At 44.5% G+C, this 72,089-nt stretch overlaps 1 pseudogene; it reads right to left on the bottom strand.

Annotated features, from left to right (window-relative positions):
* Window positions 1-30,022: 30,022 nt before the first annotated feature.
* On the bottom strand, window positions 30,023-71,164 carry LOC123121120 (cytochrome P450 711A1-like; annotated as a pseudogene).
* Between the last annotated feature and the right edge of the window lie 925 nt (window positions 71,165-72,089).

Raw genomic sequence — 72,089 nt, 5'->3', positions numbered from 1 at the left:
GGCGTTCCCTATCGAAACCATCATGCTTGTTGTGAGAAGCTCTGGTTTGTGAGAAGCTTATACCCGAACCTGCCCCAAATGGGACAAGTTTTTTACCACGGCATGTTGATGCCGCTCCATGATAGCATCACAAGTTTCATGAATTTCAGACGAGTTTTGGATTTACTAGAATTTAAAAACCAGACATCTCAATGTTTTGCCGGCAATCAACGGTGCCCTGGTGTTTGAAATTCATTCCCATTTCTTGCATGGGACCTAAGCATGCACCCAAGGATACAGATTTGATTTTTCAACCAATTTATATGCACTGGAGCATGTGCATGTAGTTCAAATTTGAATTACGCACATAAATGCATTGAAAACTCAGTTAATGCATAAAAATGTACAAACGAACCCCGAAAATCCGAAAAATTGACACAACACTCCTGTTGTTCTATCTTGACACAAGAAATTTTTTGAAAGCAATAAGAGGCAATGGATATCGTTTCGTCCCCAAAGGTGGGACGTTCTCTACCGAAACCATCATGCTTGTTGTGAGAAGCCCTTGTTTGTGAGAAGCATATACCCGAACCTGCCCCGAATAGGACAGTTTTTTTACCACGGCATGTTGATGCCGCTACATGATAGCATGCCAAGTTTCATGAATTTCAGACGAGTTTTGGATTTACTAGAGTTTAAAAACCAGGCATCTCACCGTTTTTCCGGCAATCAACAATCCCTTGGTGTTTGAATTTCATTCTCATCTCTTGCATCAGACCTAGAAATTCACCCAAGGACACAGATTAGATTTTTCAACCAACTTTAGTGCATTGGGGCATGTGCTTGTAGTTCAAATTTGAATAATGCACATAAAATGCCTAGAAAACGCAATTAATGCATAAAAATGTCCAAACGAACCCCAAAAAATCACAAAAATCGACACAACACTCCTGCTGTTCTATGTTGACACTAGAATTTTTTTGAAAGCAATAAGAGGCAATGGATATCGTTTCGTCCCCAAAGGTGGGGCGTTCCCTATCGAAACCATCATGCTTGTTGTGAGAAGCTCTGGTTTGTGAGAAGCTTATACCCGAACCTGCCCCAAATGGGACAAGTTTTTTACCATGGCATGTTTTTGCCGCTCCATGATAGCATGCCAAGTTTCATGAATTTCAGACGAGTTTTGGATTTACTTGAATTTAAAAACCATGCATCTCAACGTTTTGCCGGCAATCAACAGTGCCCTGGTGTTTGAATTTCATTCCCATCTCTTGCATGGGACCTAGAAATTCACCCAAGGACACACACGCGAATTTTCAACCAACTTTGGTGCATTGGAGCATGTGCTTGAAGTTCAAATTTGAATTATGCACATAAAATGCCTAGAAAACCCAGTTAATGTATTAAAAAGGCCAAACGAACCCCGAAAAATTCAAAGATTAAACACAACACTCCTGTTGTTCTGTGTTGACACTAGAAATTTTTTGAAAGCAATAAGAGGCAACGGATATCGTCCTGTCCCCAAAGGTGGTACGTTCCCTATCGAAACCATCATGCTTGTTGTGAGAAGCTCTGGTTTGTGAGAAGCTTATACCCAAACCTGTCCCAAATGGGAAAAAATTCACTTCGGCATGTTGATGCCGCTCCATGATAGCATGCCAAGTTTCATGAATTTCAGACGAGTTTTGGTTTTACCAGAATTTAAAAACCAGGTATCTCAACGTTTTGCGGCCAATCAACATTGCCCTCGTGTTTGAAATTCATTCCCGTCTCTTGCATGGGACCTAAGCAAGCACCCAAGGACACACATGTGATTTTTCAACCAACTTATATGCACTGGAGCATGTGCATGTTGTTCAAATTTGAATTATGCACATAAAATGCCTAGAAAACTCAGAATGCATAAAAATGTCCAAACGAACCCCGAAAAATCCCAAAAATTGACACAACACTCCTGTTGTTCTATGTTGACACGATAATTTTTTTGAAAGCAATAAGAGGCAATGGACATCGTCTCGTCCCCAAAGGTGGGACGTACGTTCCCTACCGAAACCATCAGGCTTGTTGTGAGAAGCTCTGGTTTGTGAGAAGCATATACCCAAACCTGCCACAAATGGGACAATTTTTTTACCACGATATGTTTATGCCGCTCCATGATAGCATGTCAAGTTTCTTGAATTTCATACGAGTTTTGGATTAACTAGAATTTAAAAACCAAGCATCTCAATGTTTTGCCGGTAATCAACGGTGCCCCAGTGATTGAAATTCATTCCGATTTCTTGCATGGGACCTAAGCATGCACCCAAGGACACAGATTTGATTTTTCAACCAATTTATATGCACTAGAGCATGTGCATCTAGTTCAAATTTGAATTACGCAAATAAATGCATTGAAAACTCAGTTAATGCATAAAAATGTCCAAACGAACCCCGAAAAATCCCAAAAATTGACACAACACTCCTGTTGTTCTATCTTGACACGAGAAAACAATTGAAAGCAATAAGAGGCAATGAATATCGTTTCGTCCCCAAAGGTGGGACGTTCCCTATCGAAACCATCATGCTTGTTGTGAGAAGCTCTGGTTTGTGAGAAGCTTATACCCGAACCTGCCCCAAATGGGACAATTTTTTTACCACGGCATGTTGATGCCGCTACATGATAGCATGCCAAGTTTCATGAATTTCAGACGAGTTTTGGATTTACTAGAGTTTAAAAACCAGGCATCTCACCGTTTTTTCGGCAATCAACAATGCCTTGGTTTTTGAATTTCATTCTCATCTCTTGCATCAGACCTAGAAATTCACCCAAGGACACAGATTAGATTTTTCAACCAACTTTAGTGCATTGGGGCATGTGCTTGTAGTTCAAATTTGAATGATGCACATAAAATGTCTAGAAAACGCAATTAATGCATAAAAATGTCCAAACGAACCCCAAAAAATCACAAAAATCGACACAACACTCCTGTTGTTCTATGTTGACACTAGAAAATTTTTGAAAGCAATAAGAGGCAATGGATATCCTTTCGTCCCCAAAGGTGGGGCGTTCCCTATCGAAACCATCATGCTTGTTGTGAGAAGCTCTGGTTTGTGAGAAGCTTATACCCGAACCTGCCCCAAATTGGACAAGTTTTTTACCACGGCATGTTGATGCCGCTCCATGATAGCATCACAAGTTTCATGAATTTCAGACGAGTTTTGTATTTACTAGAATTTAAAAACCAGACATCTCAATGTTTTGCCGGCAATCAACGGTGCCCTGGTGTTTGAAATTCATTCCCATTTCTTGCATGGGACCTAAGCATGCACCCAAGGATACAGATTTGATTTTTCAACCAATTTATATGCACTGGAGCATGTGCATGTAGTTCAAATTTGAATTACGCACATAAATGCATTGAAAACTCAGTTAATGCATAAAAATGTACAAACGAACCCCGAAAATCCGAAAAATTGACACAACACTCCTGTTGTTCTATCTTGACACAAGAAATTTTTTGAAAGCAATAAGAGGCAATGGATATCGTTTCGTCCCCAAAGGTGGGACGTTCTCTACCGAAACCATCATGCTTGTTGTGAGAAGCCCTTGTTTGTGAGAAGCATATACCCGAACCTGCCCCGAATAGGACAGTTTTTTTACCACGGCATGTTGATGCCGCTACATGATAGCATGCCAAGTTTCATGAATTTCAGACGAGTTTTGGATTTACTAGAGTTTAAAAACCAGGCATCTCACCGTTTTTCCGGCAATCAACAATCCCTTGGTGTTTGAATTTCATTCTCATCTCTTGCATCAGACCTAGAAATTCACTCAAGGACACAGATTAGATTTTTCAACCAACTTTAGTGCATTGGGGCATGTGCTTGTAGTTCAAATTTGAATAATGCACATAAAATGCCTAGAAAACGCAATTAATGCATAAAAATGTCCAAACGAACCCCAAAAAATCACAAAAATCGACACAACACTCCTGCTGTTCTATGTTGACACTAGAAATTTTTTGAAAGCAATAAGAGGCAATGGATATCGTTTCGTCCCCAAAGGTGGGGCGTTCCCTATCGAAACCATCATGCTTGTTGTGAGAAGCTCTGGTTTGTGAGAAGCTTATACCCGAACCTGCCCCAAATGGGACAAGTTTTTTACCATGGCATGTTTTGCCGCTCCATGATAGCATGCCAAGTTTCATGAATTTCAGACGAGTTTTGGATTTACTTGAATTTAAAAACCATGCATCTCAACGTTTTGCCGGCAATCAACAGTGCCCTGGTGTTTGAATTTCATTCCTATCTCTTGCATGGGACCTAGAAATTCACCCAAGGACACACACGCGAATTTTCAACCAACTTTGGTGCATTGGAGCATGTGCTTGAAGTTCAAATTTGAATTATGCACATAAAATGCCTAGAAAACCCAGTTAATGTATTAAAAAGGCCAAACGAACCCCGAAAAATTCAAAGATTAAACACAACACTCCTGTTGTTCTGTGTTGACACTAGAAAATTTTTGAAAGCAATAAGAGGCAACGGATATCGTCCTGTCCCCAAAGGTGGTACGTTCCCTATCGAAACCATCATGCTTGTTGTGAGAAGCCCTGGTTTGTGAGAAGCTTATACCCAAACCTGTCCCAAATGGGAAAAAAATTCACTTCGGCATGTTGATGCCGCTCCATGATAGCATGCCAAGTTTCATGAATTTCAGACGAGTTTTGGTTTTACCAGAATTTAAAAACCAGGTATCTCAACGTTTTGCGGCCAATCAACATTGCCCTCGTGTTTGAAATTCATTCCCGTCTCTTGCATGGGACCTAAGCAAGCACCCAAGGATACACATGTGATTTTTCAACCAACTTATATGCACTGGAGCATGTGCATGTTGTTCAAATTTGAATTCTACACATAAAATGCCTAGAAAACTCAGAATGCATAAAAATGTCCAAACGAACCCCGAAAAATCCCAAAAATTGACACAACACTCCTGTTGTTCTATGTTGACACGATAATTTTTTTGAAAGCAATAAGAGGCAATGGACATCGTTTCGTCCCCAAAGGTGGGACGTACGTTCCCTACCGAAACCATCAGGCTTGTTGTGAGAAGCTCTGGTTTGTGAGAAGCATATACCCAAACCTGCCACAAATGGGACAATTTTTTTACCACGATATGTTTATGCCGCTCCATGATAGCATGTCAAGTTTCTTGAATTTCATACGAGTTTTGGATTTACTAGAATTTAAAAACCAAGCATCTCAATGTTTTGCCGGTAATCAACGGTGCCCTAGTGATTGAAATTCATTCCGATTTCTTGCATGGGACCTAAGCATGCACCCAAGGACACAGATTTGATTTTTCAACCAATTTATATGCACTAGAGCATGTGCATCTACTTCAAATTTGAATTACGCAAATAAATGCATTGAAAACTCAGTTAATGCATAAAAATGTCCAAACGAACCCCGAAAAATCCCAAAAATTGACACAACACTCCTGTTGTTCTATCTTGACACGAGAAAACAATTGAAAGCAATAAGAGGCAATGAATATCGTTTCGTCCCCAAAGGTGGGACGTTCCCTATCGAAACCATCATGCTTGTTGTGAGAAGCTCTGGTTTGTGAGAAGCTTATACCCGAACCTGCCCCAAATGGGACAATTTTTTTACCACGGCATGTTGATGCCGCTACATGATAGCATGCCAAGTTTCATGAATTTCAGACGAGTTTTGGATTTACTAGAGTTTAAAAACCAGGCATCTCACCGTTTTTTCGGCAATCAACAATGCCTTGGTTTTGAATTTCATTCTCATCTCTTGCATCAGACCTAGAAATTCACCCAAGGACACAGATTAGATTTTTCAACCAACTTTAGTGCATTGGGCATGTGCTTGTAGTTCAAATTTGAATGATGCACATAAAATGTCTAGAAAACGCAATTAATGCATAAAAATGTCCAAACGAACCCCAAAAAATCACAAAAATCGACACAACACTCCTGTTGTTCTATGTTGACACTAGAAAATTTTTTGAAAGCAATAAGAGGCAATGGATATCCTTTCGTCCCCAAAGGTGGGGCGTTCCCTATCGAAACCATCATGCTTGTTGTGAGAAGCTCTGGTTTGTGAGAAGCTTATACCCGAACCTGCCCCAAATGGGACAAGTTTTTTACCACGGCATGTTGATGCCGCTCCATGATAGCATCACAAGTTTCATGAATTTCAGACGAGTTTTGTATTTACTAGAATTTAAAAACCAGACATCTCAATGTTTTGCCGGCAATCAACGGTGCCCTGGTGTTTGAAATTCATTCCCATTTCTTGCATGGGACCTAAGCATGCACCCAAGGATACAGATTTGATTTTTCAACCAATTTATATGCACTGGAGCATGTGCATGTAGTTCAAATTTGAATTACGCACATAAATGCATTGAAAACTCAGTTAATGCATAAAAATGTACAAACGAACCCCGAAAATCCGAAAAATTGACACAACACTCCTGTTGTTCTATCTTGACACAAGAAATTTTTTGAAAGCAATAAGAGGCAATGGATATTGTTTCGTCCCCAAAGGTGGGACGTTCTCTACCGAAACCATCATGCTTGTTGTGAGAAGCCCTTGTTTGTGAGAAGCATATACCCGAACCTGCCCCGAATAGGACAGTTTTTTTACCACGGCATGTTGATGCCGCTACATGATAGCATGCCAAGTTTCATGAATTTCAGACGAGTTTTGGATTTACTAGAGTTTAAAAACCAGGCATCTCACCGTTTTTCCGGCAATCAACAATCCCTTGGTGTTTGAATTTCATTCTCATCTCTTGCATCAGACCTAGAAATTCACCCAAGGACACAGATTAGATTTTTCAACCAACTTTAGTGCATTGGGGCATGTGCTTGTAGTTCAAATTTGAATGATGCACATAAAATGCCTAGAAAACGCAATTAATGCATAAAAATGTCCAAACGAACCCCAAAAAATCACAAAAATCGACACAACACTCCTGCTGTTCTATGTTGACACTAGAAATGTTTTGAAAGCAATAAGAGGCAATGGATATCGTTTCGTCCCCAAAGGTGGGGCGTTCCCTATCGAAACCATCATGCTTGTTGTGAGAAGCTCTGGTTTGTGAGAAGCTTATACCCGAACCTGCCCCAAATGGGACAAGTTTTTTACCAGGGCATGTTGATGCCGCTCCATGATAGCATGCCAAGTTTCATGAATTTCAGACGAGTTTTGGATTTACTTGAATTTAAAAACCAGGCATCTCAACATTTTGCCGGCAATCAACAGTGCCCTGGTGTTTGAATTTCATTCCCATCTCTTGCATGGGACCTAGAAATTCACCCAAGGACACACATGTGATTTTTCAACCAACTTTGGTGCATTGGAGCATGTGCTTGAAGTTCAAATTTGAATTATGCACATAAAATGCCTAGAAAACCCAGTTAATGTATTAAAAAGGCCGAACGAACCCCGAAAAATTCAAAGATTAAACACAACACTCCTGTTGTTCTGTGTTGACACTAGAAATTTTTTGAAAGCAATAAGAGGCAACGGATATCGTCCTGTCCCCAAAGGTGGTACGTTCCCTATCGAAACCATCATGCTTGTTGTGAGAAGCTCTGGTTTGTGAGAAGCTTATACCCAAACCTGTCCCAAATGGGAAAAAAATTCACTTCGGCATGTTGATGCCGCTCCATGATAGCATGCCAAGTTTCATGAATTTCAGACAAGTTTTGGTTTTACCAGAATTTAAAAACCAGGTATCTCAACGTTTTGCAGCCAATCAACATTGCCCTCGTGTTTGAAATTCATTCCCGTCTCTTGCATGGGACCTAAGCAAGCACCCAAGGACACACATGTGATTTTTCAACCAACTTATATGCACTGGAGCATGTGCATGTTGTTCAAATTTGAATTATGCACATAAAATGCCTAGAAAACTCAGTTAATGCATAAAAATGTCCAAACGAACCCCGAAAAATCCCATAAATTGACACAACACTCCTGTTGTTCTATGTTGACACGATAATTTTTTTGAAAGCAATAAGAGGCAATGGATATTGTTTCGTCCCCAAAGGTGGGACGTACGTTCCCTACCGAAACCATCAGGCTTGTTGTGAGAAGCTCTGGTTTGTGAGAAGCATATACCCAAACCTGCCCCAAATGGGACAATTTTTTTACCACGACATGTTTATGCCGCTCCATGATAGCATGTCAAGTTTCTTGAATTTCATACCAGTTTTGGATTTACTAGAATTTAAAAACCAGGCATCTCAATGTTTTGAGGGTAATCAACGGTGCCCTAGTGATTGAAATTCATTCTGATTTCTTGCATGGGACCTAAGCATGCACCCAAGGACACAGATTTGATTTTTCAACCAATTTATATGCACTAGAGCATGTGCATCTAGTTCAAATTTGAATTACGCAAATAAATGCATTGAAAACTCAGTTAATGCATAAAAATGTCCAAACGAACCCCGAAAAATCCCAAAAATTGACACAACACTCCTGTTGTTCTATCTTGACACGAGAAAACAATTGAAAACAATAAGAGGCAATGAATATCGTTTCGTCCCCAAAGGTGGGACGTTCCCTATCGAAACCATCATGCTTGTTGTGAGAAGCTCTGGTTTGTGAGAAGCTTATACTCGAACCTGCCCCAAATGGGACAATTTTTTTACCACGGCATGTTGATGCCACTCCATGATAGCATGCTAAGTTTCATGAATTTCAGACGCGTTTTGGATTTACTAGAATTTAAAAACCAGGCATCTCAACATTTTGCCGGCAATCAACAGTGCCCTGGTGTTTGAATTTCATTCCCATCTCTTGCATGGGACCTAGAAATTCACCCAAGGAGACACATGTGATTTTTCAACCAACTTTGGTGCATTAGAGCATGTGCTTGTAGTTCAAATTTGAACTATGCACATAAAATGCCTAGAAAACCCAGTTAATGTATAAAAAATGGCCAAACGAAACCTGAAAAATTCCAAGATTAAACACAGCACTCCTGTTGTTCTATGTTGACACTAGAAATTTTTTGAAAGTAATAAGAGGCAACGGATATCGTCCCGTCCGCAAAGGTGGTACGTTCCCTATCGAAACCGTCATGCTTGTTGTGAGAAGCTCTGGTTTGTGAGAAGCTTATACCCAAACCTGCCCCAAATGGGACAAAATTTTCACCACGGCATGTTGATGCCGCTCCATGATAGCTGCTACGTCTTGAGCACTACGTTGGTTTTCCCTTGAAGAGGAAAGGGTGATGCAGCAAAGTAGCGTAAGTATTTCCCTCAGTTTTTGAGAACCAAGGTATCAATCCAGTAGGACGCTACGCGCGAGTCCCTCGCACCTACACAAAACAAATAAATCCTCGCAACCAACGTGATAAGGGGTTTTCAATCCCTACACGGTCACTTACGAGAGTGAGTTTGATAGGATAATATTTTTGGTATTTCTATGATAAAGATGCAAAGTAAAATAAAAGCAAAATAAAAAGCAAAGGAAATAACTAAGTGTTGGAAGATTAATATGATGAAGATAGACCCGGGGGCCATAGGTTTCACTAGTGGCTTCTCTCAAGAGCATAAGTATTTTATGGTGGGTGAACAAATTACTGTTGAGCAATTGACAGAATTGAGCATAGTTATGAGAATATCTAGGTATGATCATGTATATAGGCATCACGTCCGAGACAAGTAGACCGACTCCTGCCTGCATCTACTACTATTACTCCACTCATTGACCACATTCACTTCTGAAAGAATTTGAACCGAAGAAATCCTCTGGGTGGGTTCCTTATCTTTACTTAATACGGAATCGAGACCTTGACTTCTTCCCGTAGTCTTTCCTTCGACTTTAGAGGGAGGAGTGATGTAGAGGGATAAATTCATGCAATATGATAAAAATCCCATCGTGATATCCTCGATGGCAACAATACAATACGTGCCTTGCTGCCCCTACTGTCACTAGGAAAGGACACCGCAAGATTGAACCCAAAGCTAAGCACTTCTCCCATTGCAAGAAAGATCAATCTAGTAGGCCAAACCAAAATGATAATTCGAAGAGACTTGCAAAGATAACCAATCATACATAAAATAATTCAGAAGATTCAAATATTGTTCATAGATAAACTTGATCATAAACCCACAATTCATCGGTCTCAACAAACACACTGCAAAAGAAGATTACATCGAATAGATCTCCACGAGAGACGGGGAGAACATTGTATTGAGATCCAAAAAGAGAGAAGAAGCCATCTAGCTAATAACTATGGACCCGAAGGTCTGAGGTAAACTACTCACACATCATCGCAGAGGCTATGGTGTTGATGTAGAAGCCCTCCGTGATCGATGCCCCGTCCGGCAGAGCTCCGAAACAGGCCCCAAGATGGGATCTTGTGGGTACAGAAGGTTGCGGCGGTGGAATTAGGTTTTTGGCTCCGTATCTGATCATTTGGGGGTACGTAGATATATATAGGAGGAAGGAGTGCGTCGGTGGAGCAACAGGTGGCCCACGAGGGTGGATGGCGTGCCTGGGGGGGGGGGTGGTAGGCGCGCCCGCTACCTCGTGGCCTCCTCGAAGCTTCCTTGACTTAGGGTCCAAGTCTCCTGGATCATGTTCGTTCCAAAAATCACGTTCCCGAAGGTTTCATTCCGTTTGGACTCCGTTTGATATTCTTTTTCTGCGAAACTCTGAAATAGGCAAAAAACAGCAATTCTGGGTTGGGCCTCCGGTTAATAGGTTAGTCCCAAAAATAATATAAAAGTGAATAATAAAGCCCAATAATGTCCAAAACAGAAGATAATATAGCATGTAGCAATCAAAATTATAGATACGTTGGAGACGTATCAAGCATCCCCAAGCTTAATTCCTGCTCGTCCTTGAGTAGGTAAATGATAAAAACAGGATTTTTGATGCGGAATGCTACTTGGCATAATTTCAATATAATTCTTCTTATTGTGGCATGAATGTTCAGATTTGATATGATTCAAGATAAAAGTTTAATGTTGACATAAAAACAATAATGTTTCAAGCATACTAACTAAGCAATTATGTCTTCTCAAAATAACATAGCCAAAGCAAGTTATCCCTACAAAATCATATAGTCTCGCTATGCTCCATCTTCCCCACACAAAATATTCATATCATATACGACCCCGGTTTTAGCCAAGCAATTGGTTCATACTTTTAACGCGCTTCAGCCTTTTCAACTCTTACGCAATACATGAGCGCAAGCCATGGATATAGCACTATGGTGGAATAAGTTATAATGGTAGGGGTTATGTGGGAAGACAAAAAAGGAGAATGTCTCACATCAACGAGGCTAATCAACGGGCTATGGAGGTGCCCATCAATTGATGTTAATGCGAGGAGTAGGGATTGCCATGCAACGGATGCACTAGAGCTATAAGTGTATGAAAGCTCAAAAAGAAACTAAGTGGGTGTGCATCCAACTTGCTTGCTCACGAAGACCTCGGGCATTTGAGGAAGCCCATCATTGGAATATACAAGCCAAGTTCTATAATGAAATTTCCCACTAGTATATGAAAGTGACAAAATGAGAGACTCTCTATTATGAAGATCACGGTGCTACTTTGAAGCACAAGTGTGGTAAAAGGATAGTAACATTATCCCTTCTCTCTTTTTCTCTCATTTTTTATTTGGGCCTTTTCTCTTTTTTTATGGCCTCTTTTTTTTAGTCCGGAGTCTCATCCCGACTTGTGGGGGAATCATAGTCTCCATCATCCTTTCCTCACTTGGGACAATGCTCTAATAATGATGATCATCACACTTTTATTTACTTACAACTCATGAATTTCAACTCAATACTTAGAACAAAATATGACTCTATATGAATGCCTCCGGCGGTGTACCGGGATATGCAATGAATCAAGAGCGACATGTATGAAATAATTATGAATGGTGGCTTTGCCACAAATACTATGTCAACTACATGATCATGCAAAGCAATATGACAATGATGGCGCATGTCAAGATAAATGAAATGGTGGAAAGTTGCATGGCAATATATCTCGGAATGGCTATGGAAATGCCATGATAGGTAGGTATGGTGGCTGTTTTGATGAAGATATAAGGAGGTTTATGTGTGATAGAGCGTATCATATAAGGGGGTTTGGATGCACCGGCGAAGTTTGCACCAACTCTCAAGGTGAGAAAGGGCAATGCGCGGTACCGAAGAGGCTAGAAAATTGTGGAAAGGTAAGTGTGCGTATAATCCATGGACTGACATTAGTCATAAAGAACTCATATACTTATTGCAAAAATTTATTAGCCCTCAAAGCAAAGTACTACTACGAATGCTCCTAGGGGAAGGGTTGGTAGGAGTTAACCATCGCGCGATCCCTACCGCCACACAAAGGAAGACAATCAACAAATACTTCATGCTCCGACTTCATTACATAACGGTTCACCATACGTGCATGCTATGGGAATCACAAACTCCAACACATGTATTTTTCAATTCCACAATTATTAACTAGCACAACTATGATATTACCACCTTTATATCTCAAAACAATTATCAAGCATCAATCTTCTCATGATATTAATTAAAGCAAATTACCATGCTATTTTAAGACTCTCAAAATAATATAAGTGAAGCATGAGAGATCAATAGTTTCTATAAAACAAATCCACCACCGTGCTCTAAAAGATATAAGTGAAGCACTAGAGCAAAACTATATAGCTCAAAAGATATAAGTGAAGCACCTAGTGTATTCTAAGAATTTCCGAATCATGTGTGTCTCTCTCAAAAGGTGTGTACAGAAAAGATGATTGTGGTAAAATAACAAATAAAGTCTCAAATAATACAAGACGCTCCAAGCAAAACACATATCATGTGGTGAATAAATATATAGCTCCAAGTAAAGTTACCGATGGAAGTAGACGAAAGAGGGGATGCCTTCCGGGGCATTCCCAAGCTTTGGCTTTATGGTGTCGTTAGATTATCTTGGGGGTGCCATGGGAATCCCCAAGCTTAGGCTCTTGCCACTCCTTGTTCCATAATCCATCAAATCTTTTACCCAAAACTTGAAAACTTCACAACACAAAACTTAGCAGAAAATCTCATGAGCTCCGTTAGCGAAAGAAAACAAAAGACCACTTCAAGGTACTGTAATGAACTCATTCTTTATTTATATTGGTGTTAAAACTACTGTATTCCAACTTCTCTATGGTTTATAAACTCTTTTACTAGCCATAGATTAATCAAAATAAGCAAACAACACACGAAAAACAGAATCTGTCAAAAACAGAACAGTCTGTAGTAATCTGTAACTAACGCAAACTTCTGGACTCCAAAAAATCATTCAAAATAGGACGACCTAGGCAATTTGTTTATTGATCAGAAGCAATTGGAAGCAATATTTTATCACGTTCTGGTGATTTTTGACAATTATTTTCGTGAACAGAAAGTTTCTGGAAATTTCTGCAAGATCAAATAACTATCATCCAAGAAGATCCTATAGGTTTAACTTGGCACAAACACTAATTAAAACATAAAAAAACATCTAACCAGAGGCTAGATCAAATATTTATTCCTAAACAGAAGCAAAAAGCAAAAAAAAACTAAAAATAAAATTGGGTTGCCTGCCAACAAGCGCTATCGTTTAACGCCCCTAGCTAGGCATAAAAGCAAGGATAGATCTAGGTATTGCCATCTTTGGTGGGCAATCCATAAGTGTCTCTCATGATAGATTCATATGGTAATTTTATTTTCTTCCTAGGGAAGTGTTCCATGCCTTTCTTTAATGGAAATTGGAATCTAATATTACCTTCCTTCATATCAATAATTGCACCAATCGTTCTAAGGAAAGGTCTACCAAGAATAATAGGACATGAAGGATTGCAATCTATATCAAAAACGATAAAATCTATGGGCACATAGTTCCTATTTGCAACAATAAGAACATCATTAATTCTTCCCATAGGTTTCTTAATAGTGGAATCCGCAAGGTGCAAGTTTAAAGAGCAATCATCAAAATCACGGAAACCTAGCAAATCGCACAAAGTTTTGGGAATAGTGGAAACACTAGCACCCAAATCACATAAAGCATAGAACTCATGGTCCTTAATATTAATTTTAATAGTAGGTTCCCACTCATCATAGAGTTTTCTAGGGATAGAAACTTCCAACTCAAGCTTTTCTTCATAAGATTGCATCAAGGCATCAACGATATGTTTGGTAAAAGCTTTATTTTGACTATAAGCATGAGGAGAATTTAGCACGGATTGCAACAAGGAAATACAATCTATCAAAGAGCAATTATCATAATTAAATTCCTTGAAATCCAAAATAGTGGGTTTATTAACATCTAATGTTTTGATTTCTTCAATCCCACTTTTATCAAATTTAGCGTCAAGATCTAAAAACTCCGAATTTTTGGAACACCTTCTAGGTAAAGGTGGATCATATTCAGTCCCATCATTATCAAGATTCATATTGAAAAACAATGATTTAATAGGGGACACATCAATAACTTTTAGATCTTCATCTTTATTTTCAAAGAAATTTGAAGAACACGCTTTCATAAAGCAATCTTTCTTAGCACGCATCCTAGTGGTTCTTTCTTTGCACTCATCAATGGAAATTCTCATGGCTTTGTGAGACTCATTGATATCATGCTTAGGAGGAATAGATCTAAGTTTTACAGAATCAACATCAAGAGAAATTCTATCAACGTTCCAAGCCAGTTCATCAACTTTAAGCAATTTCTCTTCAAGCAAAGCATTGAAATTCTTTTGAGAATTCATAAAATCTTTAACACTAGTCTCAAATTCAGAGGGAAGCTTATTAAAATTTCCATAAGAGTTGTTGTAGGAATTACCATAATTATTAGAGGAATTGCTTGGATAAGGCCTAGGATTAAAGTTTCCTCTATACGCGTTGTTACCAAAATTATTCCTACCAACAAAATTCACATCCATAGATTCATTATTATTCTCAATCAAAGTAGACAAAGGCATATCATTAGGATCAGAAGAAACATTCTTACTAGCAAATAATTTCATAAGTTCATCCATCTTTCCACTCAAAACATTAATTTCTTCTATCGCATGCACTTTTTTATTAGTAGGTCTTTCAGTGTGCCATTGAGAATAATTAACCATAATATTATCTAGGAGTTTAGTAGCTTCTCCTAAAGTGATTTCCATAAAAGTGCCTCCCATGGCCGAATCTAAAAGATTTCTAGAAGCAAAATTCAATTCGGCATAAAAAATTTGTATAATCATCCACAAATTCAAACCATGAGTAGGGCAATTACGTATCATTAATTTCATCCTCTCCCAAGCTTGTGCAACATGTTCATGATCAAGTTGCTTAAAATTCATAATATCATTTCTAAGAGAGGTGATCTTAGCGGGAGGAAAATACTTAGAGATAAAAGCATCTTTGCACTTATTCCAATAATCAATACTATTTTTAGGCAAAGACGAAAACCAAGCTTTAGCACGATCTCTAAGCGAAAAAGGAAATAGCTTCAACTTAACAATATCATTGTCAACATCTTTCTTCTTTTTGCATATCACACAAATCAACGAAGCTATTTTGATGAGTAGCGGCATCTTCACTAGGAAGGCCGGCGAATTGATCTTTCATGACAAGATTCAACAAAGCAGCATTGATTTCACAAGATTCAGTATCGGTAAGAGGAGCAATCGGAGTGCTAAGGAAATCATTATTGTTGGTATTGCTAAACTCACATAATTTGGTATTATCTTGAGCCATCGTGACAAACAAGCAATCCAACACACGAGCAAAAAAGCAAGCGAAAAAGGGGCAAACGAAAAAGAGAGGTCGAATAAAACGACAAGGGTGAAGTGGGGGAGAGGAAAACATGAGGCAAATGGCAAATAATGTAATGCGGGAGATAAGGGTTTGTGATGGGTACTTGGTATGTTGACTTTTGCGTAGACCTCCCCGGCAACGGCGCCGGAAATCCTTCTTGCTACCTCTTGAGCACTGCGTTGGTTTTCCCTTGAAGAGGAAAGGGTGATGCAGCAAAGTAGCATAAGTATTTCCCTCAGTTTTTGAGAACCAAGGCATCAATCCAGTAGGAGGCTACGCGCGAGTCCCTCACACCTACACAAAACAAATAAATCCTCGCAACCAACGCGATAAGGGGTTGTCAATCCCTACACGGTCACTTACGAGAGTGAGATCTGATAGATATGATAGGATAATATTTTTGGTATTTTTATGATAAAGAGGCAAAGTAAAATAAAAGCAAAATAAAAAGCAAAGGAAATAACTAAGTGTTGGAAGATTAATATGATGAAGATAGACCCGGGGGCCATAGGTTTCACTAGTGGCTTCTCTCAAGAGAATAAGTATTTTACGGTGGGTGAACAAATTACTGTTGAGCAATTGACAGAATTGAGCATAGTTATGAGAATATCTAGGTATGATCATGTATATAGGCATCATGTCCGAGACAAGTAGACCGACTCCTGCCTGCATCTACTACTATTACTCCACTCATCGACCGGTATCCAGCACGCATCTATAGTATTAAGTTCATAAGAACAGAGTAACGCCTTAAGCAAGATGACATGATGTAGAGGGATAAATTCATGCAATATGATAAAAACCCCATCTTGTTATCCTCGATGGCAACAATATAATACGTGCCTTGATGCCCCTATTGTCACTGGGAAAGGACACCGCAAGATTGAACCCAAAGCTAAGCACTTCTCCCATTGCAAGAAAGATCAATCTAGTAGGCCAAACCAAACTGATAATTCGAAGAGACTTGCAAAGATAACCAATCATACATAAAAGTATTCAGAAGATTCAAATATTGTTCATAGATAAACTTGATCATAAACCCACAATTCATCGGTCTCAACAAACACACCGCAAAAGAAGATTACATCGAATAGATCTCCACGAGAGAGGGGGAGAACATTGTATTGAGATCCAAAAAGAGAGAAGAAGCCATCTAGCTAATACTATGGACCCAAAGGTCTGAGGTAAACTACTCACACATCATTGAGAGGCTATGGTGTTGATGTAGAAGCCCTCCGTGATCAATGCCCCCTCCGGCGGAGCTCCGGAACAGGCCCCAAGATGGGATCTCGTGGGTACAGAAGGTTGCAGCGGTGGAATTAGCTTTTTGGTTCCGTATCTGATCGTTTGGGGGTACGTAGGTATATATAGGAGGAAGGAGTACGTCGGTGGAGCAACAGGGGCCCACGAGGGTGGAGGGCGTGCCTGGGGGGGGGGGGGGTAGGCGCGCCCCCTACCTCGTGGCCTCCTCGAAGCTTCCTTGACTTAGGGTCCAAGTGTCCTGGATCATGTTCGTTCCAAAAATCACGTTCCCGAAGGTTTCATTCCGTTTGGACTCCGTTTGATATTCTTTTTCTGCGAAACTCTGAAATAGGCAAAAAATAGCAATTCTGGGCTGGGCCTCCGGCTAATAGGTTAGTCCCAAGAATAATATAAAAGTGAATAATAAACTCCAATAATGTCCAAAACAGAAGATAATATAGCATGGAGCAATCAAAAATTATAGATACGTTGGAGACGTATCAATAGCACGCCAAGTTTCATGAATTTGAGACGAATTTTGGATTTACTAGAATTTAAAAACCAGGTATCTCAACGTTTTGCCAGCAATCAACAGTGCCCTGGTGTTTGAAATTCATTCCCATCTCTTGCATGGGACCTAGAAATTCACCCAAGGACACACATGTGATTTTTCAACCAAGTTTGGTGCATTGGAGCATGTGCTTGTAGTTCAAATTTGAATTATGCACATAAAATGCCTAGAAAACCCAGTTAATGTATAAAAAAGGCCAAATGAACCCCGAAAAATTCATTCCCATTTCTTGCATGGGACCTGAGCATGGACTGAAGGACACACATTTGATTTTTCAACCAATTTGTATGCACCGGAGCATGTGCATGTAGTTTAATTTTGAATTGTGCACGTGAAATGGCTGGAAAACCAGTTTAATGTATAAAATGTCCAAACGAACCCTGAATAATTCTTATTCTTTTACGACACACATATAGTTGCATGTTCACTGCAGATAAAAGGTCTAGCAATTCAAACATCGTCCATTGCCGCTGTGACCCCATTTTGTAATTCAAATCAAGTAGATCCCACAAAGTTTTTATCACCAACCGTGTGAGATGTAGTACAAAATATCTTGGAGCACCATCGGTGTATAGTACGCCTATGGCTTATGCGAGAAGGTGCGTCGTCTACAGTCCACAGCCGGCATGTCAAGCACACTAGCTCACTCCCCAAAAACTTCCGCCTCTGCATCCCTCGCAATCTCGAAAATATCTACCGCCTAGAAGGTTTTAATGTTTGATAGCACATGATTAGTATGTGCGGACCGTGTGCGAGGTCTGTTACTCCCGCTCTACTTCAGCCCCTTGATTCAAATTTTCAGTAGCCCCGACATTTTACTCCTGCCTCTGCATCCCTCGCAGTCTAAAAAATATCTGCTCGCCCTTGATCCAAATTTTCAGTAGCCCCGCCTTGTTACTCCCGCCTAGTAAAATTTTCAGTTGCCGCAGTATTTCCTCAAACACAACCTTGCCCCCTCCTCCACACACACACACACACACCCAAAACCTCCGCTCACACAGACAGACACAACCCTCGAAACCATTGGTAGGTCGCCGCCATCGCCGGTGCCTCCATCCTCAACCTCTGCATGTGTGCCAGGGAGCTCGAGGAGCCAATGACCAAAAAGAGGATTATCGCGGCCTTTTCGCCCGACGCCGGCGAGGTGGCCGCCGAGGTGTCCCCGTCGTCCTCCGCGGGCCCGATCCGCCGTCGCCGGTCCCCCGATCTGCCCGCCGCCGCGCCCCTATGCTGGTTCGAGGACTTCCCCATCCTCCCTCGGACCCGGCAGCCGACGAAGTCCAACCTCGGGGTCCGGCAGCAGCGGTGGGGGACGTGGGTCGCCGAGATTACAGATCGAGAGACCCACACCCGCCGGTGGCTCGGTAGCTTCCACACGACCGAGCTTGCGGGCATGGAGTACGATCGCTGGCAGGTCCGTTACCACGGTGCGGCGGCTAGGCTCTATTTCCCCTTCGGCACACGTCCGGTCCACCTCGTTTTGCCGGAGCCAGGGGTGGTGAGCTCGGTATGGCGTGGGAGGACCGCGAGGCGTGGGAGCGCCTCAAGGCCGAGGCCGCCGACGAGGCCTACATGCAAGAGCTCCGCCGGCAGCACCCGGAGCTCGTGTAGGCGGAGCGGGCGATCTTTGCCGGCGCGGAGGGCAGCGAGGTTATCGCACTCTCCTCCGATGACGAGGCCGAAGGCGGCGAGGTTATCGCGCTCTCCTCTGATGACAAGGTCGAAGGCAGCGGCGATCGCGGCGCGGAGGGTGTCGAGGTGGGCCCCGAGGACGAGGAGATCAACGTCGATGAGTGGAGGAGTGCCTTCCCCAACGACCCCGACGACGGTACTGGCCCGGACCCGGCTCGCGGCACATCGTACATGACGAGGAAGGATTGGCTCGACCTCTACTTCGACCAAAAGTAGTTTAGCTTAGTTTAAATTTATGTTTTATGTTCGGTTATGCAAAACTATCTATGTTTATGTTGGAATGCATGCTACTTTCGGTTGAACCTGCTTTGAACTTGATCAAATTGAAGTTTACAACCTTAAGTTTAGGGGATCGACTAGAAAAGGCCAAAAATTGCTGGAGTATATATATATATATATCCACTAGGGGTTTTAGTCCTTTAACTTTTTAAGGATCACCTAGAGATGTCCTTATGACTTGTTTATTTCAGTTCTTCACAATGTGATGCTTTATATGTGCAACTACTTGCCGTGCAGTTCAATTTCATCAATAACAGTTTCAACAATACCACTATGAATTACGATATTTGGTTGTTGTTAAGGATATTGTAGTTAACATGCCTTTTCGTTTTTCAATTGTTTTTTAGCAACATGCATTGTACTGAATGACTAAATATGCAATCCCAGGCTACATAGCAACAAGGAAGAGTGTTACCTTAATGTTCTGATGATGTCTAGATATACATGTAATAAAATCTTATATAATGAGATGGATGGAGTGTTGTACTACATCATTTTTCAATTGTTGTTTAACTTCTAATATTAACTTGGTGCTTTTAGGTACATATATCATTGCCAAAGATCCACACTTTGACCCTTTCTACGTATGGGGCAATGAGATATTCATGAACCAGCATCAAGTGAGGAAACTGATAAAGATTGTTATTAAAATGGGTCAAAAGATGTCAATCGAACTATTTGTTTACACTTTATGCAAGACAACAGTGAACTACAGGATGGTAAGTAAGAACCCTGTAGCCTTTTTTTACTGCCCGTAATGAGTTGTGTTAGGTGACAATATCTGAATCTTTTTTCTTTTGCGGTGGATCCTAAAGCAATTTACTCAAGATTACCTCTCAAACTACATTATTGGAGGCCGGCCATCACAAGGGGTTGGACTAGAGTCCTGCATGCCTTCTGCATCCAGGAGAGCACAATAGGACCATTCCGCTTCACCTTGTTCAGCAACTGGAATGTCTGTCGCCTCTTTCTTTACCATCTATAATAGTACAAGTATAGAACCCTGGTACATCATTCTTTATTTGGTGCTTATGTAATTCTTAAACATATGTACCTGTGAATCGAATAATGCATTGGTTGTTTGAACCTGATGGATATGAATAAAGCTATAGCCTACTTTCAAGTTTAAATTAGGTACAATTTTAAATAGCAGCAATTAAATTAGGGCGAAATTACGTTGTGCAGGTCATTACGGCACACACGGTTGGTAATACACAAACATTTGCGATATACACCATAATCCGAGACGGTTCACAGAGAGGAAACGTGTGCAAGCATGCACACAGTTGCCGTTTGCAAAGCGTGTGTGATGTCAGACACTATCACATACGGTGCGGGAAAACCAAATGTGTGTGATTGTCTACCCATCGTACACGGTTTATAATCATGAACTGTTTGTGATGTGCCAGGCATCGTAAAACTCCCGTGCCTAGAATCTGCCTGGAAAACTCCCGTGCCTCTGGAATCTGCCTAGTTTTAGCAGAACCAGAAAACTCCGACTGCGATGGCAATGCGAGCACAAACGAGTAGCAAGGATGAAGCGTTTGGGATATTCGAGATATCGGAAATGGTTATATAGGGACAACTATATGCATCAAGGCTCCCTATCCCCGACGGTTTCTGGGTCGTGTGGGAAGGACCCCCCTATCGCCCACACTCACTTGGCGACGGTTCCAAAAGCTGTCGTGGAAAGGGGTTAAAACCGTTTGTTTAGGACCGACGCGTACCAGTGGATGATCATCATTATTCATTTTTAGAGCAGTGCCCCAGTGAGGAAAGGATTATGGAGACTATGATTCCCCCATAAGTCAGGATGAGACTCCGGACAATGTGAGAAAAAAAAAAGAAAAAGAAAAAAAGAAAAAAAAGAAAGAAAAAGGAAAAAAAGAGAGAAGGGGCATTGTTAGTATCCTTTACCACACTTGTGCTTCAAAGTAGCACCATGTTTTTCATATGGAGAGTCTCCTATGTTGTCACTTTCATATACTAGTGGGAATTTTCATTATAGGATTAGATGCACACCCACTTAGTTTTCATATTGAGCTTTCATACACTTATAGCCCTTAGTGCATCCGTTGCATGGCAATCTCTACTCCTCGCATTGATATCAATTGATGGGCATCTCCATAGCCCGTTGGTTAGCCGCGTCTGTGTGAGACCTTCTTACTTTTTTGTCTTCTCTATATTTACCCCTATCATCATACTCTATTCCACCCGTAGTGCTATATCCATGGCTCGCGCTCATGTATTGCGTGAGGGTTGAAAAAGCTGAAGCGCGTTAAAAGGTATGAACCAATTGCTTGGCTTGTCATCGGGGTTGTGCATGATAAATACTTTGTGTTAAGAAGACAGAGCATGACAAGACTATATGATTTTGTAGGGATAGCTTTCTTTAGCGTTGATATTTTGAAAGACATGATTGTTTGTTGGGATGCCTGAGTATTGATGTCTTTATGCCAAATTATAGACTATTGCTTTGAATCACTTATGTCTTAATATTCATGCCATGATTAGACATATGATCAAGTTTATGCTAGGTAGCATTCCACATAAAAAATTATCTTTTTTATCATTTACCTACTAGAGGATGAGCAGGAATTAAGCTTGGGGATGCTGATACGTCTCCGTCGTATCTATAATTTTTGATTGTTTCATGCCAATATTATTCAACTTTTACATACTTTTGGCAACTTTTTATATGATTTATTTGGACTAACTTACTTATCCAGTGCCCAGTGCCAGTTTCTGTTTGTTGCATGTTTTTGTTTCGCAGAAAATCCATATCAAACAAAGTCCAAACGCGATAGAAATTTACAGAGAATTATTTTGGAATATATGTGATTTTTAGGAGGTGGAATCAACGCAAACGGGGCCCCACAGTGCCCACAACCCACCAGGGCGAGCCACCAGGGCTCAAGCGCGCCCTGGTGTCTTGTGCCCTCCTTGAACGTTGGTTGGGGTCCTTCTTCTGGCGCAAGAATGCTAATTTATGGGAAAAATCATGTTAAAATTTCAGCGCAATCGGAGTTACGGATCTCTGGGAATTTAAGAAACCGTGAAGGGCCAGATCTCTGGAATGCGAAACAGAAGAGAACAGAGAGGGAGATCCAATCTCGGAGGGGCTCCTGCCCTCCGCCGCCATGGAGGCCATGGACCAGAGGGGGAACTCTCCTCCCATCTAGGGGGGAGGCCAAGGAAGAAGAAGAAGAAGAAGAAGGAGGGGGGCTCTCTCCCCCTGTCTCCCGGTGGCGTTGGAGTGCCGTCGGGGCTAGGAACATGACGGCGATCTACATCAACAATCTTGCTACCGTCAACACCAACTCTCTCCCCCTCTATGCAGCGGTGTAACACCTCTTCTCCCCTCTGTAATCTCTACTTAAACATGGTGCTCAACTCCATATATTATTTCCCAATGATCTATGGTTATCCTATGATGTTTGGGTAGATCCGTTTTGTCCTGTGGGTTAATCGTGATCTTGGTTGGTATGATTGTATATTTTACTTATGGTTCTGTCCTACGGTGCCCTCCATCTCGCGCAATCGTGAGAGGCCCCCGCTGTAGGGTGTTGCAATATGTTCATGGTTCGCTTATGGTGGGTTGCGAGAGTGACAAGCTTAAACCCGAGTAGGTGGGCTATGGCGTATGGGATAAAGAGGACTTGATACTTAATGTTATGGTTGGGTTTCACGACCTTAACGATGTTTAGTAGTTGTGGATGCTTGCTAGAGTTCCAATCATTAGTGCATGTGATCCAAGTAGATAAAGTATGTTAGCTCATGCCTCTCCCTCATATATAATTGCAAGAATGATTAGCGGTACTTGTTATCGATTGCCTAGGGACAAATAACCTTCTTGTTGACAAAAATACTTTTACTAAACACCTAACTTTTATTATCTTGCAAAGTTCTTGTAGTTTTATTCTTGCAAAATAGTTCTAGCATCACTCCTACAAAATAGTTTCGTACTTGTTTTAGGTAAAGCAAATGTCAAGTGTGCGTAGAGTTGTATCGGTGGTCGATAGAACTTGAGGGAATATTTGTTCTGCCTTTAGCTCCTCGTTGGGTTCGACACTCTTATTTATCGAAAGAGGCTACAAACGATACCCTATACTTGTGGGTTATCAAGACCTTTTTTGGCGCCATTGCCGGGGAGCAATAGCGTGGGGTGAATATTCTCGTGTGTGCTTTTTTGCTTTATCACTAAGTAGACTTTATTTCCTGTTCTAAGTTGTTCTCTATCTTTACTTATGGATGTGGAACACGAAAAACTAAAAAAATAGTTGTAATTTGTCGGCGTTCTGGGAACGGGGGTCCCCAGACTTGCCTGCCTGGGGCCCACGGCGTGGCTCCTCTAGCGGCCCAGTACGGCCCGTCTTCACCAGCAACCACTCAAGACCCTCGCGAGGTGCCAAGCCTCGCGAGGCGGACGACACAAGACCTCCTCGGGAGTGGCCCCATCAGGTTGGCTTGCGAGCGGCGGAAAGATCAAGGCAAGGCGAACCTCGCAAGGTTCCAATGACGCAAGCCATGACGACCGCAATCAGGCGAGCACCAGGCGGGCGCCCGCGCTCGCAGTGTCCTCATTTCCTCTTTGGTGCTAAAGGGGCCAGTGCAGGCGAGGAGTCCTGAGGCATCAGGCAAAGGTTTCCATATCGGTGCAACAAGACCAAGACCAGCAGGACAGCAGGATGGAGGTCACCATGGAGCCCAAGACGGCGTCACCACCAGAGCCTTTGGCAGGCGAAGACTACTTTTGTCAGGATAAGCTGTACTAGCTATCCCCCTTCAAACTGGCCGTTGTGGCATCCCTTCCCGCTCAATATTTGGGAAGAGGACCAGGGCCTCTATAAATAGCACTAGCCACCACCATAGGAAAGGAGGGATCTGGGACTAGTCACCAATCACCACACAAGCTCACCGAGCACAAGAACACCTCTCCTCAGGAGGCTGTTCTTCCCTTGTAGTGTTCATCCTCAGCCCAAGAGGCAATCCACCACCACCACACTGGAGTAGGGTATTACACCACAACGGTGGCCCGAACCAGTATAAATCTTGTGTCCCCGTGTTCTTTGGGTTCGTCGAGCTAGTCCGTGAGATCGTGGAGTGCGAGAGCTGAAGGAAATATTCCCTAGAGGCAATAATAAAGTTATTATTTATTTCCTCATATCATGATAAATGCTTATTATTCATGCTAGAATTGTATTAACCGGAAACATAATACATGTGTGAATACATAGACAAACATAGTGTCACTAGTATGCCTCTACTTGACTAGCTCGTTGATCAAAGATGGTTGAGTTTCCTAACCATAGACATGAGTTGTCATTTGATTAACGGGATCACATCATTAGGAAAATGATGTGATTGACTTGACCCATTTCTTTAGCTTAGCACTTGATCGTTTAGTTTACTGTTATTGCTTTCTCCATAACTTATACATGTTCCTATGACTATGAGATTATGCAACTCATGAATACCGGAGGAACACTTTGTGTGCTACCAAACGTCACAACATGACTGGGTGATTATAAAAATGCTCTACAGGTGTCTCCGATGGTGTTCGTTGAGTGGGCATAGATCGAGAATAGGATTTGTCACTCCGAATGTCGGAGAGGTATCTCTGGGCCCTCTCGGTAATGCACATCACTATAAGCCTTGCAAGCAATGTGACTAATGATTTAGTTATGGGATGTTGTACTACGGAACGAGTAAAGAGACTTGCCGGTAACGAGATTGAGCTAGGTATTGAGATACCGACGATCGAATCTCGGGCAAGTAACATACCGATGACAAAGGGAACAACGTATGCTGTTATGCGGTTTGACCGATAAAGATCTTCATAAAATATGTAGGAACCAATATGAGAATCCAGGTTCCGCTATTGGTTATTGACCGGAGATGTGTCTCGGTCATGTCTACATAGTTCTCGAACCCGTAGGGTCCGCACGCTTAAAGATCTGTGACGATCGGTATTATGAGTTTTTGTGTTTTGATGTACCGAAGGTAGTTCGGAGTCCCGGTTGTGATCACAGACATGACGAGGAGTCTCGAAATGGTCGAGACGTAAAGATCGATATATTGGACGACTATGTTCGGACACCGGAAGTGTTTCGGGAGGTTTCCGACATATACCGGAGTACCGGGGGATTACCGGAATCCCCCGGGGAGTATAATGGGCCTATTTGGGCCTTAGTGGAGAAGAGGAGGGGCGGCCAGGGCAAGCTGCGCGCCCCCTCCCCCTCTAGTCCGAATTGGACAAGGAGGGGGGGCGGCGCCCCCCTTTCCTTCCTCCTCTCTTCATCCCTTCCCCCTTCCCCTACTCCTACTAGGAAAGAAGGAGTCCTACTCCCGGTGGTAGTAGGACTCCCCCCTTGGCGCACCCTCCTCCTTGGCCGGCCGCTTCCCCCCTAGCTCCTTTATATACGGGGGCAGGGGGCACCCCAAGACACAACAATTGATCATTGATCTCTTAGACATGTGTGGTGCCCCCCTCCACCATAATCCACCTCACTCATATCGTAGCGGTGCTTAGGCGAAGCCCTGTGTCGGTAACTTCATCAACACCGTCACCACGCCGTCGTGCTGACAAAGCTCTTCTCGGAAGCTCTACTGGATCGTGAGTTCGCGGGACATCACCGAGCTGAACGTGTGCTGAATGCGGAGGTCCCGTATGTTAGGTACTGAGGATCGGTCGATCGTGAAGACGTACGACTACATCAACCGCGTTGTCATAACGCTTCCGCATAACGGTCTACGAGGGTACATGGACAACACTCTCCCCTCTCGTTGCTATGCATCACCATGATCTTGCATGTGCGTAGGATTTTTTTTGAAATTACTACGTTCCCTAACACTCTCGGCATCGACAAAACCACCCAAGTTATTGTAGGGTCTCTCGGCATCGACAAAACCACCCAAGTGATTCTAGGGTCTCTCGGCATCGGCAAAACCAACCAACAACATCAGATTCAGCATAATTGGAAGATCCATACATAACCATAACTAATATGTACCATATTACACGATAGTGCTTAATGCTAAATAGGAACATTACATAACCATAATTCTGATATTACTAGATCATTCATCTAATAGTACTCATTACATAACCATAATGATAGTACTCATCATCCCATAACCATGCTGGTGGTACTAATAAGCAACATATTACATTATACTGCTCATTCATCTAAGATGGCCTTGATCCCATTCAGCTTCACCTTGGTCTGCTCCACAACCTTCTCAAGCTCATTAATGTGGGCCTGCAACTTCATCTTCTCTTCAGCAAGCTTCAACTTCATGTTCCTAATGACATTGGCTTGAGCAACTGTCAGGTTCTTGACCATGTCATACTTCTCCTGTAGCTTGCTCTCATCAGGTTTCTTCTACATCTGTCCTCTCTGCATCTGAGCCCTCTGCTCCTAGGCATCCAAGAGGCCGTTCACATCTTCAACCAACCTCTCATAACTTGCCTACAGCTTGATCTTCTGTTGTGTCAGATTCTGAACAACAAATGAGCTTGTCAGATTGTCCTCAATCTTGCTCCTCTTGCACTCTTCATACTTATTCCACAACTTGGTCAATGCATTCTCCATTGTAGCTGGCCAATATGGATCAACCCATTCAACTAGCCCACAGTTTGTTCCCTCCTGTAATATTAGTGTTAAACAAATGGATATGAGATATATGACACAATGAACTAAACAATTACAGTGCTCACTAATACACATGCTATAAAGTAACAAGTCTCAATCAGTGCTCCCAAACCTATGCACATACTGACATATAAACAATGACCTCACCAACCCACCACTATCACAGAAAATACATAACTAATTAACAACCTAACTAACAGGCCAGATCTGCTGACAACACGGTGCACATGCTCACATATAAACAATGACCTCACTGAGCAAGTAAGCATTGAGACCACATATTTAAACAACCTAACTAACACAGCAGATCTGCAAACTATAAAATCGGTACTAAACAATGACCAAATTAGCACAAATTTGGCACATACCTTCACAACACAAGCAAGGAACCTCCTGCCAGTATGGATGCCCTGGAAATCAACATGCCTCTGTGCTGGCAGGCCGTGTTCATTGCACAAAATGTCAGTTTCAATGCCCTCGAAATCAGAGTCATCCATGGTATCAGGGGTCTGCAGGTGCAAAGGAAAGCCAACCATTTGTAACAAAACTTCAGATCAAGCTCAACAGAAAAATCACCAAATCCAAACCCTAACCCTAACCCTAGCTCGAGCTCGAGCAACTCACCTGGATGATGCTCTCGTCTGAAGCTGAGTCGACGTACTGGTGAGAGTTCTCGCTGCTGTCGTCATCAGACCAGGACACCATGGCGACGCGGCGGTGGCAATGAGAGGGAGAAGGCCGAGAGACAATGAGGGCTGGGGGGTGGGCCTGCACCGATTTGGGGGTGTTTGACCCGAGCGGCTCGAACCGGTGCGGGCATGGTGTCTAACGCCGTTTGACGGCTCGGACAGAGCAACAGTGCCGCCACGTCGACAAATACGGGGCCCACATGTCATTAACGTACTTAAAACGGTCCAAACGAGCAACCAGTGTTTTTTGCAAAAAATTATGAAAAAAATTAGTGGTTTTTGGCACAATTCCGTAAATGTGTGGTTCCTGCAAACCTTGCCTGAAGTGTCGATGTTTTTTGCAATTCACTCTCTTGCACGCAATATGGGTATAGTTCTTAGATGATGCGCTTTTCAAATTAGTTGCGAAAAACATTCAAATTGTAAAAAAGGGAATGACATTGCCATCCATGCGTCCATTACTGAAAGGGCATGGGCTTGTATCATGTCAATGAGATTTTCCTATGCAGTTGTGCTGAAACTTCATATTATTAGTACCACATGAGCTTGTGCTCTCCACGACAACATTTCAAGGTAGAGTTTAAGCTATGTTCTTATTTTCTCCCTTTCATTTGTGCTGGTGCAGTTCTCTTTTCTTCAGTCTCATCCATTCTGTGTTTCAGATATGTGTGCTGCGTCGGGTACATGCCATGTAGTCAGAGGAGTGTCGGCGCTGGATTTCAGGATCGTGGAGTGGAGAAGAGAAAATAAAAGAAAAATGTATCCTACTTACAAGTGGGTTTCACACAAGGTACAGTGTCCGAGTTTGCACGGTGTTTCTAGAGCCTCTAAACACTTCTGGAATGCACTTCAAAACCTTTTTGGTGGCTTAATATTTGGGCAATCTACTAGAGTTCCTTTGAACGCTAATCTATCATCCCCTGCTATGATGCTTTGAATCTTACGATTGGATGATTGGTTCAAGCATAACACCAGGATGAGAAAGTAGTGAAGTGCAGATGAGAATGGTGTGAACTTCAAATATTGTGTTGCTACCACTATTTTTCGATTGCATGTTCATTCCCAAATCCTCAAAACAACAAGCAAACAGTGACAACCATGGATTTCACAATCATACTACAAAACAGATTCTGTAAGATTTACGTTTTTTCTACATGGTGCATTACAGGTCTATTAAGATTTAAGACCTAGTCTCACAAAACAAGATTTAAGACCTTATCTTCTTATTGAAGTTACATTCTTGGTGTTCATGTCTTTATAGCTACTTTTACGATACACAATATATATAGGTGTAAGTACTTCTTTGACTCTAGTTAGCTCAATTTACCCGGTTCATACTAGGTCCTCCAAAATACCAGGGTTGGCATTGTGCTCAGTGCATTGCGCTCAACTGGCCTATATAGTCAAACGTGTCGCCCACGCCATGCGACACAAGCAATGGAACTAGAAAAAACATAATTGGATTGAAGTCGACATTCGTGTTCATGCGTCACTTTTCCACAAGTGCAGCGACAACCATTGCGAGGATGTTGAGGACAAGTCCAGTGCAAATGTGTTGGAGCCAGGAGAGGTCACATGAGTTCTTCGGGATTGGCCTGGCTGGCGACACCACGAGATACTCGTACATGAAACCGGCGTGAACTATCAAGACATGGACGAAACTGGGTATATATGTAAAAGGGTACATCTCGAAGATGGAGTTGACATCCAAGTTCGAGTAGCCGATCAGCAGGATGGCGAAAGTTCTCTACTAGTCGTAGGCCTAGAAAAGTCCAGTGTTGAACCAGAAGGGCAAGAGCTTCACCAGACTTTTCACATCTTCCACCTCTATGACCTTCGATGCCCATGCAGGGGTGTCAACAAAGATGGTGGTTTTGTCGAGCCACCTGCACACAGTAGTAAAGCTCGTAAGAAAATGACTACGTGTTAGACTGAAACAGTGAACAAGAAAATGTAATAGAAAAAAAGTCAATTTTACTGCCCTGAACAAAGTGTGTGGTTCACTTTACCCCTGGTCTATTTTTCTGCTTCTTCTAGCCCCCAAACAAACCCAAACCAGACAAAACACCCCCTGGCTGGTTTGTCTCCACCCGCTGCTGATGTGACACTAGTCAACAGCGGTTTTGACCTTGGTGGGCCCCCTTGTCAGGTGGGGCTGGGAAAGAGATGTGAACTCGCCGGGCTCCGGGAACTGCGCCGCGTCCCTTGCCAACACCCGCAACGCCAGCCACAGCCACGTGCCCTTCAGGAGCGTGTGGCCCCGACCTCCACCCGCCACAACGTCTCCCTCGCGATCAGCGGCGACACCGTGTAGAACCGCCTCCTTTATCAACTGGACGAGGTAGGGGAAGTTGCGTTGGAGATCGTCGGCCGTCGACGGTGCGGCGCCGGACTGGTCGACCTAGGCAAGAAGCTTGGCCTCGACCTCCGGGTGGCCAGCGACGAGGTACACGACGGAGGCTAGCGTGAAGGACGTGGTGGCCGACCCGGCGGGGAGGTGCTCGTAGGTGAGCGCGCCCACGTACTCCGACATCAGCAGCGCCCTCATCTTGTTGTCGCCGCCATCCCGGGCATTGAGCAGCGCCGACAGGAAGTCCCTCTGCCCTCTCCTCCTGTCTTGGTCATGCTCCTTGCTCTCCACGATCTCCTTAAAGGAAATATGCCCTAGAGACAATAATAAAGTTTTCATTTTATATTTCCTTATTCATGATAAAGGTTTATTATTCATGCTAGAATTGTATTGCTCGGAAACTTAAATACATGTGTGAATACATAAACAAATACCGTGTCCCTAGTACGTCTCTACTAGACTAGCTCGTTGATCAAAGATGGTTAAGGTTTCCTAACCATAGACATGTGTTGTCATTTGATAGCGAGATCATGTCATTAGGAGAATGATGTGATGGACAAGACCCATCCATTAGCTTAGCATATTGATCGTTCAGTTTATTGCTACTGCTTTCTTCATGTCAAATACATATTCCATCGACTATGAGATTATGCAACTCCCGGATACCGGAGGAATACCTTGTGTGCTATCAAAGTCACAACGTAACTGGGTGATCATAAAGATGCTCTACATGTATCTGTGAAAGTGTTTGTTGAGTTGGCATATATCGAGATTAGGATTTGTTACTCCGAGTATCGAAGAGGTATCTCTGGGCCCTCTCGGTAATACACATCATAAGCTTGCAAGCAAATTGCTAAGGATTTAGTTACGAGATGATGTATTACGAAACGAGTAAAGAGACTTGCCAGTAACGAGATTGAACTAGGTATGAAGATACCGACGATCGAATCTCGGGCAAGTAACATACCGACAGACAAAGGGAATTACGCATGTTGTCATAAGGTTTGACCGATAAATATCTTCGTAGAATATGTAGGAGCCTTCCGCTATTGGTTATTGACCAGAGATGTGTCTCGGTCATGTCTACATAGTTCTCGAACTTGTAGGGTCCGCACGCTTAACGTGCATTGATGATATAGTGTTATATGAGTTATATGATTTGGTGACCGAATGTTGTTTGTAGTCCTGGATGAGATCAAGGACATGACGAGGAGTCTCGAAATGGTCGAGAGGTAAAGATTGATATATAGGACGATGGTATTCGGACACCATCAGAGTTTCGGAGTGCACCGGGTAGTCATCAGGTCACTGGAAGGGGTTCCGGCACCCCCGGTAAGTTATGGGCCTAATGGGCCGAAGGGGGGGACATACCAGCCCACTAGGGGGCTTGCGCGCCCCTCTCCTTGGCTGGCCGGCCCTAGGGGAAGGAAAGGAGAGGGATGGCCCCTCCTGTCTTTCCCTCCTCGTGAGAGGAAGGAAAGGGGGGCGCCTCCTCCCCCTGCCTTCCTCCCGCACTCAAATAAGGAAGGGGCGCGGCTTGGGGAAGACCCCAAGTAGGATTAGACCCTACTTGGGGTGCCCCTTGGCCTCTGCCCTCTCCCCCACCTATATATTTGTGGGAGGGGGGCGCCACACATAACCACGACAATTGTTTAGCCGTGTGCGGCGCCCCCCTCCACCGTTTACACCCTCGGTCATATTTTTGTAGTGCTTAGGCGAAGCCCTGCGGAGATAGCATCACAACGTATCTATAATTTATGAAGTATTCATGCTGTTATATTATCATAGTTGGATGTTTTACAAACAATTTATAGCAACTTTATATCATTTTTTGGGACTAACCTATTGACCCAGTGCCCAGTGCCAGTTGCCGTTTTTTGCTTGTTTTTTACATCGCAGGAAATCAATATCAAACGAAGTCCAAACACTGTGAAACATTTTGTGGATTTTTTATGGACCAGAAGACATCCAGTGCACCAGAGAAGCACCTACTGGGTGCCCCGAGGGGGGCACAACCCACCAGGGCGCGCCTGGGGGGACAGGCGCGCCCAGGTGGGTTGTGCCCACCTCGGTGGCCTCCCGCACCCCCTCTTTGCCCTAAAAATCACCAAATATTCCCAAAATCCTCGGGGTAACCCTAGATGAGAAGTTCCGCCGCCGCAAGCCTCTGTAGCCACCGAAAACCAATCTAGACCCCATTCCGGCACTCCGCCGGAGGGGGAGATCATCACCGGTGGCCATCTTCATCATCCCGGCGGCCACCACGATGAGGAGGGAGTAGTCCACCCTCGGGGCAAAGGGTTTGTACCAGTAGCTATGTGTTTAATCTCTCTCTCTCTCGTGTTCTTGAGATGTCCCGATCTTGATGTATCGTGGGCTTTGTTAATATAGTCGGATCATATGGTGTTTTCCCCTCTCTATCTTGTGATGAATTGAGTTTTCCCTTTGAGAATACTTTTTTGGATTTGAGAACACTTGATATATGTCTTGCAAATGAATACTCATGGTGACAATGGGGTATCATATTGATTCACTTGATATATATTTTGGCACTCAACTCGCGGATTCCCGAGGTGACATTGGGGTAATCTACGCATAGGGGTTGATGCACGTTCTTTTCTTTGTTTCTCCGATTGAAATCTTGGGGCACTCTTTGAGGTTCATTATGTTGGATTGAGTATTATGAATCTGAATTTGCTTTGGTGTTATTTTAGTATGAACTCTAGGATAGATCGAATGGAAAGAATAGCTTTGTGTTATTTTAGTACGAACTCTTGAATAGATCGAATGGAAATAATAGCTTTGAGGTGGTTTCGTACCCTACAAACAATTTCTTCTTATGTTCTCCACTAGATAGGAACTTTGGAGTGATTCTTCATCGCACTTTGAGGGATGGTTATATGATCCAATTTTATTAGCACCGTTGAGAGATTGCACTAGCGAAAGTACGAACCCTAGGCCTTGTTTTCAAGCATTGCAATACCGTTTGTGCTCCGTTTTATTGATTGCTACCTTGCTGTTTTTATTTATTCAGATTATAAAAATATATTTCTACCATCCATATTATACTTTTATCACCATCTCTTCACCAAACTAGTGCACCTATACAAATTGCCATTGTATTGGGTGTGTTGGGGACACAAGAGACTCTTTGTTATTTGGTTGCAGGGTTGTTTGAGAGACACCATCTTCATCCTACGCCTCCCACGGATTGATAAACCTTAGGTCATCCACTTGAGGGAAAATTGCTACTGTCCTACAAAACTCTACGCTTGGAGGCCCAACACGAATCTACAAGAATAAAGTTGCATAGTAGACATCAAGCTCTTTTCTGGCGCCGTTGCCGGGGAGGTTAGGTAAGCGGCACTCACATCCCGTCAACGAAGCTCTTTTCTAGCGTCGTTGCTGGGGAGGTGACTGCATGAAGGTATATCTTTAGATCTTGCAATTGAATATTTTAGTTTCTTGTTGTATCACTAGTTTGGTCCGTAAAAGAAAACTACATAAAAATGGATTTGAGGTTGCATCATATTATTGATCATCTTTAAAATATCTTTTTGAAAATGATGGATCGGAAAATTGTGCTCAATTGTTAGAAGAAGAAGTCAATAAAATATTTGGCACAAAATATTTGAATTATGAGCATGATTGCAATGTTGTTAGTATGAATTCTTTGAATATCCAAAATGCTAATGATGATTGCACAAGTCATGATGCAAATGTTTCTTATAAGCATGTCAATTTATGCGGAGTGAATTGGGAGTGCAAATGCACACCAAAAAGGGAAGATAGATTTTGTAAGAGGCATAAATATTTAGAAACGAAGAAGTTGCAAGAGAGGCTAGATGATTGTGCTGAAAGATTTAATTTTTTTTCGCCATCCTTGTGAACTTTGCAATGAATGTGGTCATTTAAATCTCCAATGCAAATTGTTTCATGATCAAATCATGTCCAAAAATTGTGATAACTTGATTACCCTTGAGCATCATAAAGAGCTTAGTCTTCTCTTGGGGTATGAAGAAATGAAATGTATAACTAATGGTATTCCAAAATTTAATCTCACAAGATTTCTTGATTTTGATCTAGAGGAAATCTATATGTTTTGTGCGGTAAATTGCATTGAGAATCCTTATATTGCCAACTATCTAAAGACAAGAAAACAAATAGAATATGAAGAGAGTACTAATGAAAGGGAAAATATTTCCCAATACCCTCCTAGTGTTTATTATGATGAATCAGGTAACGAGGACGACCATCCTATCCAATCAATCTCTTCAACAAGAAGCTTGAAAAAATTAATTAAACTCACACATGATGTGGTGAAGAAGAAGAAAAGAAGAAAGAATAGAGGTAAAATGGTATCTTTCCCAATTAATGTTGCTCCTATTATTGTTGTGCCTCACGAAAATGAATCAAAAATAATTTGTGGAAGATGATGCACTTGATGATGATATTGCTTCTATGTCTTATGGCACAATGTACGAGAGCACTATTGATGATGATTTTGTTATTCCTATTGCTTATTGTGATGATTATGATTGGGAAGATAATGATACTTCTTATAATCTTGGAAATCTTTTTGGCATCAACTTGGGAAATCATGATGATAGCAATTGTTATACCGTTGGTGCTATTCATGCTGTTAATGATGAGAGTGATTATGCTTATGGTGTGCCAAGCCACAACCTTGGGGATGCTATGTTTGATGAAGCTGATATTTTTAGTCCCCCAAGATTTGATGTGCAAATTTGTTATAATTATTGCATGCCTCCTATTTATGATGATTATAATGATGAAAGTAGATTCGGAGAGGTCATGACTTTATTTAATGATGAATCCACCATTTTGGATGAGGCTTTAATTGACTATGATAACAAAGTTGCTATCTATGATGATTATGGTGATGACATGTATGCAATAAATAATAATGATAACCATGAAACTTGTCATCATGATTTTAATTTTCACTCTCATGATAGTTATTTTGTTGAGTTTGCTCCCACTACTATTGATGAGAAGAAATTTGCTGATGTGGTGAGTAATAAGTTTTCTATGCTTTTGTGTCATGAAAAGAATTCTTTATGTGATGATTATATTGTTGAATTTCTTCATGATGCTACTGAAAATTATTATGAGGGAGGAACTTATGCTTGTAGGAATTGCAATAATATCAAGTTTCCTCTCTATGTGTTGAAAATTTTGAAGTTATGCTTGTTTTGCCTTCCTATGCTAGGTGATTCTTGTTCCCATAAGTTGTTTGCTCACAAAATCCCTATGCATAGGAAGTGGGTTAGGCTTAAATGTGCTACTCATATGCTTCATGATGCTCTCTTTGTATTTCAATCATTATCTTTTATGCGAGCATCATTGAAATCATCATGCCTAGCTTAGAAGGCATTAAAGAAAAGCGCTTGTTGGGAGACAACCCAACACTTTTACCTCCTGTTTTTGTGTGTTAACATGATTAAGCTACCGTAGTAATCATGTTTATTGCTTTTCTTTTAATAAGGTGCCAAGTAAAACCTTTGGGATAGTGTGGATGATAGTTGACTTGAATCTGTGCAAAAACAGAAACTTTTGCACTCAGTCCAGGAATTTTGAAAATTCACTGGAATGTGATTTTGATCTGACTTTTTTACAGTTGATACATATACAAATTATTTACGTTTTCCTAATTTTTCAGAATTTTTGGAGTAGCATAAGTATGGTTGGAGTATAAATTACTTCAGACTGTTTTGTTTTTGACAGATTCTATTTTCAATGCATAGTTTGCTTGTTTCCTAGTTTCTATGGCTTATATTGCTTAATATAAATTGTGGAAATGATATGCTACAGTAGGCATTGTGTGGAAAAAATTATGCATCTTGTCTTTGACAGTACCAAAGTGAAATGGTTTGCTCTTTATCATACTAACCTATCTCACGAAGTTCCGTTAAGTTTTGTGTGATTGAAGTTTTCAAGTTTTTAGTGAGATGTCGATATGAGGAGAATAAGGAGTGACAAGACCCTAAGCTTGGGGATGCCGAAGGCACCCCAAGGTAATATTCAAGGAAGATCCAAGCAACTAAGCTTGGGGATGCCCGGAAGGCATCCCCTCTTTCGTCTCCAACATTATCGGTAACCTCACTTGGAGCTACATTTTTATTCGTCACATGATATGTGTTTTGCTTGGAGCGTCATTTTCTTTTTTTAGGATTTTCTTGCTGTTATTTAGAATAATTTTTTGCATTTTTATTTTCAAAAAGTGGCAAGGATAGCCTTTACCATGCTTATTTTGCAAGTATATGAGTTCTGTTTCAAAACAGAAAGTTTGTCACTGTTGTAAAAATTCCCAAGAAAAGTCAGAATGTGATAAAATGTTGAAACATTTTGCACAGTAAGCTGTGATAAATTTTATACATTGTGGTAAATTTTCATAATTTTTGGAGTTAGGGAAGTATGATGAATCTTGCATTCTTTACAAACTGTACTGTTTTGGCAGATTGCTATTATGGTTGCATTGTTTGCATTTGTTTGCTTGTTTAATTATTCTATTTGAGGATAGGAGTATTAAATATGCAGAGACATTTAGTATACAATGTCAAATAATAATTTTAGTGATTTGCTACAGTAGAGAATGATAAGGTTTTGCATTGATTTATACTAACTTATCTCACGAGTTCTTGTTGAGTTTTGTGTGGATGAAGTTTTTGAGATTAGGGAAACCGAGATATAAAAGGAATTAAGGAAACACAAAATTTCAAGCTTGGGGATGCCCAAGGCATCCCAAGATAATATTTCAAGAAGTCTCAAGCATCTAAGCTTGGGGATGCCCGGTAGGCATCCCACCTTTCTTCATCAACAATTATCGGTTAGTATCGGTTGATCCTAAGTTTTTGCTTCTTCACATGAGATATGCTATTCTTGAAATATCATTTTATTTTGTTTTCCTTGCTGTTTGAATAAAATACTTAGATCTGAAGGTTTATAAATAAGAGAGAGTCCACAATTAGCTACCTATTTACTTAACTACTCGCTTGATCTTCACTTATATCTTTTTGGAGTAGCTTGTCATTTACTCTTGGGCTTCACTTATATCCTATGAGTAAATTGTTGAATGAACTGAATATCATGAAGTTGAAATTGTATGTTCATATCATGCCTAGTGGTAGCTTCACATTGGGTTTCGAAAGTGAAATCTTTTGAAGCTTGAGAATCACAATATTGGTCATACAAGCAATTCCTGAATGATTACTACACTACAAAAAAATACACTTCCGTGCTGATACGTGTTTGTCACAGTAGGTCGCGTTTTTTGTCATGCATGTACATCCATGACAAATTTATGACAGAATCAAGATAGTCATACCTGTGCTGTCGTAGAAGTGTTCCATGACATTACCAAAATTATCATCACGGAAGTGTCCACTTCCATGACGATAAATCGCGCGTCACAGAAGTGCTGTCGTCACGGGTGACCGACACGTGGCATCCACCATAACGGAACGCCGTTAAGCTATCGGGTCGGGTTTTGGATCCGATAACCCGTTAACAGCCCCGACCAATGGGGATTTTCCACGTGTAAAATCATCATTGGCTAGAGGAAACACGTGTCGGCTCATCGTTGGGACAGATGTCATCCACTCACTGGACAGAAGGCGCCTATGATACGTCGACACGTGGCACGGCCCAACAGTGGCCCATTCCTGTGAAAAGGCCGGCCCGTTTGACTTGGTCAAAAGCTGGCGGGCCGGCCCATGGAAAGCCTGTTAACGGCATGTTCGCATATAGCCCATTTACAGACCGCTAACCCAAGGCCCGTTACGCCCTATCCGAATTAGGCCCAGTAGCGTCATCTGGGCCATCCAATATGATTCCAGCCCGTTTTCACTTCTGGCCCATGTATAGCCCATGACGTCTTTCGGCCCATATGAGGCCCTTTGTAACTCTTGGCCCATTAGCGGCCTGTGCTGAAACTGGCCCGTAATGAACAGTGTTTTACTTTACACCCATTAACGGCCCGTGGTGAAACTGGCCCGTAATGAACAGTGTATCACTTTATACCCATTAACGGCCCGTTATTCCGTTGGGCCTTTTCCAGCCCAAGTTAACTTTCGGCCTTCTGAGGGCCCATTTATTCTTGGGCTCATTTGCAGCATTCGGTTACTTACGGCCCGTTACTGTCATTTTCTGCTTGTGGGCCAAATTCAGCCCGTCGTTACAGTCGGCCCATTTGTGGACCGTTAGTCTGTTGGGCCATTTTCATAGCATCACCAAATACGGCCTATTAACGGCCCGTTATGGTCAGCCCATAAAACGTACGGTTTCCATTAAAGGCCCGTACAAGACCCATAAATGAGTCGGCGGCCCATGGATCCTACGAGACGTAGAAGGCCCATGGATCCTAAAAGACGTAGAAGGCCCATGGATCCTACGAGACATACAAGGCCCATGTATCCTACGAGACGTAGAAGGACAATGGATCCTACGAGACATAGAAGGCCCATGGATCCTACGAGACGTAGAAGGCCCATGGATCCGACGGCCCGTGAAGGGCCATGGTCGGGCGAGTTGGCCCCCGTTTGAACGATATAGCATATTCAAAGAATTATCCTACTCAATACTATGACCTATAAAAAGCATACACTATACAACAAAGAGATCAAGGCATAGAAAGGTAGAATAATCCTACACTATACAATAAAGAAATTACAGCCGATTATACCCACTGGGCATTATGGTTCGGCACAGGTGATAATAAAGCATACACAAACAGCAAATTACATACACTGGGCAAATACAGCTCATACATCATGGACGCGCATCAACTTAACTCCATTTGAACTATAATCTCTTCAGAAAATAGGATTGGCCGGATTCAGATAGCACAAATTTCAGTCTACAAAATCTCCAATTCCTTCATGGTTATCTCAGTGTCTTGTTTAATTTTTTTGACTCCTGCATCTAATACCGGCATGTCCAGTCTCAACTTGTTGATTATACGTAGACAATCGTGTACACGTTGTCTTGCCACCTCTAGTTGATGCTCGAGAACATCAACACATTCCAATTCCAATCCATAATCATTCGATAACGGCCATGCCGCACTGCTCGCAGATCTTTGTGTTGATGTCACTTCATCCTGAAATGTTTCTGTAAGTACACATGACTAGGGCAAAAATATAGTTACAATAGTGATGCGAACAAGACACTATTTTGTACTACATGACTAACAATAATGTTACACGTCACTTTCAAAAAAAATGTTACACGTCATGAAGCATAAGCAGGTGATATTTTAAAAATTATAAAAAAGATAGTCTGTGCAGCCTGCATACAGAAATCCCTCTTAGCTCACCAGAGGAGCATGATGTTGGGGCCCAATCGTAAACACAGACAAGTTACAAATTTAGACAGCACGTTGCGTATAAGTAAGCAAGCAGTTGGCCATTCTGTGCCTCAATTAAAGTCTTAGGGAGCATAATGAACAGCAGAGGGTTTCATACAAACATACTACAGCAGGCAAAACTATGCAATCATTAGCGTAGTATAAACTAGATTGTGAGCCTCATGCAATAATAGTTGGTTAATAGACTTCAAAGCTTCAGGCACACTTCGGCAGAGTAATTAAATGGTAAGGCCTTTAATTATGTCAACTAATAGTGATACAAGTACCGAACATCAGGCATGATTATTTGGGCATCTCATTAACTGAGGACAAATAAAGCAATTGAAAAGAGAAAATTAACTATGCCTGAAACAAACAAGGAATTGAACTGTTGAGTTGCATACAGTGACTTACCTTAGCAGGTTGAAGAGGCTCAGCGCAGCTCCTACTTCTCTTGCAAGGCTCCTTCCTAACATCTTGTACTTGGAAATCCTCAATCTTATCTTCATTGCACCCCCTCTGCAAGGTGACACAAACTAGTTACTCGTCTCCTTGGAAGATAAATATGCATACTTTCCAGTCTGTGAACACAAAAGGATGAGATTATAACAAAACAACACCACATAATGAACATGCCGCATCTCTTGAACTTGCACACAATGAAATGAGCATTTACTATGTCTGCACTATGTAAAAACTAGGCATACCTTCGAACTGGATCTCCAGGTACTCTTGGAGAGCCTACTGTAGTGTACAGCCAAACCTTTATGTCACCTATGAGTTAGACAAGGCCCCACTACAGCAGCCCTTAGTGTTTAAATCGTTGACAAGCTCTGTTAGAGTGTTAGGTCAAGAACAACAAGTAATCAAAGCAAACAGTCCTAGTATGGCTGGCTGATGCAAACAAGCAATTGAACAGATGTGTGAGCAAATCTTACATATCAAGAAAAGAAGCAAAGAAGGAGGCTTAAAGACCATCACTTGACTGACCAGATTTAAGGGGCATTTAAACATCATGTGCAACGTATGAACTAACATAAACATTGCATATTCCAGATTCTACAATGGAATGCACATGTATTAGGTTATGCCATGTATGATGATGCCTAAATGTACAGATAGCAGGCAGGAGTGATTCATCATTGCACGCACAATTGAATTGCAGGTTAAGGGCCAGTTCGATTCCGCCTTTTCAGGGCATATTGTCAAAATAAGCCATAAAAGATGTAAAGAAGTCATTTTTGAGTTATGGGCTTGGGCTTAACTAATTTCGCTTTGGAGGGGGGTGTTTCGGGTAGAACCTCACTAAAAATTGAAGGGAAGGGGAATAGTGAAATGACTCTGTTGTCTGCCTATATTACACTCAAAATGCAACTGCTGACGCCCGTGTCACACCTGACCCTCAAGTAAAAACAAACACGCAAGCATTCATTGCCCTGCCCGCTTGCATCTCCTCTCCCCTTTCCCTCTACCTCGATCCCCTGCCTGCAGCACTAGGGTTCCTCCAGCGAGCCGTCGCCACTGGTCCCATCTGGCCTGGTCCTCGACGATGCTATGTCCAGCTAGGCTACATGTCCGGCGGGTAGGGGCAAATCTCCCTGGCTGCTCCTCCCTCTGGTGCCGCCCCTCATTCTCATGGTCTCCAGCAGCTGCTCCACTGTGGTTCGTCCAACACACTACTCCGGCTGGCGCTACACAACTACGGCTGATGCCAGACTGCGGCAGAAGGCACCTTATTCCCCTCCCCTCCTCCCAGGCCATGGCCTTGAGGTGCTGTTGAAGGATGAGCTCATCCAACAAGGTGAGGATCTCCTCTGATTTTTGCCAAATTTTCATTCTGATCCACTATACGATGAATTGCTATGAGCTGCTTCTGCTGCTGCTATATGATGCATTGCTATGAGCTGCTCCTACTGCTGCTATATGATGAATTGCTATGAGCTGCTGCTGTTGTATGATGAGTTGCTATGAGCTGCTGCTGCTATATGATGAATTGCTATGAGCTGCTGCTGCTGCTATATGATGAGTTGCTACAAGCTGCTCCTGCTGCTACTATATGATGAATTGCTATGAGTTGCTCCTACTGCTCCTATATGATGAATTGCTATGAGCTGCTCCTGCTGCTGCTATATGATGAATTGCTATGAGCTGCTGCTGGTATATGATGAATTGCAGACTGCTGCTGCTGTATGATGAGTTGCTATGAGCTGCTTCTGCTGCTATATGATGCTTTCAGGTGGTGCTGCTATACGATAATAACTAGCCACTTGGACCATCGAATTTCAATAAATAATTGTTCTTCATTTAAATGTGGGTCATGCGTTCTTCGTTTAAATTAGGCAATGGGATCTCTATGGAAAACATTAACCAAAGTAGATTGTGCCAAGTAGATGGTATCTTTGTATTTGCATTTTGAGCAAATAGTGATGGTCTGTTTTCCTATCATATTAATTACTGCACTGGGTTCAATTTGTGATGTTTGCAAGTCAAATTAATTTCCATATGGGCAGCAAAATGAAAAAAATATAATGCAATCTAGACTTTCCACTGATCATACCAAAGATAAGCTGAAAACGCAATGAAAAGAACTGGTTGGCTTATTACATGGAGCTTATATTCACAGGTGCTTATTTTCTTAGGATAACTCGTAATAACTGTCCCTAAGAAACTTGGCTAATAGAACTGGCATACAAATAACATGTCACGATGATTGCAATGGAGGAGTGACGTACCATAGCACACTGTATAGGCTCACCGCTGCCTCTCCTTTTTTTGCGATGTTCCATGAAATTGCCACATACATCTTGTACTTTTTCATTGTGTAACCCTATCTGCAAGTTGACACGGCTAATTTCAGACATCTCTACATGATACTACATTGCATATCCCTTGCGCATATTTAAACCACCAATTAACGATTGTGTGCGTACCATAAACTAGCCATGACTCTGTATGCTGGACTAGCAGGCACTCTAAGGGAGCCTAATGTAGTGCACTGGAATTCCTACATGCCACCTATGATTTTGTGTAATGTACTGCCCCTGTTCCTAAATATATGTCTTTGTAGAGATTCCAGTATGGACCACATACAGATGTATATAGATGCATTTTCGAGTGTAGATTCACTCATTTTGCTCCGTATGTAGCCTATAGTGGAATCTCTAGAAAGACTTATATTTAGGAACGGAGGTACGAGGTAGTATCATGTATGACATCTACATATCTAATTTAGCAGCCAGTAGTAGAAATCATTGTCTGCACAAAGGGATTACTGGTCGAAAATCCTAGCAAAGCACGCTGGCAGGCACAGAACAATACAAGAGAGAGAGACGCGCTTACAAGATCATAGCAATGCCTCAGTCCAGGATCTTGGTTGGCCAAGCTGTTAGATCCAGAAGAAACATCGTCCTTGTAGTTTTTGCCAGCTGCATAACAGGTAACAGCGACCGGTTAGTATATTTGAAGTACATCGGGCAGGTGATGCTGGACGGGTTTAAAGGTGACAAGTACCTAGGCCGTGGCGGGTGCTTGGCATCTCTCCAGACGGTGGGAATCAGGTTAGAAACGTCGAGGGTGATGACGCTGCGCTGGCTGTCGGGGTCCGGTAAGGAGATCTAGAACCGTCGAGTAGGGTGTTTGTGGAGCGGCTCCGGTAGGGTGGACTACGGTGTGGGCGAAGCGGATCTGTGGCCGTGGACGAGGGCGTAGGTGAAGCTGCTCCAGTGGTTGGGTTAAGGATGGTGTCGACGACGCGGATCTGCGGCCGTGGACGGGGCGTCAGAAGCTGCTCCGGTGGTTGGGTTAAGGATGGTGTCGACGATGCGGATCTGCGGCCGTGGACGGGGCGTCAGAAGCTGCTCCGGTGGTTGGGTTAAGGGTGGTGTCGACGATGCGGATCTGCGGCCATGGACGGGGCGTCAGAAGCTGCTCCGGTAGGTTGGATGAGGGTGCGAGGAAGCGGATCTGAGGCCGTGGACTTGTGAGTTGGCAAAGCGGCCCAGGTAGGGTTGAGAATGGTATAGGCGAAGCTACTCCGGTAGGGTTGACGATGGTGTCGGCGAAGCGGCTCCGGTAGGGTTGAGGAAGGTGTCGGCGAAGCGGCTCCGGTAGGGTTGAGGAAGGTGTCGGCGAAGAGGATCAGAGGCCGTCGACGGGGGAGTCGGTGGGGCGGCTCCGGGGGTGTGGACGAAGTGTCTCCGGTGGGGAGTACGAATGAGCCCCTGCAGATGCGGCGGTTGACGACAGTACCGGCGAAGAAGATCCGGCGCCGTGGACAAGGCCGGCACTGAATGGGCTGTGGTACAGTGGTGGATGAGCAGTCTACTTGTTTCTAGGGGAGGTGGGAGGGGTAGATGCGGCCGCAGAAGTAGATGCGGCGAGGTGGACGCTGCTGGCAGTGAATGGGCTATGGTACGCCGGTGGATGAGCAGTCTAGGGTTTCGAGAGGAGAGGGGAGGAAGGGCGATGAAGTACGGACGACGTGATGTAAGATGCTCTGGTGCTGTGGAGTTAGTCGTTTCTGCGGGAGGGGGAGAGGAAATGGGGGTGCCATGTAGTGGGGGAACCGGAAGTTACCAAAGCAGCCCCGACCTATCATGTAGATGAGGGCGGTATTGTAACTGTTGGTCTCCGTGCACCAAGGACAAAAGGGGGATTTCGCATGCTAAAGACTAAGGTGGCGGAAATTTTAGAAGGAGGCGGGAGATTTTGCCGCCCGCGGGATCGTTCGTATCCAGTTTCAACTAATTTTGGACCGTGCTAGCGGGAAGGTCATGCTAGACTGTGTACACGGGGCACGCGTCAGCAGTTAATAACTGGTGTGAAGTCCACCCCAGAAAAAAGACAATAACTCGGGATGATGCGCCGATAACTTGGACGTTCACACGGGCGCGGCCAATCGTACGGGTGTAGTGGCGCGTTCACAAAAAAAGGGATCAAACGCTCAGCCTATGTATTTCTCGTGTAAATAGATAATTTAGTGCCATTGGTTATTTACTTTAAACATAATGCATTGACGTGTTAGTGTAGAGGCGCACAAAAAGAAATGGATATTGTAGTCAGCTACTTAAAAGTGTTACCTCATATGATTACATAGCCTCCATTTCATAAATTGCGTACCCGTTGAATTCATATATGAATATTACATATATTACTTCAAAATAGAAACTTAAATCATCCAAGACTAATGAATTTGAATGCAAGAGTAACAATGGTGCATGTACATGATAGCTACATTGGTTGTTTGAAGAAACATCACTGTAACTTTGGCATGCACAACTGAAAAGGTTTATTTAAATAGAAAAAAATGTGATATGTGAGTGTCCAATCTTTATAGCGTTGAATCGATATTGTACCTTTGGCCACGATACGAAGTAGATATTGACTTATGTTCAAGCGATGCACGTCCACGATCGCTAGATAGTGATACGTGAATGAATTGTGCAATCTCTCTCACACGCATACATATCTCATTTCCCTGTGGGCATCGGAATCACACACGCGCACTTCGTGTATTTCTCTCCCTCCGTCAGGGTTAAATTCGTCTTTCTACCCCGTCCTACAAGTCTCTCACACAGAAACACACACGCTCTCTATGTCTAACACGCCCACCCCTTTAATTCCGCCCACCCACAGCCACTAATGTCTCAAAGTATAATAATGTCTCTCACACATATGCTATCTACCTATCCCTTAATATAGCTAGATATGTGTCACACAAACTCCTTCTCCCTACTAGCAAGATGCCCATGCGTTGCACGGAACATCAAGATGCATTTGTATGAGAAGTTTATCTTGTGGGAGAAAAGGATGAACGAGGGAATGCCTTATTTGCAAATGCGGAGAGGGGTGTGGGTATCTTTTTGCAAAATTGCCATAGTTTCCTTCCTGTCCGTCGGATATAAATCGGATGGCCTATATTGCAGGATGGCAGGAACACCATCATCACCAACTCTGTTTTTTATAAGCCCCCCCCACACACACCCACACTTCCCAACACCGAAGGAGTAGGGTGACACCTCGATCTTGATACTAATCTATCGACTGGCTTCTCTCTCAAACATACACACACAAACACTACCCGGCACCGAAGGAGTAGGGTGGCACATCGATCTTGATAATAATCTATCTACTCCTCTTTCAAACACACACACACACACACACACTCGCTAGTTGTGCCTCTGTGCCTACCGCGCACACTCTCGATACGTCTTTCTCTCCCTCCCCCCCCCCAACAATGACAGCAGAAGGGTGACAACTCGATCTGATCATAATCTGTCAATTGGTTTCTCTCTCAAACATTGTGTCTCGGTGCCTCGCTCGGTAGCCCCCTCGATATGTAGACTTCTCGCGCGCGCACAGCTGTAGTGACGATGACGCTGAACCCAGTGTGCCTTGTTTTTACCGGCCTCATGTGATAGTTTTCACCCTGTTTTCTGTTAATTAACAAGGCAACCTTTTCTTTGTTACTACTAGTGAATCTGAAATCATTCGGGGCAGACATAAAATATATCACTTCAACCCAATTATCGCAGCAACTATTTTAAAAGAAATTAGCTAGCTGCCCGTGCGTTGCACGGAACATCAAGATGCATTTGTATGAGTAGTTTATCTTGTGAGAGAAAAGGTTGAACGAGGGAAGGCCTTATTTGCGAACGTGGAGAGACGTGTGGGTATATTTTTGCAAAATTGCCATAGTTTCTTTCCTATCCGTTAGATATAAATCCGACGGCCTATATTGCAGGATGGCACGCACACCATCATCACCAACTCTGTTTTCTACTCCCTCCGTCCGAAAATACTTGTCATCAAAATGGATAAAAAGAGATGTATCTAAAACTAAAATACGTCTAGATACATTTCCTTTTATCCATTTTGATGACAAGTATTTCCGGACGGAGGGAGTATTTGTCTTTTTAGAGATTTCAACAAGTGACTATGACCGGACCTTACCAACATACTCAAAAAGTAGTCCATAATTTTGATGTTACCCTCTTTTCTTGGCGGTGCAGTGCCATCTGGATACCTCATAAATAAATCAAGGACAAATCTGACCCCTTCCTGAAAAGACATATGGAGCAAAATGAGTGAATCTACACTCTAAAATATGTCTACATACACATCCGTATGTGGTAGTCCATTTGAAATCTGAAAAAGACAAATATTTAGGAACGAATGGAGTATATATAAGAGTAGACATGGAGATATATCTCCAGCATGGTCTACAACAAAAATGTGCTGGGCTGGTTAGCGCCGGATGCTCGCAACGCGATGACATGAGTTCGAATTCTGTCTTTTAACTTTATATTTTTATATTATATATTACTCTACTTATTTAATATATACTTCTTTCGCTACTGTACTGACAGTGGAACCCACAGAGTACTTAGAATACAAGATTAAGGATGGACTTGTTTCTTTTTAACTTTCTGTACGAAGCTGTAGCCACCCTGCAAGTCACGTGTACACTGTACATGCAATTAACTTTTTATAGAGGGACAATCATACAGGCAATTAACTCAAATGGATTGGATGTCACTCTATTATTTCTAGCATAAAGAGCATCTCCAACGGCAGCCGGCAAATTTCCTCCCGCTTCCTTAAGCGGAGGACGACATCAAACGCCAGCGGCATACATTTTTACAACTCTAACCAACCAGATGAAATTCGTGCAAACACGGACTGATTTCATATAAGCATGAAGGATTTCGTATAAAAAAGCCGGATCTTCATATAAACATGATGGATTTCATTACATTTACATGAACTAAGAGGTGCCAATCCGGCTCTCTTGTATAATTAATACTCCCTCCGTCCGGAAATACTTGTCCTAGAAATGGATGTATCTAGACTTATTTTAGTTCTAAATGGCCGCCCACGGATCCCTTTGTCTTCCTCATGTCCGTCAGACACTTGCGGGGTCGACGAAGGTCCTCGGAAGAGACGAAGCAGCAAAGAAACCACCTGAATCCGCGGTCGTTGCCTCGGCGGTGGCCTTCATGGGTCCCAAGTGGCGGCGGCCTCCCGTGTTCTACTTCTCCTCGATGATGGCGGCGGACACGGAGAAGCTGGCCACCGACTCGTCGCTCTCCACGCACCCGGCTTCTGTCTCTGCCTGCATGGCGCTGCCGCAGGCACGGGAGGCGCGCCCACAGACACGGGAGGCGCAGCCACCGCAGACACTGGTGGCGCGGTACGACGCGGCAGCGACGGCGCCCGTACCGGCGTGGAGCAACTCGCCACTCCTCATCGAGCTGAACTGGAGCGGCGAGTTGCTGAACCACGCGCCTGCTTGGGGCGGCAACTGGCTCCGTTGGGCCAAGCGAGGTTGGTGAAGCACAGAGTGGCCTGGCCCGTATCCGTAGGGCTCGGCGGGCCACCCAGCCGGGTAATATGCCGGAGAACGGCTCATCGGAAGCCATCGGAAGAGTGAAGAAAATGGTGAAGGAGGAGATGGGGGAGTGGCGGAGGGGTGCGATTCTTGCCCGCTGTCTGTCTGGCCTCGTGTAAATAGAGGGCGGACGGTAGGAGCTTGGCCGGCGTCTGGCCTCGTTTAAACTGAGGGCGGACGGGAGGAGCTCGGCCGGTGTTGCATTTAATTCCGGCCCGCTCATGAACGGACGTCTGGCAGGAGTAGGATTCTCGGTTTGCATGCGGGTTTAATGGAGGGGTTTAATGGAGGCCCCGGGCGTGTAGCGGGCGGCAGTACTATTTGATTTGACAGCAGTAATGAGCCGTCAAATCACAAAGGCCCTCGCCTCTCGTGAAACCGACCGAGCTAGACTGCCCCGCCCTCTAGCCTTTTAAAAAATGTATATACTCCACTTTTGTACAGTAATAGTATCGATGGATTGCACCATGGAGCAAAACTTGAAATTAAAAAAATGGCGGTACATATAGAGAGCGCTCATCGCCAAATTATGCATATAGTACTATTAAAAAGGCTTGTCACAATAATGGTGTCCAGCACAAGTGCACAACCCACCCCTCAAATAAAACTAAGCACCCTGGAATTCTTTGACAAAACTAAGCACCCTGAAATTCTTTGACAACTAAACTGCTGGCTATAAGATGTTGGCCATATATATTGTACGTATATAATGTGAAGAAACGAGTGGTAGTACTATACCAACTAAAAGATGAAATGTAAGAAATACTAGTATGTACGTACTGAAGAGTTAAAGTAACAAGAAGAAACATAACATAGTTCTGCTGGGTGCTCAGCACAACACACCCCTCAAATTAAATTAAGCACACCTGAAATTAAACTTTGTAACTATTCCGGTAGACACTGCATTAGAACCACCATGAGCAACGACACTGCCACCTTACTCGGAGTCCTCGTCCACGTCCTCGACTTCGTCCTTGTCCCTCTTCCTCTTGGCTGTTGCTCTTCATCCAACCCTTGTAGATATTGAAGCAAAGGTAGCCATCCATTGCAGCATAGTGGATGTGGTCTATATCTAGTACATTCCGCTGCCATGCATGATGATGAAACGTGTATGGAGGTTTCTCCAGTTTACCGTACGAAGGATGAACCATGGCTCCTGTCAGGGTCAGCATTGAAGGCTGACGAGAGGACACCAGCCGATTCTTCTGGAGGTCGAAGGTGTTGCCTACAACGAGGCCTATCCGACGCAGGACTTCTTAGTCGTTACCAAAGTCTACAGTAACGAATTTGACTAGGTTGCTCTCGAGGAAGTCCTTAAAATCCTGGCACTCAACGTCGGCATGGCATATGTGGTAGACCAAGCATAAGTCATGCACGCAAACCTGGATCACGGCGGGCTTCTTCCTCTCTTCATCCTTCAGATCCTTCTCTCGTCCCAGGACTGTGGTGTACTCAACATATAGCCCAGCGACCCACTCATCATCTGAGTCTTCGAACATGCGTCTGAAGCGAGAAAGGCATCCTTTCACCGTCGCGGAAGAACGGGTGTAGATGACGTCGAACTCATCGCCAGTGATGGTTCTAACCTTGTACTCACCACCGATCGGGGAGATTTGGGACGCCATGGATTTGGGAGGAGGGTTAGGATTTGTGGAACTGCCGTAATGTGAATGGACGGGACGACTAGGAGCAAATCACCGTAGTATTGAAGGATGTGCGGGGACGAGTAGGAGCGAACTGCCAGCGTGCGAACGGCAGGGTAGTGGCTTTCCATTCTCCCATGATACGGGCTTCCGAGAGCCCTTGGATCTGAGATCGAACGGTTGCATGGCGTGATTCTAGACCTATGGGTGAATATCCTATCCTGGAGGGTTATTCTGCAAATTTTCAGCAACTTAGCATGCGACCGTTTGATCTCAGATCTAAGGGCTGCCAGCAGCCCGCATCGTGGTCGCGCCTACCACGACCGTCACGTCGCTCGTGCGGTCGCGCCCTTGGAGATTTAACACGGTGCGTTAGGCTATCTGATGTTGGCATGTCATACATAGTCATCACTTAGTCACTCATACTACAACAAGGTTTTGGCTATAATGTTGGCTATAAGTGTTTTTTTACTTCTCTCTATCTCTTTCTTCGTACTCCCTCCGTCCCATAATATAAGAACGTTTTTGACACTAGTGTAGTGCCAAAAACGTTCTTATATTATGGGACACAGGGAGTACTAGTATTTATTGCATTTGCCAATGAGTGACCTCTTCCAATGAAATGGTGTTGCTAAGTTTGCTTCATTTAATTAGCTATATACTCAAAATTGTCTTTTCACCTAGGTACACGCGCTTAGCACCGTTTCTTCCTTGGGTCACCAAACTAGTCTCTCTCTTCTTGATTAACTTGCCACATCAGAATTTATGCCTATGTGGCAAGCTTAAGCACCTATAGGAGCAAGTACAATAGTGCGATTTACATGGCATTTTTGCATATGTGGAGGAAATAGAGGCAAGGAAAAAGTGGAGAAGTGGGCTCTCATGCAGGAGCCAGCCTCTACTACATGGTGGAGCATTGGGAGAGGCACCTGTATGGAGGTGGTCAGGAATCGGGAGACTCACGTCGGTCGTAGCGCCGCAGTTAAAATGATAATGGCAAGTCAAATCACGGGGCCCCACCTGTCCAACAGTAACTCGCTGTCGAATCACACAGCCCTACGTTTGCAGCAGCCTACTCCCTCGTCTTCTCGCGTCTCTGTCGAACCGACTAGGCGGAACTGCCCCGCCTACCGCGTAGGAAAAGCCCGCGCAGTATACTCCCTCCGTCTAGGTGACCAAGGTGGAGAGGAAAACGAGAGAACTTAATGTTTAGTATTTGCTAAGGCTGGTTGTAATGGTACTAGCCTTAGCAATTTTGATGAGGTGTCATAGAATTAAATGCAGAAAGAGAGAGAGAGTTGAGTACTATGTGTCATACATGGCAATAAATAAAGTACTACATGATACTAATATATGATACATGGCGCAGGAGTACTAAGTATTATTAATACAGTTTTGCTAGAACTCATCTAGATGAGATATAATTTGGTCTCATTCATCTTTTATAGCCATTGGATGTGATGCTATATAAGATGCGTGTGTGCTGACGTGGGTTGTATTTGTTCTTGTGCAACGAACTGACCACTGCATGTCATGTTTGATAGTCTCAAGTCATTAAAAGCATACAAGCCCCACATCTCTTCTTGGTTGATTCCTCTATTTATGTCAAAAAATAAGAAACAACGTGAGAGTTAATGCACCACGATGTGTTTACTATTTGGTTTTCGTAAGATGACTTAATACTCACCTAGACGGAGGGAGTATTCGATTTGACAGCGGGCGGCGCAGTTCCCGATACGGCTTTAATGCAGACGAGGGAGGGAGTAGCGGTTCCCGATATGTTGAACGGCCAATGCATCCTCCTTCAATTAATGCATGAGGGAAGTAATGGGAGGAGGTCCGGGAAAAGAGGCTGCACGATGTGAATGCAACGCAGTTTGCCCTCATATAAAGGCGCCCCTCCATTCCAATGCATCTACCACATCATACGCACCTAAGCATTTGCCTAAGCACCTACACTAAGCGCAAAAGAGCTCACTCCAGACCCATGGCGGCGATGCGCGTGAGTGGCCAGCAGCTGCACCAGATGGTCCACGACGCCGGCCTGCGGCATGGCGCCGAGGATCTTCTCCAGACGGTGTTGGAGACCGGCTGGTGGATGGCCGCCGTCGACGCCAACTACGACTCTCAGTTGGACCAGATGATCGTTGCCACTAGCAACAAGTTCACCGTCCTCAAGAAGCTCGCGGACGACATCGCCGTACTCCTCCAGCCCACGCACCCGGGTTCCTCATTGCCTGCCACCCTATTCAGCCTCCATGGCCGGAACCTCTTTCAAGCACTGGTGGCCCTGCGACTGCCCGCCGACGCCACGAAGAATGTCCACCTGGAAGTCGCGCTCGCCACGAGGTGCCTCGCCCTGCAAGAATTCGTCGACCTACACATCCACGTGTACGAGCAAATTGTGTACATAGGTATCTACAAGGCCAGTGAGGACTCTACGACGTTGGCCTTCCTCAACCGGCTGGAAGCCTTGGATGCCTTTGCTGAGAAGCACCTCGACCTCGCCACAAAAGCCGCCGCTCCTTAGCCGCCGGTCGGTGGCCCGGCGCACTAAGTTGAGGAGGAGGAGGTCGTACGTTCGTGGATCCATCTTTCTTCTTGCCTTCTGTAACCACCACTGTGATCGCATCATCGTGGCCTTAATTCTTATTGTGCTGTTGCATTCTCGTTCCAGTCAATACCGACATGTGCGATCCCTTTGCTTAATTATATGCATCACTATAACTAGTACTCCATCCGTCAATTTATAAGTTGTGCTTACCTTTTCCATCAACTTCGTGCAACGCGCGGGCATCTTGCTAGAAACACTAGAATATGTCTATATAATCCGTATGTGATAGTCCATTTGAAATATCAAAAAAGACAAATATTTAGGTACAGAGGGAGTAATATATTCGGAGTATATCAAAACAATAGTGATTTCTTTCAAGTTTGTGAACAAATACTACTATTCTACTACTTTGGATCCGTCGCAACGCACAGGCACATTGCTGGTAAAAGGAAAAGGCCTGCCGCGTTCGCGTCGCACCCCCATATGCCTGGGAATCGGGAGTACAACACGGCCCGTCCGGCACGACACATAGCTTAGGGAAGGCGTGTTGCCTAGCATTTTCACTTTCATGTGGGACCGCCGTTGAGCAAACCGACACCCCGCCCGCCGCCGGGTTGGAAAACAGAAATGAGGGGAAGATCTAGCTGTAGCACGGAAGCCAAGAAATTTGGTGTCAGACGGGGCTCGTTGATAGAGTAGGAGCATTCCGTACTAGTACTACTCCTACTAGTACCAAGTTTGTACTCCTAATACTATATTACTAGTATTACCACTATACAACTAGTAGGTACGTGCACGGCACAACATCGTAGGAACAAAAAACGGGAAGATCTTGTTTTGGGTGATTCCTATTTTTTTGAATCAACGTAGTATGAATAATATGATGTGGGGGGCACCCGTGAAGCTTATGTGGCTTGGTTGCATGGCTACGGAAGGTTAGAGAAAAATAAATAGATAATGTGTTTAGAGTGCACTTCACTAAATAGATATACTTTGGATCCATTGCAACGGACCGGCACATCTATATCTATACCCCCTATATAGTGTGTGAAAAACTTTGAAAGTTGGTCGTTGGATGAAGCCAATCCGACGGTACAAAGATGGCAAATCCGAGCACTACTGGCCGTTGGATATCATCCACCAGATTCTGCCACATGTATAATCTAGAAGACTCCATGGTTGAACTTAATTCATGACTAACTTTGCCACAACTAAGCTTAGGCAAAGTTATTAGTTCTTCAAAATGAGAGCCACAAGTTGGCAAGCCTAAGGGAATCTTGCCACATTTTTTGTGTGTATGTCATGTGGGGCCTTAGTGTGGCTTGCCTAAGGTGTGGCTTGAACCAAACACTCACCTAAGTTAATCAAACTTGCCTAACCTTACATCCCACCAGATTTTGCCACATGTTAGAATCCAGAAAGCTCCACATGTAGAAGCATAATGCACAAACCGCCAGAATCTCATGCGTGCAATGCACGTGTACCTTACTAGTACTAGTTGGTAGTAGTAAGAAACAAATTCCAGTTTTGGCACGAGCTCGTACTACGGGTGCACCACAAGGCCTGCCGCAGGAGTTACATTTCCCTCTCGGGGCCCACGGGACCGAACTTCAGTGGCTTAGTGCCCGGCCTATGAGTCAATGACATGCGGACCTTAAATGCGGCTAGCCCACATGTCATTCTCATGGTGGTGGCGTGGTTCGCGACTCACTCTTTCGAGATGAACCGACCGGTGGTGGCGTGGCCGTGGCGAGGGTGCCACAGCTAGGCGTCGGGGCGTTACGAGGCGTAGATGGCCACACCAACGGGTACTACCTGTAGTACATAAGTACTCCAGCTGAGGATTGATGCCCGGGACGAAATGTGTCACAGCCGCTAGATGAAAATTCGATGGTGCAGGAGTACGGATCAGAGCACAGCAGCGGTGCAGGCAAACCGCGTCCAATCGGGTGTGTCTGTGATAGAAAGTTGATGGTCGCCGCAGTTCAGCTGGCCCGCATGTCATGCACACAAAGTCAGAGGAGCGGTGGGGCCGAGAGGGATGAGGGGCACGTCGGGGGGGTGAGGATCCCCTGACGCGAACAATCCTACCATTCTGTCACTGACATGTGGGACCCATAAGCGTGGGTCCCACCTGTCAGCGAAGGAAAGGCAGGGCAAGGCAGTGATAGCCATGTCAGAGGATCCATGTCCACGTCGGGGGACGTCGTGCCGTGGGTTGGAGCGGCGTCGTGGGAATCGCGTGTGGGTGTGGCAGTGGTAGAAACAAGAAACGTGATGGTCGCCGTGGTTCAACTTCCATGGACAAGCTGTCATGTCTGCTGACACATGTATATCAAAACTAGAGTGTTTATATTTCAAGCACGTGAACAAGTATTATTCTACTACTTTGGATCCATTGCAACGCACGGGCCAGCACATTGGTAGTAGTAGTGTCCATCTCTATCTCTAGAGGCCTTCCCTCGTTCATCCTTTTCTCTCACAAGATAAACTACTCATACAAATGCATCTTGATGTTCCGTGGAACGCACGAGGATGTTTCCTTGGGGGTCTCTCCAGTGCGGCGTGGCCATAGTTGCAAGTTGACGCCCCTTGAGATGCCGACGTTGAGGGGCACTTGGATTTCCTCCGATGAGCAGCTAAGATGAGTTTGATCACGTAGTAAATGCATTCTAAAGACTACTTCCGTGTCCATTTTCTAATTCTCCCCCTGCCCACTGTTTCACAGGTTAGGCTCGTGCGAGTGGAGATTGGCTTGCATATGTACGGGAGGGTACCAACATCAATTTGCACAACATTTACAACGGTGACACCGTTCCCGTAGAACCTTTGTCCAACATTGGGATCGGCCATGCAATGGGCCACCGCATGTATTGGTACAATGGAACCACGGTGAGATTGAATAAGATAGCACGAACCTTGCACATGGCGGTCAAAGGCGGACCATGCTGTCTGCGGCCGATTTGTTGCCGTACGAGTAGGAAGACGTTGTGCTCCTTTCTAACCGCATCTTCGCGGTGACAAACCAGGGGACTTATTTTGTATGGGACACATCCTACGATATACTCCCTCTTTCCCAGTTTATTTGTTTTGAATCTTTTCGTTTTATAAGTTTCAAATTCAAATTCAGAGCTCCCCATCACATGTTGAGATTACAATGTCCATTAAATCGTTGCGTGCATGTATAGTAAAGAAACAAATCTCGAGTTTGGCACGAGTTCGTGCTGCGGGAGCACCACAAGCCCTGGCACAGGAGTTACATTTCCCTCTCAGGGCCGTCGGGACTGAGCTTCAGCGCCTTACTACACCTACCTTTGAGTCAATAACATGTGGACCCGATAGGTGACTGGTCCACATGTAATGCTCCCGTAGGCAGAGGGGCAGTGGGGCCAAGAGGGGTGAGCCGCAGGTCGGGGGACGTGTGGTTTCATGGGTTCGAGCGGCGTCGTGGGAATCGCGGGTAGCTGTGGTAGAAACTTGATGCTCGCCGCATTTTAGGTGGCCCAAATGTCATGCACACAAAGGCAGAGGGGCGGTGCGGCCGAGAGGGGTGAGGCGCACGTCGGGGGCGTGGTGCCGTGGGTTGGAGAGGCGTCGTGGGAATCGCGAGATGAAACGTGATGGTCGTCGTAGTTGAACTTCCATGGACAAGCTGTCATGTCTACGGACACATGCACTGCATACCGATCACTGGAAGGAGTAGCAGAGAAAGCTATACATGCGGATAAATAGTTCCTTATAGTCAAGCAGACCCACGCTAGTACTCTGTTCCAAATACATGCACACCATCGAAATAGTCCATCTATATCAATATACACCGAGAGGGAATATTTTTTTTACAAGAGATGAAATAGTTCATCCATCCATAATGCCCTCCTGCAGGTGCAGCCTTTTCTTCTTCTTCTTCTTCTTCTTCTTCTTCTTCTCCTTCTTCTTCTTCTTCTTCTCATTCTCTGTGGGAGACGGCTTCGCAACAAGCTCTTTGGACCTTGCAACTATCTCGAAACTCACACGGGCATCGAGGGCAGCATATTTTATCTGCTCGTACGTCAAGGGATAATTCTCCCATCTAGACGACCTTAATGCCACTGTCTCGTCACCCTTCTGAAGATTTGTACCGAGCACAAAATTTGCTACGTCGAATAGGGATGGTGTCTGTTTATCACAATCTTCTACAGGAATTTTGATTCTAGTTTGTAGGTCAGCGATGCTTTTCAAATCAAGGTTGTACGGCTCCAGCTTCTATTTGTCCCCTTCAATGGCTGCCCCATAGAAGTATACGTCCTCCTGAGACAAGAAATCATGAAGCTCACCTGGTATGGAGGGTGAGTGTATGATGTGGTACACCAAAACATCATCTTCGAGGCACAGCTGAAGGACGGCGGCGCGTTGGATCTTCCCAGGGGCACGCTCCGTGTACTCTGCATCGAGACCGATGACCCTCGTCTCTACCTTTTCGAGGGAGTTGGATACATTGTTGATCCACTGCAGAACAACCCTTGGGTGGACGGTGACTGTGGCAACTATGCGCATCGAGCCTTCGACGAGGACATGTTGGATGCTAAAAACCTGCATCTCGATCTCTTTCGCCATTTGAAACCGCTGGAACGGAGGGCTATGGTTTGGAGAATTAGGATTAGATGGCTAGTCTAACTGAAGTAGTAGATGACTATTTAAAGAGGTTAAAACAATGTGAACGCAGTGGGGTTTGGATGCAAATGAAGACGAAGGGGAGGTGAAGAAGCCGAGGAGAATCGGTTCCCGATGGAGAAGTAAATGGGAGAAGTGGCGTGCAGGCAGTTGATTAGACGGCTAGGTAGACTAAACGAAAAGGCTATGCGGGTAGACTGATGAGTCGTACCTGTTCGTGTACGTGCCCATCCGTCCTGATAGGTGGGACCTATGCAAACAGATAAAAAATGTGTCGTAGTTTTTTTTGAGCGTGTGAGTGGGAGACACAACATTCTCTGGTTAAGGAATACTCCCTCCGTTTAGGTGAGTATAAGTCACCTTATGAAAATCAGGTTTTCCCAAAACCTTTAGGCGTTGAGCATTAACTTCCTGCTCAATCCCCTCCCAGCCTCGTTAGCCAGCGTTCTCTTCCTCTGCTGCCGCGTTCTACCTTTCCATTTTTCCTCTTCTCAAGTGTGGAACGATTTGCATGCCGTCCTTGATGCACCAGAACGACGACTGCATGCATCGTGGCAGGGCGTTGATTGGGCATGCATGAGAATTTGGTTCTGCACGCAATATGGATGATACCTGAACGATGAAGTGAATAGGCATGCTAGCACGGGAGACCTATTTCCGCTATACAATACTGGAGTACTCCTGTTCCTAGTAGTAGTAGTAGTAGTAGTAGTAGTAGTAGTAGTAGTAATACAACTGTGGTACTCCCTCCGTCTAGGTGTGTAAGTCATCTTACGAAAACCAAATAATCCCAAAACACTTAGGCGCGGTGCATTAATTTCTATCTCGTTTCTTGTTTCTTGACATATCAACCAATAAGAGATGAGGGGTGTGCAAGCTTTTAATGACTTGAAACTACCAAACACAACATGCAGTGGTTAGTTCATTGCATGCAATGCTATTAATTAGCAAATAAACATTAAGGTCTCTCGTTTTCCCCTCCTCCTTGGTCACGGCGCACAACCTAAGATGACTTACTCACCTAGACGGAGGGAGTACACTTGATGGTCAAAATACTATTCATCCGGTCCTCACAGTGAAGCGACAACACCCTGCGCCTGACACTAGTCCAGGCAGCGTGCTGGGTTACCAAAGTCAGCCTCACCCTATGCACCGTGCAGTCTGTCACCGCTGCTGTACAGCACATTGGCGCCTCGCCTCGTCTCCCTCTCCGCTCCCATAGCACCACTCCATCTCCATCTCCTTCTCCGTCTCCATCTCACTGTGCCCCTGTGTACCGTTGCCTCACTCGCCTCCCCCAGTACCACTATTCCCTCGCTAGCCGCTCCAGCACCGACATCCTTCTCCCCCGTAAATCAAGCCCCCTTCCAAACTCCACCATGGCCGAACGCGAACCGCGCAGCATCCATATGAGCCGCGTTTGGAGCAATCTCCCCAGTGACATCCTCGACCTCTGTTGTTCGTGTATGGATCTGTTGAGCGCCCTGCGGCTGGCTGCATGCTCGAGGGACATGCACACGGCCATCGTCGAAGCGAGGCCTAAGCTTTTCAAGACACCCTGCTTGCTGCTATCTGGTCTTGCGAGATTGGCTCACCATGATACGGAGGCGTGCATGATGCCCCTCGACTTCAATCCGATCTCCATTAGCCGAAACTTCTTTGCAGGTATGTAGTGGGTCGCCGTACATCATTTCCCTCGACATAGATCTTATCACCATCGCCCGAAACTTCTTGGTAGGTATGTACTGGGTCGGCATGAACTCCCACTGGATGGCTGCCTTCAGAGAAGACGGTAAAAAGTTGGTGCTCGTGAACTTCCAGACCTCCCATGAGATTATCCTTCCTCCGTTTGATTATATAGAGTATTACCATCGCGGTCTAAGTCATCTAGATTACTATGTCAGTTGGACGGACCTAGTTTTGCAGAATATTGTAATCTGCCAAGTGCCCACACGACATGCGAATTACGCAGACTTCAAGCTAATTGCCTTGTTCGACCGCAGACTCGCCTATCTTTACGCCGGTGCCTTCTTTAGCTGGAGACAACTCGGCTTGCAGTGGATCATCGTCAAAGCTGATACACACTTCTGTGATGCTATTGAACACAATGGCATCATCTACGCGATCGACAAAGCAGATGGCACCACGTATTGCTGGGACAGCGCGTGTAAGTTGTTTCCGTCTCATGTTAATGATGACGCCATGACACTGTTTGAACTTTTTGTGATGATTGGCATATTCCTGTTTGAGCAGAATTTGAGTAGAACTATGGCAATGTATTAGAGACGCCATAAATCAGCTATATTTGGAATGACTTAATTCATGCGATTGTGACCATGTCATTACAGCCAATTTGTACCCTGAATAATCAAACGGTTAGGAATATATGGATAATATCCTTATTTTACAGTAATCTATATACTACTACTAAATATGAGTGTGTATCAATGGCCATGTTAGTTTCCTCATTTTCATGATGTAGAAACATGCACCACACTGTTGGTTTCATCAAACCATACATTAGGGAAGTAAATGTGCATATGGAGAACTCTATATTTGCAAGTAGTGAAATCCTGCAATGCTTACCATGTGTACATACCTATATTCACCCTTCAGCAATCAATGGCTAGAATAATATCCTCACAAAAAATTTGCCCACAGAACACGAGTATATAACAATGCATGGTCTGTTAGTTACCTTGAAGAATTTGTTTGTGAGGACAGAACATGATTACTCCCTCCATTCCCAAATATTTGTCTTTCTAGAGATTTTAACAAGTGACTACATACGGAGCAAAATGAGTGAATCTACACTCTAAAATATGTCTACATACATCCGTATGTTGTGTCTATTTGAAATGCCTAGAAAGACAAATATTTGGGAACGGAGGTAGTACATAACATGCATGACATGGTAGTTTCCTGTGAAGAATCGATTGCGAGATGACATGAGTATAACCATGCATGGCACTTCTATATTTTTCGAACCCAGTATACATTTCCCTATATTTTCCTCCCAGTTCCAACAGGGACATATCAATGATGTTTCTTGCATTATCCTACTCATACTCTGAACAATGCTGATCTTACATTAACAATGCCTGTCCTTTTTGATATGATGCAGTGTCCCTACAGTTACTGCCCTTTGTAATCACACCACCTTTGCCAAAAACAGGGAAGCACAACTGGTTCCTCGCTCGATCAGACGACGGCAAAAGACTGATGATCATTCGGGCACATGAGCCGGAAAATTTATATTGCAAAAACCCCACTGTATACAAGCACCGTGTAATACGTGAGTATCCGGACAGTGGCTGTTACGTCTATGAGCAGGATACCAACTTGTTGGGGCCTTTAGGATTTTTTAGTTGGAGGCGGGTAAACAGCCTTGGTTCACACTCTCTGTTTCTCGGACTCAATTATCCGATTAACCAGGAGATCACCGTTGTCAAGGACCTTGATGGCAGAGAGGCTCTGTTTGCTATGGAAAACTGTGTCTACATGGCGACCCCTAGGAGTTTGGGAGCAAACTCCCCTGATTGTCAACGATACAGCCTGCAGCCAAAAGAAGGTGAGAATGAAAAAGGCATCCGGATTAACATTGATCCTTGGATGTCTCAATTACGACAGGCAGTGATGTGGTTCAAGCCTTCAGGTTGATAGGTAATTGGGCTGTTGCATCGAAAGGGTGGAGTACTAGTGTCTCCGGATCACTGGTCGCTGAAGCGGGGCTGCAAATTATGATGGTGTTGGATCATCTCTTCGAATGACTTTGTTGTCTTTGCAGCTGGTTCTGGATGGGTAGTTCTTTCTTTTGTTATGCATATTCCTTGTCATTTGGTCATCCTCGTCTATGTCACTCTTACTATGTAATAATTGCTTCTGTTTAGAATGTCATTCTCGTCTGGATCACGAGAGTCTGAGCACTGCAGATGGGTGCGTTTTGGTGGTGTAGCAAGACTTCTTATGAACTATCATGTCTTGCTGTTTATGTCAGTAGTAGTCACTAGTCAGTGTTTGAATGTTGTATATAACGTTGTTTCGAACTGTTTATTGTTTCGAACTACTGGTGGGCTAAATGAGGGCATCAGCATTCTCCAGTGTTCAGAGTATATCTCCTTTTTTCGAGTTATATAATTTGAGCTCAGTGTCTTTTCGATGATGTACACTTGTTTGGGCCAGTGAGGTGTCGTTGAATATGGGCCGAGTAGTAACGCAATGCCAAACAGGTCAATTATGACTCTCAGGTCGGGCTCTCAAAAGATCCTGAAAAAAAAGGCCGGGCTCTCCAAAAAAGAAAGAATAAGGACTCTTAGGCCAACATGTGGGCGCCACCGGTGTTTTCGTGCGCTTGCGCGCCGAGAGCATATTGGCGCGTGCTCGAAATTCATGCTACCTTTTCATCCCCAGTCTCCCACCCCTCCCCCACCTCTGGAATCTCGATTCCTACTCCAGTTCCCCCAAATCCCCCTCCTGTACTCCCTGTACTCAAGTGCACTATCATGTTGCCGGTCAACGCGGATCTCCAAGCCGAAGATCTTGAGGTCCGTCCTGCCTTCGGTCACTGCGTGCTGTCGCTCAACAGTGGCATGGCGGCGCTTGACGACCAGTTTGTCGGCAAAGTGCTGATGGTAACCATCAACGGCGACCGGCCTCCCGTCTCATCGGACGACCTTGTCAAAGCTCTTGGCATTGCACACGGCATCCAAATAAGTGACTTGCTCGTTGAAGTCTGTCCGCCACTGGCTGATTTCTTCGTCAGGTTCCGGACAACTTTCGACTGCAGTCGTGTGTTCGAATCTTCCCGGCGTTTGTTCTGCGATGGCGCGCTGGTGAGCTTTGATCGGTGGCACCCAGGATGGGGCTCGGTGCCCTCTGAGCTTGAGTTTTTAACAAAGCTTACCTTCCACGGCATGCCTCGACGTGCTTGGAACAACGAGCTTATCAACGACCTTGGAGGTGAGCTCGTAAGTATGTTTGTTCCTCCAGACAGCTGGGCTCTGACGGTTATGGCATGGATGAAGAAGTCGTCCACCATACCGAAGGTGATTGGTGTTGAGATACCGGTGCAGGAACCGGGGTTGTACTATTCGTCGCCACCAAGGCTGCCGCGGACCACGCTAGGGATGTACCTGTATCGAGTGTTCGTGCATGTCGAAGAAGTGGTCAATCCATCAATCGAAGTCCTGACGCCGCCGCTGGTGCCAGGGTCCGTCGACGACGTCCATTACAGGAGTCAACGTCAGACTTTCCCCGTGTTGCTCGGAACGATGGATGGCACAAGGCCTACTCCATCGCGCGGCGGAGGCCACTGCTTCTTTGGGAGAAGAGGCAGGGCTGGCTGCCTGGATGTGCTCTAATTTGAGGTAACAACTGAATCTTGTCAGATACTAGTTAAATCCGAGCTATGGGTGTGAAGCACTGATATGCCAGTACATTTGATTGTGACCTGTTCTAATTTTGTACCTGAACTTTTTTTAGAAAGGGTTGTACGTCAACTTAATGTGCTAGCAGAACTTATTGTGTTGTTTGCCTGTTTTCTTTGCACAACATTCAAGATATTTCCCCGTCATTGATAAAGACGATGAACCGTTATGTACGACTTCGTTGGTTTCAACATAGCCCTTCCCGTAGCGATCCACTGCTTCCATCCTAATTGTGCCGCCTGCGTGAAATTTTTGTATGCAAGTTCAGTGTGCTATGATGTTCTATATGATTGTGTCAACTATATAAGTTTTTACTGAGCATCAGCAATGCATATGGCTGAAAGATGTATTTACGAGCATCGACGGATGGGTCTCTCTCTCTATCTCTCTCTCTCTCACACACACACACGCACACATACGCGCACACGCACAAGTGGGACCCGTTGAATTATCTATTTGCTCGTGACAGCTTTTAATTAGGTTCCACTGTAATCTAACTTTTTTCTTAAGTTATTAACTGAGCTCATTGACTTCAAAAAGTTGTACAGAAGCCTTGTTTGGGCCTTTCCGGCATCGCTGAATGTGGGCTGAGTAACCATGTTAGGTTGTACTGTACTACACAGGCCTTTTTTCAACATCAGCAATGCAACTGGGCCGACAGTTGTACACAATATCCGGGTCAACTTGTTATTCTCCGCCCCGCTGGGCTGCAAACTTTCCTAGGAGGTATGCATTAGGCTTAACAAGAAAATGGACTTTAAGAAATAATAAATGGGATGTAATTATAATAACTGAACAGTTACTATGCACCAAAACACGTAATTAGTTTGAAAAATATATTATTTTTGGAATTTGAAAATTTTAATTTCATTACTTGTTGGGCGCGCAATATTTCGTTGGATTTTAACGTAATACAACTTTATTTTGAAATTATATTTAAGCTGACTAGAAATTTTGGATAAAAATATTTCGGATCCCATCAAAATGTGGGAATTTTTTTTTTCAATTCTGTTTTGAGCGGTTGTTTGAAATTATTAATCGTCGTCCTAGCTAGAAGTTGGGCTGTACTTTTAACAAACTGTAAATGGGCTGTAGTAAATTCCATTAGAATTAAAAATGGGATGTACATTCTTACAAATCGCAAATGGGCTATATGTTCTCTGCCAAATCCGAGCTGTGGGCCTACTAAGTTGACGCGTACCAAGGGCTTTGTCAACTTAGTCAATATAAACGATTCTAGCTGCAGTGGTCGTACGATGTCCATCCAACGGCCGTAGTGCTTCTTCAACCTCTGATCTTCTTGCTCCAGCCGCCCAAAGCAGCGCCGGTCGTGTCGCGTGCTCCTGCCTCCCGTGGCCGGCTGTGATGCCGCGGAGGCCTCACCGCCCCGTACTACTCCCACCGCTGGCCAGGCCATCCCTCTCCTCACCCACACCCCCTGTTATTCTGCGGCGACGGCAGCCTCACACCGCAGCCGAACCAGTGAACCCTCGTACTCCTCTCCACGCGGGCTTCCACTGTTGCGTCTTCCCCGGCTCCGCGTCGTCCCCTTCCTAGGCCTTGCCGTCGTCCAGACCACCGCCCTGGTGCTCTCGGCGCGGCGTGATCAACGTGGTCAATGACCGACTTCCATCGAAAGAGTACTGTACATGGAGAGGCTGACAGCTAGATCCAGGTGGCCGCAAGGAAGTGCCCCCTTATTACGCGCAAAATAATTATTCCTCCACCTGACAGCAGGGACCCACCTGACGGGCCACCTTATTTCGCGAAAAAAACGTTTGCCCCCTGACTGCTGGGACCCACCGGACGGGCCAGCATATTTCGCGAAAAAAAAGTTCCCCCCGCTGTCAGCTCGGACCCACCAGAAGTGCCTCCTTATTACGCACAAAAAATGAATACCCCCCTGCTAGCTGGGACCCACCATGGTGGGAGGCTGACTTGTGGGCCTACTAAGTTGACTGGGACGGGGCCTTTGTCAACTTTAGTTAATATGAACGATTCTAGCTCCAGTGACCGTACGATGTCCATCCAACGGTCGTAGTGCTTCTTCAACCTCTGGTCTTCTTGCTCCAGCCGCCCAAAGTAGCGCCGGTCGTGCCGCATGCTCCTGCCTCCCGTGGCCGGCTGTGCTGCCGCGAAGGCCTCACCGCCCCCTACTATTCCCACCGCTGGCCAGGCCCTGCGGCGACGGCAGCCTCACACCGCAGCCGAACCAGTGAACCCTCGTACTCCTCTCCGCGCGGGCTTCCACTGCCGCGTCTTCCCCGGCTCCCCGTCGTCCCCTTCCTAGGCCTCGCCGTCGTCCACCGCCCTGATGCTCTCGGCGCGGCATGGTCAACGTGGTCAAGGAACGACTTCCATCGGACGTGGACTGTACGTGAAGAGGCTGACAGCTGGGTCCACGGCCGCAGCAAGGAAGTGCCTCCTTATTACGCGGAAAATAATGATTCCTCCACCTGGCAGCTGGGACCCACCGGACGGGCCACTGTATTTCGCAAAAAAAACGTTTCCCCCTGACTGCTGGGACCCACCAACTACATCTTCGCATGCAAGGAAGTGCGTCCGGGCAAAGAAAACGATTCGCCCCCCTGACTACTGGGACCCACCAGCTACATCTTCACAGGCAAGGAAGTGCCTGACAGTCGAGACCCACCTGGTCGAAGCGTACGTAGCGTTGTCATTCTGGTCGCGAACGTGTACGCACATATATATTGGTGGATGTAGAGGCGCGCACGTGTCGTAGTAGAGGCGCGTACGTCTCGTAGTAGAGGCGCGCACGTAGCATGTACACGTACGTACAGCGGCCAGGGTGCAAGAAAGAAAATATGGCCACGTATGTGTACATACGGGCGGGGTCTCGAATGCCTACTCGCGCTTACGTACGGCCAGGGCTCGTGTACATGGCTGGGTCGGAACGGAGAAACAGCATCATCGTCGTGTTCATGGGGAGGCAACGGAACGCGTCGTGTTCATGGGGAGGCAACGGAATGCGTTGTGTTCATCGGGAGGCAACGGAACGCGTGGGAGCCAACCGGCTGGGTCGGAACGGAATGCGTGGTCGTGTTCATCGGGAGGGCTTGGACGGAACAGGCGATAGAAACGAGGCCTGGCGTACCGCACAACGGAGGAAACGGACCTCCTACGTTCGGAACGGGGTCCTGTTGATCGGGAGGGGTCTGGCGTACCGCAAAACGGAGGGAACGGACCTCCTACGGTCGAAACGGGGGTCCTGTTGATCGGGAGGGGTGTGGCGTACCGCAAAACGGACGAAACGGACCTCCTACGGTCGAAACTGGGGTCCTGTTGATTCGGAGGGGTGTGGCGTACCGCAAAACGGACAAAACGGACCTCCTACGGTCGAAATGGGGGTCCTGTTCATCAGGAGGGGTGTGGCGTACCACAAAACGGGACTCCACGGGATACTGTTCATCTCCACCGTCGACCTCCTCCAGCCTCCACGGGCTACCGTCGACCTCCTCCAGCCTCCATGGGCTCCTGTTCATCCAGCCTCCACCACGCGCTACTCCATCGGCTACTGTTCAACCACCCCTCCACAAGTACCCCTCCACCGTCTACTGTTCATCCAGCCCTCCACACTACGGGGTCCTGTTCAACCACCCGTCCACGGGCACCCCTCCACCGTCTACTATTCATCCAGCCCTCCACCACACCACGGGGTCCTGTTCATCCAGAGGCAATGCCACCGCTCACTGTTCATCCAACCCCCCCCCCCAACGCTCACTGTTCATCCAATCGATCGGCTTCAGTTAGCAGCAGTAGCGAAGGAATCGCTCGATCGGGTTCAGTTAACAGCCATCGATCGATCGCTCGGGTTCAGTAACGCGTAGCCTACAGTGCAATCGCTCGGGTTCAGTTAGAGCCCAACGCCTCGCTCGGGTTCAGTTAGAGCCAACGCCTCGCACACAGGCGCGTACGTGTACGAGAGAAACGCGCATCGCTCGGCCCCCGACCTCCCACCGTAACCAGCAACTCCCCGAAATTTTCCTCCCCCTTGCTTCTACCATGGTTTTTTCCGTCATGGACGGCCCAAAGAATGTCATGCAGCTGCGTCTCCGGCCCGCCCAGGACGAAAAGCCCATTTTCTGTCATGATTTTTTGTCATAGAAGTAGGAGCCCACCACATCTATGATGATACCGGGTTTTGTCACAATTATCGTCATAGAAGTGTCATATGTATGACAGAAAAAAAAATCGTTCGGCCCAAAATGTCACGGATGTGTCTTTTTTTTGTAGTGCTATAAGGAAGAGAACTTTCACATGCAAATACACCATCTTGGAAATATTTTGTGATTGTGAGCATCCATCAAAATATTATATGCCAAAATTGTTGACGTTGGACAAGGAAGACAACGTAATGATTTATGTTTGTTCATATTCACATAGAAGTTATATTGTCATAGATCCTTCAACATGTGGTGCTTGCCCCCCATCTTTGCTAGCCAAAAATTCCGCACCAAGTAGAGATACTACTTGTGCATCCAAAAACCCTTAAACCCAAATCTTATTTTCAAGAGTCCACCATACCTACCTAAGGATTGAGTACGATCCTTCAAGTAAGTTGTCATCGCTGCAATAAGGCAATAAAAATTGCTTCTAAAAGTGTGAGATCATTTAGTTTAAGAGAAAATTGAGCGTTGTACGAACTTGTGATGGTAAAGAATAAAAGCGACAGACTGCATAATAAAGGTTGCCATCACAAGGGAAATATAACGTGACGTTCTTTTGCACTAAGGGGTTGAGCATACAAACAAAAGCGCATGGCAACCTCTACTTTCCTCTGCGAAGGGCCTATCTTTTACTTCGTGTATTTTCTTTTATGCAAGAGTCAAAGTTTTTCTCTATTCCTTTTTATTTTTCTCCTTTGGCAAGCATCATGTGGTGAGGAAAGATCTAGGCACATATGTCTAGTTGAATATGGGTAGCATGAGTTATTATTGTTGACATCACCCTTGAGGTGAATACGTTGGGAGCGAAATTATAAGCTCCTATCTTTCTATGTGTCCGGTTGAAATGTTTTGCTCGTGTGTATGCGGTGAGTGTAAGCAATCATAGAAGACTATATGATGGTTGAGTATGTGGAGCTCTTACTTAGACTCTATTGAATAAGTTGAATTGCAATTTTTTGGTGACTAAGAATATAGGTTGTTGAGTTTTAAGAGCATCCATTGTTTGAACCTTAACATGTGAATTGGTTGCTACTTTAACATGATGAGTTCTATGAGAAAGAATTGCTATTATGATGCTAGGAAAAGTGATTGAAATTATCATTGATCAAACTTATGCACTTTGCTAGCATTCACACTTCATAAATTATTTCTTTTATCATGTACCTACTCGAGGACGAGTAGGAATTAAGCTTGGGGATGTTGATACGTCTCCAACGTATCTATAATTTATGAAGTATTCATGTTGTTATATTATCATTCTTGGATGTTTTACAATCATTTTATAGCAACTTTATATCATTTTTTGGGACAACCTGTTGACCCAGTGCCCAGTGCCAGTTGTTGTTTTTTGCTTGTTTTTTACATCGCAGGAAATCAATATCAAACGGAGTCCAAACACCGCAAAAATTTTTGTGGATTTTTTATGGACCAGAAGACATCTAGTGGGCTAGAGAAGCACCTAGGGGGTGCCCCAAGGGGGCACAACCCACCAGGGCGCGCCTGGCCCCCAGGCGCGCCCAGGTGGGTTGTGCCCATCTCGGTGGCCTCCCGCACCCCCTCTTTGCCCTATAAATCACCAAATATTCCAAAAACCCTCAGGGTAACCCTAGATGAGAAGTTCCGCCGCCGCAAGCAGCCTTTGTAGCCACCGAAAACAAATCTAGACCCCGTTCCGGCACTCCGCCAGAGGGGGGAGATCATCACCGGTGGCCATCTTCATCATCCCGGCGGCCACCACGATGAGGAGGGAGTAGTCCACCCTCGGGGCTGAGGGTTTGTACCAGTAGCTATGTGTTTAATCTCTCTCTCTCTCTCGTGTTCTTGAGATGTCCCGATCTTGATGTATCACGGGCTTTGTTAATATAGTCAGATCATATGGTGTTTTCCCCTCTCTATCTTGTGATGAATTGAGTTTTCCCTTTGAGATTTCGTTTTATCGGAGTGAATACTTTTTTGGATTTGAGAACACTTGATATATGTCTTGCAAATGAATACTCGTTGTGACAATGGGGTATCATATTGATTCACTTGATATATGTTTTGGCACTCAACTCGCGGATTCCCGAGGTGACATTGGGGTAATCTACGCATAGGGGTTGATGCACGTTCTTGTCTTTGTTTCTCCCGTAGAAATCTTGGGGCACTCTTTGAGGTTCTTTATGTTGGATTGAGTATTATGTATCTGAATTTGCTTTGGTGTTATTTTAGTACGAACTCTAGGATAGATCGAACAGAAAGAATAGCTTTGTGTTATTTTAGTACGAACTCTTGAATAGATCGAACGGAAAGAATAGCTTTGAGGTGGTTTCGTACCCTACAAACAATTTCTTCTTATGTTCTCCGCTAGATAGGAACTTTGGAGTGATTCTTCATCGTACTTTGAGGGATGGTTATATGATCCAATTATATTAGCACTGTTGAGAGATTGCACTAGCGAAAGTACGGACCCTAGGCCTTGTTTTCAAGCATTGCAATACCGTTTGTGCTCCGTTTTATTGATTGCTACCTTGCTGTTTTTATTTATTCAGATTATAAAAATATATTTCTACCATCCGTATTACACTTTTATCACCATCTCTTCGCCGAACTAGTGCACCTATAAAAATTGTCATTGTATTGGGTGTGTTGGGGACACAAGAGACTCTTTGTTATTTGGTTGCAGGGTTGTTTGAGAGACACCATCTTCATCCTATGCCTCCCACGGATTGATAAACCTTAGGTCATACACTTGAGGGAAAATTGCTACTGTCCTACAAAACTCTGCGCTTGGAGGCCCAACACGAGTCTACAAGAATAAAGTTGCGTAGTAGACATCAAGCTCTTTTCTGGCGCCGTTACCGGGGAGGTTAGGTAAGCGGCACTCACATCTTGTCAACAAAGCTCTTTTCTGGTGTCGTTGCCGGGGAGGTGAGTGCATGAAGGTATATCTTTAAATCTTGCAATCGAATCTTTTAGTTTCCTGTTGTATCACTAGTTTGTTCCGTAAAAGAAAACTACATAAAAAATGGAATTGAGGTTGCATCATATTATTGATTATCTTTATAATATATTTCTTGAAAATGATGGATCGGAAAATTGTGCTCAATTGTTAGAAGAAGAAGAAATATTTGGCACAAAATATTTGAATGATGAGCATGATTGCAATGTTGTTAGTATGAATTCTTTGAATATCGAAAATGCTAATGATGATTGCACAAGTCATGATAAAAATGTTTCTTATAAGCATGTCAATTTTTGCGGAGTGAAGAAGTTCGACTACATCCACCGGGTTACTAAACGCTTCCACTTACGGTCTACGAGGGTACGTAGACACACTCTCCCCCTCTCGTTGCTATGTATCTCCATGGATAGATCTTGCGTGTGCTTAGATTTTTTTTTTGTTTTCCATGCAACGTTTCTCAACACTCCTCCACCCTCGCCTAAAGCCGCTCGTTGGTCCGCGCGATCCTCCAGTCCGCTATCTAGGGGAGCCACCGAAGAAGCCCTCGAGCCGGCCACTGCAATGCCGATGCGACGAGGCCCAGCACGATGGAGAGGGACTCCGACAGATCCATCTTGAGCGAGGTGGTGGAGTGGACGTGCTCGACGATGAACTCTGCGTCCTCACGTCCTCCGTGCTCCCGCAGCGCCGAGAGCGCGAAGTCGACGCCGAACGCCGCCTGGCCGATGACGTCGATGGCCAGCTTGAGGGCGAGGTCGGAGAAGTCGATGTCGACGTCGATGTTCAACTGTATGGTGTCAGCGGCGCGCTCGATGCAGCGCTGCATGGTGGGGATGAGGTCGGCGAGGTGCGGCGACTGGTAGAGTGAGATGATGTTGTTTCGCACGGCCGACCACCTCTCGTCCTGCGTGAAGAAGAGGCCCTTCTGGTGGAGATCAGAGCCGGCGATCGGCGACGGCAGGCTCCTGTTGGGGACGCTCTTGAACTGTCATACCCTGACCTCCTTGCACAGCTCCGGGTCAGCCACGAACCGGCAGCGGCAGCTCTTTCCCAGCCCCACCTAACAGGGGGCCCACCAAGCTCAAAATCTTCGTTGACTAGTGCCACATCAGCAGCGGGTGGAGACAAACCAGCCAGGGGGTGTTTTGTCCGGTTTGGGTTTGTTTGGGGGCTAGAAGAAGCAGAAAAATAGATCAGGGGGTAAAGTGAACCACCAACTTTATTCAGGGTAGTAATGTGAACTTTTTTCAATGTAATATACCTAACTCTGCGTGGGAGAGGGGTCCCCCCCCCCCCAACGTGTCATCACACTGTATTTGTTTATTATTTGTTTATGTTGGAGTGCTTGTATGTTATAATCCTCATGTGTATCATATAATCACATATACATGATGTATTATGATATAGTTTTATAGCTAAAATTACATTCCAGATGTTTTATGACTTTATAGTGACTTTTGTGATATGCAATATATACGACTGTAAGTCTTCTTTGACTCTACTTAGGTCCACCCAGTTAGCACTAGGTCCTCCAAGTGGAAAGTCCGGTCTTGCGTTCGGCGCCTTGTGATTGAAGATGTCCAACATGCCTGTGTAGGCAAACACTTCGTCTACATCCTGCAACACAAGATGTGGAACCAGCAAAACACAATTGCCTTGAGGTTGGTATCCTCGTTCGTGCAGGAGTCCACAATCTCGACGACAACCATTGAGAGGATGTTGAGGACGAGTCCAGTGCCCATGTGTTGGAGCGAGGAGAGGTCACACGAGGTCTGACCTGCGACACCATAGGTTAATACATGAGACTGACGTGAACTATCGAGACGTGGAAGGGACTGGGTATGTAAAATGGTACATCTCGAAGATGGAGTTGATATCCAAGTTCGAGTAGCTGATTGGCAGGATGGCGGAACCGTGGAAGTGATCTTTTGCATGTATGTCCAAAAAGACTGGTGTTGAGCCAGAAGGGCAAGAGCCTCAACAAATATTTCACATCCTCCACCTCCGTGACGGTCGATGCCAATGCAGGGGTTTCGACCAAGATGGTGGCTTTGTCGAGGCACCCGCACACAACAGTAAAGCACATACGAACATGGGCGGTGGGGGGGCACTGGCCCCCTCCCCCGCCTGTCATCACACTATTAGGTATTCATTATTTGTTTATGTTGAAGTGCATGTTTGTTATAGTCATCATTTGTATCATATAATCACATATACATGATGTCCTATGATATAATTTGTAATTAAAATTACATTATTGATATGCCTTTATAGTGACTTTTGTGATTACTGGTGTAAATACATGCCCACGTTAAAGATCCATGAATTCGAGAGAATAGACGAATGGAGCCAACAAACTCGTCCATCCATTCATGGCTAGGGAAGAATGGAGGGGAGGGGCGAGGGGCCGGGAGAATTCGATAGAATAGAGGAATTGGGGCAACAAGCTCGTTTATCCATTCTTGGTTGGGAAAGAATGGAGGGCCGGGGGGAGGGGCGGATGGTCCGTGGAAGACGAACTGAGTTAAGAGAGAGAGAGAGAGAGAGAGAGAGAGAGAGAGAATAGATGGGAACACATGGGCTCACCTTTTTACCACCTACTAAGTGTAAAGTACATATAATTCTCAATCTCAGGTTATCCATTGTGGCAGGATCATCTCATGCTCA

The sequence above is a fragment of the Triticum aestivum genome, chromosome 5D, assembly GCF_018294505.1.
Source record: "Triticum aestivum cultivar Chinese Spring chromosome 5D, IWGSC CS RefSeq v2.1, whole genome shotgun sequence".
Lineage (NCBI taxonomy): Eukaryota > Viridiplantae > Streptophyta > Magnoliopsida > Poales > Poaceae > Triticum > Triticum aestivum.
This window is presented reverse-complemented; position numbering and strand designations above follow the sequence as displayed.